At 38.1% G+C, this 72,089-nt stretch overlaps 3 protein-coding genes across 9 annotated transcripts in view; 1 reads left to right on the plus strand and 2 right to left on the minus strand.

Moving 5' to 3' along the window:
• LOC143026514 (uncharacterized) overlaps positions 1–1,474 on the plus strand; it is a 50,642-nt gene extending 49,168 nt beyond the window's left edge. Inside the window, exon 7 of the mRNA XM_076187049.1 lies at positions 1–1,474. This exon is cut by the window's left edge and continues 5,364 nt beyond it. The gene's annotated coding sequence lies outside the window, so the exon portion shown is untranslated.
• On the minus strand, positions 343–3,920 carry Non2 (upstream activation factor subunit spp27 homolog Non2). Of its 2 annotated transcripts, none has more exons than XM_076187036.1 (5): positions 3,815–3,920; positions 2,480–2,715; positions 2,067–2,192; positions 1,763–1,970; positions 343–1,473 (listed from the first exon to the last, which is right to left on the minus strand). In XM_076187036.1, the coding sequence occupies exons 1-5, from the start codon at positions 3,855–3,857 to the stop codon at positions 1,406–1,408; spliced, it is 681 nt and encodes a 226-aa protein (XP_076043151.1). In that variant the 5' UTR covers positions 3,858–3,920; the 3' UTR covers positions 343–1,405. The 2 variants fall into 2 exon arrangements, with proteins under 2 accessions (XP_076043151.1, XP_076043143.1); XM_076187028.1 differs by having other exon boundaries at positions 1,763–1,985; positions 3,815–3,918.
• Positions 3,921–8,593: 4,673 nt separating this feature from the next.
• On the minus strand, positions 8,594–57,423 carry MICU1 (Mitochondrial calcium uptake 1). 6 transcript variants are annotated; one of them, XM_076187014.1, is made up of 13 exons: positions 57,399–57,423; positions 53,890–54,088; positions 50,637–50,789; positions 49,853–50,075; positions 46,165–46,339; positions 36,402–36,439; positions 27,689–27,803; positions 26,557–26,717; positions 23,991–24,107; positions 22,656–22,787; positions 22,410–22,533; positions 19,637–19,726; positions 8,594–10,830 (listed from the first exon to the last, which is right to left on the minus strand). In XM_076187014.1, exons 2-13 carry the CDS (start codon positions 54,075–54,077, stop codon positions 10,676–10,678), a joined length of 1,671 nt encoding a protein of 556 aa, XP_076043129.1. In that variant the 5' UTR covers positions 54,078–54,088; positions 57,399–57,423; the 3' UTR covers positions 8,594–10,675. The 6 variants fall into 6 exon arrangements, with proteins under 6 accessions (XP_076043129.1, XP_076043110.1, XP_076043079.1 ...); XM_076186995.1 differs by lacking the exon at positions 57,399–57,423 and adding an exon at positions 57,203–57,279; XM_076186964.1 differs by lacking the exon at positions 57,399–57,423 and adding an exon at positions 56,911–56,929.
• Positions 57,424–72,089: the final 14,666 nt, after the last annotated feature.

Raw genomic sequence — 72,089 nt, forward strand, 5'->3', positions numbered from 1 at the left:
ATCCTGCAATACCCAACTACATCCTCGATATGTCTCACTCCACTCTCCTGATCAAGTTTTACATCAAGGAGACAGAATGCTTGCTCATCGAGAGCAACAATTGTACATACAAAGCGTCCCACGATATCGTAGTGTCTTGCACTCATTACAGCTGTTTTGGGTACCTTGACGTGTGGGCACCTTAGCTTCATCGCCCATCTTCACCACAATGTACTTCTATAACAAAGTTTAAACTATTTGGCGTCCATTATAAATAAAATATTAACCAATCCTGGACTAAACAACCCCTCATCACTACAAAAATACTGGCATCATTCGCCAATGTGAAGGAAAAGTCGTTGATATCAACAATAAGTTTAATTCAAATACAAGGAACAAGTAATTCGACATTTTACATCAATTTCGTGGAGCCTCCTACCCACCTGTCCAAACAATTATGAAAAATATCCCCCACCCAACCACGTCAATACTGGATGTCAATAAAACCCAAAACTTACATTTTTTTTTTACAAAATATTTATTAAAAGATGTACCACTGTCTGCAATTTATAAATAACCTGTGGCTGTTACATCACAGAAACACAAAGAACAAATAGTTTGTAGGTTGGCGGACAAATAGAAAATTGTAGAACTGACATCTTTTAAAACAAAATTGAAGCATTTCAACTTGAATGGAATGCTATGAAGATAGTGATGAAAACCTACAAACACAAGACCTTCACAACTTATACATTAATTACGAGCCACAGGGGGGTAGACATTAGCATTCACCTAAGGTAGAGTACAAACCTAAGGTTTCCGATCTACTTGGAACTTTACAGGGAGAAACAAGTCATCCAAGACGATACAGTACTCAAAATACAGCACAATGCACTACACCTCCCTAGACCTTTCAAGGACATAGAATTGCATTAAGTGTACACCTCAATTAAGTAATTTAATAAATCAATTCACTTAAAAAGCAACATGGAAAATGATGAACTGATTATGAACTTGTCCATGTCTAGTGTGCTATAAATTGAGACACCTTGTCATCACCCTTCACTGCACAACAATGCACAGCTACTCGGCTCTCGCGGGAGTGAGACACCCTTTAACCAAGGTGACTGGTATGCAAGACGCGAGTGCAGGCCTTATGTTAGTTAAGGTTACAGGCCAAATGTTGGGCTCACTTAATATTAACTTTGTTTGTGACATACAAGCACAGATAATACTCGTCTCCACAAAACTGAACCTTTGCCCAATTTCAAAATCCTTATAAAGTTACTACCATTTACATTCAGTAGTCAAGAACACATGTCCTGCACTCATCTGCACCCTCCTCCCTAATGAGATAATGATTGCTGTACAATGACCAAGTGTATAATGGTAGGGGGCCCCTTTGCGCCTATTAATCTCCCTTAACTTATGCAGCCTCGAGGAAATGGTCCTTCAGGTGTTTCATCATGCCAAATGTACGGAAGCGCTTCACACCTGGAATTGGAAATGTGCACAAAATGTCAACATCACAATACATGGCAACAATTCTACCCACATAATATAAACATAAAAATTGGAAATAAATAATAAAAATAAATTAAATAAAAATAAAAAATAGCATATGTACACCCATGTTAAAAAACAAAATAAATTAAAATATAAAACAAACAAGTAAATAAATATAAATAAACGTTATAAAATACAATGGAATACCTCCACAAGGGCCATGTCAAAGCCAACATCCACCACAGATTAGATCATTAAAAGACAATACGACACTTACCAATAACCTTTAAGAGTTGATCATCACATATAGCGAACTGCTTATTTTCTGGATCCTGAAGATTTCTCTCCTTGATGACTGCCCAAACTTTCTTTACAACTTCATGCCGTGGCATCACATCTGCCCCAACAAGATCAGCCAGTTCTGGTGACAGTCGGAAGGATTTTGTGAAGGCGGATTTCTTGTTCCTCCTTCCACCTCCCTTGTTCTGTGGAGTAGCAACCTAAATATAGCCAACATTTCACTCTCTATTAGATCTATAACATGTGGTACTCTGGACACAAAAACAATTCATCGAACTTACACTCTTCTTGCGTTTTCCCCACTCTTCATCACTGTCGTCGTCATCATCAACCTTGCGTTTCTTCGGGCTGGCCTTGGGTTTTCTCTTCTTTGCACCAGGTTCATAGTCATCATCTTCATCCTTCTCCTGCAAGTTGAAAATGGGTAAGTAATACAACTCAAGAATGAAGGTAGACAAAACTAACTGAAACAAAACATTCAGCATTACAAATACTGCATTTCATGTTGCTAACTCTAGTAGGTTCTCATAACCTAATTTTCCTGCATAGCACAATGTATTTAGTGCTGCCAAAACAATGTTGCACATTGCAAAATATAATCTCTCAAAAACTAGTTTTGAAAAAAGCAGAATATATCTAGAAAAAAAATGTTAAGAGATTGTTTTATAAAAATACATTCCCACTAGATCCATACCTCTGGTTCTGGTTCAGATTCTGACTCATCCTTGCCCCTACGAGGTGGGGGCGCCTCCTCCTCTGAAGCCTCTTCCTCCTCTTCAGAGTGTGAATTCACTTGATCCTCAACGTCTGCCATGATTAATTGGTCGATCTCGTCCTTACGATCACTCAAGTCAACTCCAAGTTTTGAACCAATCTGTAATCTGACTTTCTTACTCGAGAGCGTATTTAGGTCTGCCCCCTTGAGTATTGCTGCAACAATGGAGAAAAAGACAATCAGATGCACAATTCTCGATATTTATAGACTCTCACATCACACAAACAAATACCAAACGCCGTAGGTCTATTGTTCATGGGCAATGTTGAAGTCAAACATGTGCACTAAGACAACGCGATGAGAAACAGCAGCAGCATCAACAGCAGCAGCAGCAGCAGCAGCAGCAACGGCTTCGCCTTTGTCACATCAAAACCATACCGAAAAATCACTTCACTAAGAGCTGAATTTCTATGAACGATGAATTACGGCGTACTTCGTGTTAATACATCAATATGTACCAAGGGCGCTTTGGATGAGCGCGATACTTGGTTATTCACTGGGCTTACAATCCCAACCCATTCTTTCGCCATTTTGTCATCATTCTACGCCTTAACAATCGCAAAAACTGGTTTCGAAGGCTGATTTAGCCTTAGAACATATGCTTATGATGGTAAAAATTAAAATTCCATATGGCAATACAAGAATGACTAATGAAAAGCTGTAGTCGATACCTCTCCTATACCTGTGTGAGCGGTAAGCGAGCCCAAAATGCCGGTCTCGACTCTGGGGTACGACGCTCCAAGGCTCAACTGACAGAAATAAAGGAGACTGCTACTTACTCGTCAATTTGCACAAAAAGTAAATATCGGACAACGAAAATTTCTATACCAACGTAACGGCACACCTTAGTCAAATTCAATATCACTTCCACAAACTATAAACAATTAAAGATAACCGATATATAAACATAAACTCTTGGTCCATACCTCACCCCTTCTCTCCTCTTGCCCCGTCAACCAGTAGTGACGCTCAAGAGCGCTTGGCTTGGGTGTCCAGCATCAACATGTGGCACCGTCGCCTCTTCTACTCGATTGTACTTTTGGCAACATGGCATGAAAACACATGCTTCCACAGAGATTTGGCAACTATGCATTTCTATGGACACAGGCCGACTCCTTCGACATTTGGCTTTGTTTCTACTTTATCATTTGATAACAGCTTCCTGTACAAAGTATCTTTCACCAGTATAACTTCATACAAGTTACTTGCACGAAGAACAACATTTTGATAACTAGGATATGTAGAAAAACTAACCTGCCACCTCCTTGCGAAGTGTTTCCCTGCTGATCTGCGCCATGTTGAAACAAGTACTGTCTGTCTTATAAGAAGTTACTCGAGGAAGTAAACTCACCCTAAATGATAATGGTCGAAAGTGACTCATTTGCATTTATCAAACCCAAAAATAATGTCTTATTCATGTTTTTCACTCATAACAGAAAATTGTGAATCTAAATTTGAAATATACTAATTAATTTACACTATTCCTACAATTCACAGTACGAGAAGTATAAGTTTGAAAACTATATGTAATGATAGCCTAAAATGTTATTCTTCTATAATTCATTAACTATTGGGAGTTTAGATAGCTGACACTGTCCTATTTTCATAATTATACATCTAATACCTATATAATATTCCCATTTTCTGTAACAATACTTTGCGCTGTTGCCAAGTTTCTCATCATCCAGTAAGACCCTTGGTGGCCGGCGTGGGGTCGAGGCGGACGCGGCCATCGCCTCTCGGGCCTCTTCATTATGAATCAAAATGGCGGAGTTTGTCTTAGCTCTCCTGGACGCTTCAAGGTATATGTTTTTTCTGATAGAACATAATTTGGTGCGTAAAAAACATACAAATTCAACCATTTTATGTGGGAATATGTAAAATACATTACAATTGGAGTGTTCCAAAGAACGTGCGCGAAGATAAACTAGAAATAACTGGTTAGGTAGGGCGCTCTCCAATCCCACACCTATGACGCCATGTATAAAGATGGTTTCCTTATGGCACACCCTCGGATAGAATGCTACACTACACAGTTGCACTTTAGTTGAATACAAATATTAATATTCTTATGGGGTTTGTTCAGTGACTTAGCCAGCTAAAATGCATTTATTCACAATGCCAAGAGACAAAGGAAATCCCAGAAAAAAAAATGCGAGTAATGAAAACTATTTATGTACAGCTTCATATAAGTAAGACTAGTAGTTTTGAACATAGTTACACATATAGTATCAAATTGTATTTATGAAAAGATTCATATGAAATCACAATTCAAATAATAAAAAAGTAACGACAAAGCGTAAAGTAATATGGCCGAGTTGAGGCAAACCCGGATAATTGCAAAATCTGCTATTGTTTTATTGATATCCTTTAAGTTAACTTAAGACAAAGAAAATACCTTACAGATATAAGACTATGATTATCTTCTCATATCTTCTGGACCATGGGGAAATATACACACACTGGTGATCATTCAAATAAACGACGCCTACAGCCGGGTTGCTGGAAGCAATGTCAGTTGGAAATTCAAGCAAAAGACGTGCAGGATACGCCGCGTAATTAGTCTTTACAAATGCAGCAGAATTAAGACGAATGTAGTAGCGTGAAAAGTTGTGCTCATATGATTTGCATAAACAAGTCGAAATGTAGTCCATGAAATACCAGTAAAGTTGTATCCGTTACAAACATAATTAGTCAGACTGGCAACTTGAACACTGGAGATTCCCATGCACTAGACAGGGCTACTACTTAGCTAAACCCATACTATATTCGATTTTGATATTTCCTTTTCCTTTGTAGTTTCCATACATCTGTATTCATGCAAACATTTCATTTCATGACAATAAAATATTCACCGATTTATCAGAAATGGAACCTTCTTTCAAATCTGAAAGCGAAAATATGTAACTGATGACATTCCAGAAAGATTCTTGTTGCATAACAGATTATGACAGTGCAGATGGATTAAGAATAACCCTAAGCAATCCCGTAATAGTTGAGTTGAGAAATTAGATATCAGTATATGAATTGGTAAGAGTGCTGAAACTGATGAATGACCAAGATGCGTTAACGGAATTTCTATAACTGCACTTATATTTTTGTTTGACTTGATATAAAGTAAGCCAATTTTATCTAGTGTTTCAATAGCAATCAATAATCCTCATTGGAAGGTTTTCATTGGATGGCATGTTCATAATGATTACTGTAGAATATTCATTACATCGTTACAGCATTCGCATCACCATGATTGGAGATTCGGCAACACTGTCACGGATGATGTCACACTTCAACGCCTACACATAAACTGTCTGATAGCAAACAATAGTCGAACTACGAAGACGATTTACGCCATCCAATGAGAAGTTAATAACTTGCACGATGGGGAACAGTCATTGCTGCATGGCTAATATTGATTAATATCGCAAATGTCTTCTTAGTACAATCGTGATGAATAATGGGAAATGCACATAATACCGAATGATCCAACACGCAGAAATGTATTATTACATGCTAGTATTACTTATTCAATGTTTGTAATGTGTACCATAGGGGAGAATTAAGGATTACGTTCACTGGGTAAGGCATCTGGAAGGTAGTGAAAGTATAAAACTAGTTCAATACATTGTGCAAGTGTTTGACGACTTCATAATTTTGTTGCCAGGGGATACAACTCATTGATTGGGCTTTTAATCTATTTTCGTGCGGAGAATATTCACAATACAATTGAATTGACATAGTTGTACAACATGGTGACTGAATCAGTATTTGTTAAAATGTTTTCAATCTTATCTCTCCAGCAGTGTGCATGAAAACTTCCATCAATAACCACTAGTCAAGGGTGTTATCCAGTTATTTATTCATATATACCTGTACATACCAAACGTGTATCTTAGTCAATATGGGAAGCCAGAACGTTGTATCAGTATCCCAATTTTCTGGCTTTACATTTACCTCTAAACAGTGAAAAGAAATATAACTGGTTCTTAACAAGATATTGTTTATCATGGATCACAACAAATTCCCATTTCCAGGTTAAAAGCTAATATGTCATTGTCTAGAAACTTAGAAGCCCCATAGATCTCTCTGGGAAAAGACTTGGGACTGTTGCAAGTGTTCCACAAGTGTGGAACTGTTTCTGTTTTACCAGCTTATAGCAGCAGAAGGGGAGCAGTTGCTAATGGAGGAAATAAGGTTAATAGAGGTCTTGGGCATGGTCTATTGACCAAAGTTTCAGCTCCTCAGGGCTGCATCTCTAGATGGAGGTGAATGTATTGACATATTTTGAAGGCAAAATTATTTTCTCTGACATCCTTCTTGCATAACATAAGAGGCAAATGTATTGGCAGATTTTGAAGGAAACATTATTTTCTCTGAGATCCTTCCTGCATGACCCCCACCAGGTGTCAATAAAATGAATACATTAAATTATTATATTTATATATATTTTTCTAAATGCATCATAACACTGTACTTGGGATTTTTGTGTTTAAAGCTGTCTGTGGTGGGAACGTCAAAATGGGAGTAATGTTGGGTACCCACAGGTGATGGTCATGCAATACAGATGTTAGAAAATTCTTTCCCCATTGCTTGTATTCAAAACCCACCAACACCTTCATATCTATCTGGATGTGACACTTCATTTTTGGACTCGACCAGAGATCTTCACAATCTTTGACTTTCTTTTGCCCCAGTTTTTCATAACCAGACTGTTCCCCCTCTTTGTATGAGGCACTGCCACTGAAACAGACTCACACTAAATGTTGACAATGGTTCAACATTCCTCCTAAGAGATTTATGGGAAGTCTGAGGAGTTGCTGGTTCTTATGGAGCCGAGTCTCCAGTAGGTAAAAATCAAGATAAGTTAGTATTAATGTTGAAGTCTTTGAGGGATTTAATTATCTTGGTAGTGAAGTCCATATATCCATGGGTACAATCTTGTAGGTTACTAGACAATTGGGAATGGTCAATCAGATCATGGATAGTCTTGAATGAATTGTTTTGTAATGCAGATTACTGCAAGACTAAGGTACATTTCTCCAGGGGCTTTGTGGTCAGCCTTATTGTATGGATACAAGACACTTACTAAGACTTCTGATAACTCTTACCACAGTCCATGCTATGAAACATGGGGTACCATTGGGGATTAAGTTTCCAACTGGGATGTACTTGATGGTAATGACATGAGACTGATTAACTTGTCTTATCACTGAGGGCTGAGGTACTAGTCATGTGGTCCACCTCCAAAACAATGACCTTGCATTAGATATATTGTATTTGTTCGGAAAAACTGGGGATGGGCTGGAATTCTTTTAGGAGAGTTTCTTAGAGATGATTCACAGGGCAGGAGAATGGATAGTTTAGCTGTAGATTGTCATGGTTTGTCCCATCATTGACTGCAACAGTGTCATTCGTTACAAGTTTGTAATTGACTCAGGCAGTGGATCAGGGGTAAGGATGGCCCTTTACCCACAAGGTGCTAAGATGAATAAGAAAACAAATGGGTATGGGATGAATGAAAGGTGGGTGCATGCCTTGCCTACATATCTTCCATAGTGTATAGGTAGACACAGTGTAATTATCAGATATAATTCCCAGTTTTAAAGCTGAGAAGAGAAAGTGCAAAATATAGGAGTAAATGAAGGAGTGTGTGAGTGGATGATGTGACCTGCAGGATTATTCTCATATAATACTTTTTTTTTTTTCTGAGTGCAGTGAGGGTAAACCAGCTTTAGTTCCTGGAACCTGCTGTAGAGGAGTGACTTGTTCCACTGCCTTTGGCCCTACCACTGTAAAGGGGACAGGGCAACCCTCCATATTGAGATGGGATGCATGACATAGGTGTATGCTTTGACTCAGCCACCACCTTATTTTGGGGGGTGGGTTGTGTGTGTGTGTGTATCTGAAGTGTTAAACCATTAGATATTTAAGACATCCATTTGTCATAATTCAATTCAAGTCAACAATTAAACCACAACTGAATGTTACCTAATACAAGCAAAATATAATTATCTTTAAAGGATAAAGACAAACAGGTTTGATTCACATTATCACTGTTTTAATATATTTGTATATCTTTTCTGACTAGAGGACAGTAAAAGAATAATAATTGTAGTAATGAAACGGAAGCAGCTGGGTACCCTTGAAGCAATGCCAATCTGAAGCACAGTTAACCCCTTCCATTCTGGATAGGGACCAATGATGGGTACAGTACTTGCATGTGGTGGCCCTGAAAGACGGATGTTCAAGAGAAATTATCTCCTTGCTCTCCATCTTCAAAACTCACCAACACCCTTACCTCCACCTGTACGTGACATGAAGTCTCAATCACGCTAAGATTTCTCTCAATTTTTCTTTCCTCCACCTTTTCACATATGAACTGAAAATTGGCAAATGCTCCTATCCACCTACTATTGGAAGCCAGTAACATAGTGATATAACACAAGATGAGAGTCTAATGCTTCTTCACAGAGAAATCTATGGAAAGGTCCAAGGATTTTTACCAGCCACTGTGGAGCTGCTGGTTTTCAGCCAGTGTAACTTGAGGCAACACTTACTATCATGGTTCAGCTGTGTGATCCCCCCCTCCCCTTTGGCGCAACAGGGTTAAAAACTCATCTTGTATTAACTTCTTTAGTACCATGGGGTACTTACTTTATAACTTCAAACTTCTGTCAGGTAAATTTATTGTGTGACCCTACACAAAGAACCTCATCATGGACTAGGTGGTTCCATGCTATCTTGGTTTTCCTCTGTAAATTTTGGTCACTTCAGTCAGTATGTACTGAATCTATATGTACAAGGGCACTTGATATTAAAAGTACTTTAGCACACTAGTTTTTGGAACAAACAATAACACATTAAATAGTTTTTTTCTTATCCTTAATAAATTAATAGCTTGGACTCTGGACAGCTTTCCCTGATTGATCGGAGATTCTCATGCACTAAAATCTGGACCACCATTCTGCAAAAATTGTACTCTATACCTTGTCCTTCCACAAATTCACTATGGCCTACTCAAACATATCCCAAAACTGAATTGGAAAAAAAAGTGTATCTATTGTATAACCTGTTTAACTTCAAAATAGATTCCATAAACTGAAAAAAGAAAAATCAATCAATGCACTATACTCAGCCAAGAAAAAGTATGTAGTTTGACATGAAGCACATATAAATTCTACAACATACTATTCTTAACAGTTTCCTAGATTTCTGACATCCAAAATGTTGACCATAAACAAAATAATGAAGTGAAGTACATAGACAGGTTTGATCATATAACTATTTAAATATTCTTTAATAAAATATTATGCAAAGTGAAAACATGAATAATTTAGCAACACTGTCAGATATGTATTAATCGTCACTATATATTTACATAGTAACTGGGAACCCTTCAGCTTTTGCTAATCATTGTACCCATGGGTAACATTTGTAGATTCTTGTAAAAAGCAACAGTTTTTGTACTAAAAAAGAAAGAAAAAGAAAAAAAAAACAGTTTTGCAATGGTTCATAAAAAACATGTAATCATTTCATAACTTTTGTAGTTGGATATGTGGAGACCCAATTTGTTAAATAAGTGGAAGGCAGCAATTCTCATGTTTGAAGAAGTAACTTCAAGAAGTGAACATGCTCTTGGTGTTCAAACAATATTTTACAAACTACCTCAGATGACTATCAATTATTTCTGACTTGAAAGAAACTGAATCAGGCAGAAGTATATTGAACACTATCGCTAACATCACACACATGAATGAGCTTGATTATTTGAAAAATAAATTCCAATGACAAACAGCAGCTTGTCATTGGTTTACTACTCTTGTTCTTCATCTCAAGAATCAGTATCAACAATTTGAGCTCTCATTCCCATGCTCTGTAAAGCACACCTTGCACAAAGTGATCAAGTCCTTTCTTTCATAACTGCTACTCCTCTTGCGTTTGATTCTGGACCTCTCCTTGTGAATGGTCCTCTATGGAAGATACCAAATTTCCTTCTGGATTACGATAACATCTACATCCCTTGCAGTGGTGTTCCTGTCCTTTTGGTGCATAATACTGCTTGCTGCCCTTAGAGACCATTGTGCCAACATCACCACTAACACCACTGTCTCGCCTTCCTCAGATGTCCAGCAACACTGGTTTGGCTTCCCGAGCACATTTGAACATGGACTGGATCAACTTCAGAAAGCCTGTATCTTTAGGCTTTTCCAGACCCCGCTGTAAACGGTTTTTCATCACAGCAACAAACTCGCGGTTGCTAAGCTGCCCATCATCTGTTTAAACAAAGACATCAGTTTGAATATAGAATGATAACCTCTATGTTTGTATTAGCTTACAACTGGAAAGACATCTGGGATGAATGACCGTTATGTGGAATATATGACAATGGGAGGAGCACTTATAATGGAATTGTTGGTGTGGTTATTTAATGCGTCTCTAAGGGAGTGAGGTGTTTTGATGGACTGGAAGAAGGCATGTACAATTCCACTATACAAAGAGAAAGGGGACAAGTATGAATGCTGCCATTTTAATTATAAATCTATTGCAGGGTTCCCTACCAGGGGTGCTCAAGATAACCTTTCAAGGGTTGCAAAACCGTGGATTTGGCAATTTAACAAAAATAATAAATTTAAATGTTTAACCAGTTTAATGGCAGCAGCAGAGAAAATGACTCTTTTGTTAGGTTACCCAGTGTAACATACAGAAATACAGAAAATGAGCTGGAACCTTGGTACAGTACTGATATATAATGAGGTAATGTCAATCAGTAACCTAAGTGTGTCCGAATTTTACTCTCTTAACTATATTAATAACATTACTTTTTTACTGAAAATAATAGAATAAAATACATGACAATAATGCATACATACATATACCAAAGGCTTTTTCCCCCTTACATGGGGGGTAGCCAAAAAGAAAAAGGCACGGAAGCCACTCCCACCCATTCCATCCCCTACATATTCCACTCCCCTCCACCCTCCTCCCTCCCTCTCATCTTGGCACCTCCTGGATGATGGGTCATCCCTGCATCCTGTCCACTGCCCTGGGTCAGAAGCAGTGTCGCAAGACACAGCACATCCACAGCAAGGCCGCTTCATTAATTCCCCCCCCCCCCTCTCTCTCTGTCCCCTCATGCAGAAAAGGAGAAGACAAGGAGAAATTCCCTCGGGCTGCGTCAAATTTCTCATACATACTTCCTCACCCTCCATCCCCCACCCACTCCCCCTCATGCATCACAGCATCATCTGTACACAACCCTTCGCCATTCACCCCTATCTTCTGTCCTCTCCCGTCCTTTCTCAACAGACATTCCTCTCTTTTGGAATGCCCCTTTTACCCCATCCATCCATCTCATCCTAGGACGCCCCCTCATGTTCACTCCTTCCACCTCTGCCTTCCACACCTCTTTTATTAATCTTTCTAAAAGAGGTATGGAAGGAGTGACCATGAGGGGGCATCCTAGGATGAGATGGATGGATGGGGTAAAAGGGGCATTACAATAATACAGTAATATATTTGAATTAGATAATATGGATATTATTCAAATTAACAACTGAAAATAGGTGGTGCTGCTTCCTGCCAGCTACTGTTTACATTCTTTTTACAAAGAAGCTTGCATTCCTACATCAAAGAGTCCATCCAAAAGTAGATTTGTATTGGGTGGGGGTTACTAGCAAGAAACCCGATACAATTGCAGAAGTGCTGATCAAACCATATGCATTATAAATGGCAACAATTGTTCTGGGCCTAGGAAGAAAAAAGCTTAAACTAGTGCTACTATCAAATGTCATTCACAACCAAATTGGTGATTTGAGTAAAGATATTTTAGATCAAGTCATCTCTGATGTCAGGTCTAGTTACCTGAAGATCTCCCTCCTGTAGGATGAATCAACTGATGTATCAAATTGCAGTCAACTCACTGCATTGGTTAGGTATGTCAGTGATAGTACTGTGAAAGAAGATTTCTGTTTTGTGAAATGAACTAAAAACAACCACACAGGGAAAAGATGTGTACCAGTTTGAGAAATACTTCTTTGTCAAACATAATTTAGATATGTCAAAACATAATTTAGATATCTAAATTATTGGCTCTGTGTGCACTGATGATGCTCCTGCAATGCTAGGGAATAAATCTGGATTTTCTGCACTGATAAGGAGGGAGATTCCGCACTTGCAAGTCACTGTTTCCTTCATTGTCAAGCTTTGGCAGTAAAAACATTCCCTCCAAGGTTGAAAAAAGTACTCAATACTTGTGTAAAGACCATCAACTGGATTAAGGGTTGTGCTCTGAACCACAGCATCTTTAAATTGTTTTATGAGGATCTGGAAAATGAACATACAGTTTTACTTTTCCACACAGAAGTCCACTGACTCTCAGGAGGGTGAGTTTTAACCCATTTTTTTGAATTGCAGGAAGAAATCAAAGTTTTTCTAGAGGAACATGACTATGATCTGCTTGGAGAAGTGGAATCACAGAATTTCATGCAAAAGCTGGTTTACTTGGATGACATTTTCACTCATAAGAATGATCTGAATGCGTCCCTTCATGGGAAATAGATAAACATATTGAAATGTTGCAAAAAGTTGAATGGTTTCAAAGAAAAGTTACTTTTTTTGGCATTGATGAATGGAAAGAGGTAATCTTTAAAAATTTCTATCACTGGAAGAAATGATCGATGATGAATCTATAATTTCTACTGTGTGTGAAGAAATTGTGGCTCATTTGTAAATGTCAAAATTGGTGGATATTTTGCAGCTGGAGAACTGAAGATTTCAAAAGAATGGATCATGAATCCATATTCCTACAATTTGGATATGTCGCACGATGAAGAGCTGAAGGAAGATCTTACTGATTCACGGAAAAATCGTGCTCTTGAGATGCAATTTGAAAACAAGACTTTGGAGGAGTATTGGTGCTCAGCAATGAATATGTTTCCAAGACTGTGAAAAAGCACTAGGTGTCCTTATCCCATTTGCAATGACTTACATGACTAGATTTAGTTCTCTTTTGTCAATGAAAACAAATTCTAGAAATTGCATAAATCCACAGGCAATGTGGATCACTATCAGCAACAAAGTACAGTGGAACCTTGCTTAAAGAATATAATTTGTTCCTGAATCTTACTCGTAATACGAAACACTTGTTAAGCGAAATTATTTTTCCCATAGGAATCAATGTAAAATATGATAATGTGTCCCATGTTTAAGAAAAAATAACAAAGTAATTTGTAATAATATCTAAAATAATTGTTTAAATCATTGGTTTATGATATGGTTTAACATCACAAACTCCCCCCTATCAGAAGGCTAGGACTGTGCCCCTCACAGAGGGCTTTGTAGTAAAATAAAATAATATAAATACTGCTGCCATTTATGAAAAAAAGAAGGCAGTCTCTGGTGCAAAGGAAATGGAGACAATGGGAGGATTATTGAGGTGAAGGAGAATCTTCCACCATGGGAGATTCCTCTTTACTCGCAGCTATAATAGTCTCGACTCACTCACTAGCTTTAAATCTTTTAGAAACATTGGTACAACTAGCATTTTCTTTAGAATCCTTTTTCACTAGAAAGCTGTCTAGGGACATTTGCTTTTGTCTACGCTTCAAAGTTTGGCAAAAATGTGACATAGCATTATTAAATAAACTTGTAGTGTATATAGCCACTGACTTATTAGGGTGATACTTCTCAAAGTACAATGAAATAGTTTCCTATGCTTTAAGCCTCTCCTTTATTGCACTAGAAGGTTGTTGCTCTGCTAAGGCTGTTACCTCCTCCTCCCCTGATGAAATACAACTACATAAGCTCTTTGGTGGTCAGCTCATATATGCTCTTCCACAACCTCATCGATGTTGTTGTTACCTGTCTCCAGTTCCATAGCCTTGGCCAAAGACACAATCTTGTCGAATACAGGCTCCACAGGCACCTACTCAAACCTAAAGTTTCTTCCAAGCCAAAATAAGGGTTCTCTTCGTGACCCCCTTCCATGTCTTGTCAATCATTTTGAGGCAACCAACGATGTAGAAATGGTCTTTCCATAGCTCTCTGAGAGTGAGATTGGTCTCTTCAGTCACCTAAAAAAAAATGCTCAGTGCTTTAGTGTAGAACTTAAAGTTTGAGATGACCTGCTGGTCCATGGGCTGGAGTAAAGAGTGGTGTTGAGGATCTTGATGAATTTAAATTCATCATGGAGGTCATCTTCTAGACCTGGAGGATGGGCAGGAGTTATATATATAACAAGCAAGACATGAGGTGGCAGATTCACCTTAAATAAATATTTTTTCATAGAGAGACCAAACACCTCATTGATCCAATCAGTAAAAAGGTCACATGTCACCCAAGCCTTGCTGTTAGACCTACACATCCTGCTTTTCTGGACTTTACACTTCTTGAAGGCTCGTGGATTTTCTGAATGGTAAATGAGCAGAGGTTTTACTTTCAAATTGCAGCTTGTATTGGCACAAAACAGCAGTGTGAGATGGTCTTTCATTAACTTGTGGCTGGACAATGCCTTCTCCTCTGCTATTATATAGGTTTCTTTTGGCATCTTCCAGAAAAGATCCATCTCGTCACAACACCTACTGTGGCAGGTAACTCTCAGCATCCACAAGCTTCCTAAAGTCACTTATGGAGCTCTCTGCTGCCTTTGTGTCAGAGCTTGCTGCTTCACTGTGCCTTACGTTATGGATGCTGGTTCTTCTTTTAAACTTCTCAAACCAACCAGATGACACAAAACTGCTGAGGAAAGTGAGTACTGAAACGGATTGGGAGTTGCTACAGAGAGATCTGAACAGGGTTCGGGAATGGAGTCAGAAGTGGGGAGTGGACTTCAACATTAAGAAATGTAGCATAATGGAACTTGGAAAAAGTAAAAAAAAGAATATCAGGACAAATAAAGTAAAGAAAGTGGAATCTGAAAAAGACCTGGTAGTAATCATTACAAAGGACATGTCCTCTGATAAACAGATACACATAATTGTCAGAGAAACCTACAACTTGCTAAGACCAATAAAGGTGACTTTTACCTACTTGGACAAAGAAATAGTGAAGAAAATACTGGTCACACTGATAAGGCCAAGACTGGAGTACACAGTGACACTATTGTCACCCAGTACTAAAAAGAATATAAGGAAAATTGAAAGAATCCAAAGAGCAACTACGAAGATGGCCCCAACACTTTCAAAACTGTCAAATGAGGAGAGATTGTCAAAACTGGAATTACTGACACTGGAACAAAGAAGAGAAAGAGGTGACTTGTTGACCATCTATAGAATCATGAGAGGCATGGAAGTCCTTGAATGAGAAGACTTACTAAATTGGGATAAGAGAAATACAAGGGGATATGAGAGAAAGCTCAAAAAGAATAGTTATAGAAGAGACCTGAAAAGAACAGCTTCCCACACAGAATGGTGGATGTATGGAACAAACTGGATGAAACAATAGTGTATGCAAAAACCATACACGAATTTAAGAGTAAATTAGACATTGAGATACAGAGATGGGACACCACAAACGTAGCTCCCCTACCAGTAAGATAGAACTAGGTAAATACAGTTTGCCTCGAATGCTTCTTCTTTTTCCATTGCTGCTCCTGGCATTTTCTTCATGAGATTGACGAAAATTATTTTTGCATTCACACAAATGATACTTGTGTTAAGTGTCGCCTTGCATTTGCTTCTTATTGATACATATGAGAAACAACCTTTCAACATCATCAAGAATATGTGGCCATTGCAAAGATATTCTTGTCACTCCCTATGAACCATCTATCTCCTTAATCTTGTCCTTATTCTTGAGGACAGTGCAAATTATTGATGTTGTCTGATTGTATGTGTGTGCTAGGTCATCCATACTTGCACTTTGTTCTTACTTCTCAATGATTTTATGTTTCACTTCTATGGTGACTTGTCTTCGGGCACGACATCTCCAAGCTCCAAGTGGCCCTTCACTCTCAGCCCATGCCACTCGTAGGCTCCCACCCCAGACTTTCTAGCCCTGTATACATTTAATTCATGTATACATTACATCTGGAAGCTCGCTGGCTGAGCGGGTTAGGGTGTCGTTACTTGCGGCGCAGGTCGAGGTGAGGGCGGTTCGAATCCTGCCACCGGCGAAGTTGAACCAAGGGCATGGTTCATTAAATTCCATGCTACAAAGCCCTCTGTGAGGGGCACCATCCTAGCCTCCCAATAGGGGGGAGTGTGTGACATTAAACCATATCACATCATCACATACATTACATCTTGAGTACTTTAGTTTCATTTCCCTGGCTTGTCCGAACCAAACCAAGACAAAGTGGTGACCCCGGAGTGACTTTCCCGAGTTTCTGATTGGCTGCTGGCTGGGGCTGGCCGAGACGTCTTGCTAACTTCAGCAGGTATATAAGCCTAGCTCGAGTTGTGTGACGGCCAGTCTGGTTTTGACCAGTGCCGCGTCACCACAACAGGAAGGCACTGTGGGAACTATTGCAGATATATGGGATAGGAGGAAAGCTTTTAAGAGCAGTCAAGAGTTTTTAGGAGAGAGGTAGAGCTTGTGTTAGAATTAGAAATGGAGAGAGTGAGTGGGTTTGAGGTAAAGGTGGGACTTTGTCTGGGATGTGTTATGTCACCTTGGCTGTTCAATTTATACATGGATGGGGTGGTGCAAGAGGTAAATGCAAGGGTAGTGGGTCAGGGATAGGAGATGGTTAAAGAAAATGGAGAAAAGTGGGAGATACGTCAGTTGTTGTTTGCTGATGACACTGCACTTGTAGCAGGATCAGAGGAGGGATTGAGGAAGTTAATGACAGTTTGAGTGTGCAAAAGAAGGAAGTTGAAGATAACTGTGGGTAAAAGTAAGGTGATGAGATGTACAAGGGGTGAAAGTGGCAGCAGACTGGAAGTGAGTATTAAGGGAGAGAGACTGGAGGAAGTGGAATGTTTTAGATACTTGGGTGTGAATGTGGCGGGAAAGGGAGGAGTGGAATGAGAAATAGACATTTGAGAAAGGATGCTAAGAGGAGATTGTATGAAGGAGCAATTGTGCCAACAGCACTGTGTGGGGCAGAAACATGGAACATAAGAGAGGAAGAGAGGAGTTTGAATGTGCTTGAGATGAGGTGCCTAAGAACTATGACAGGGGTTACTAGGCTGGATAGAGTAAGAAACCAGGAGGTGAGGAGGAGAATGGGAGTGGAAAGGGAGTTGGGAGATAGTGTTGATGAAAGAGTATTGGGATAGTCTGGACACATGGAAAGAATGAGTGAAGAAAGATTAATAAAAGAGGTGTGGAAGGCAGAGGTGGAAGGAGTGAACATCAGGGGTCAACCAAGGATGAGACGGATGGATGGGGGTACAAGGGGCATTGGGAAAGAGGGGAATGTCTGTTGAGGAGAGAGGACAGAAGATAGGGATGAATGGAGAATGGTTGTATATGGACAATGGTGTTTCCATTTCTACATGAGGTGACAGAGAGAGAGTGAGAGAGAGAGAGAGAGAGAGAGAGAGAGAGAGAGAGAGAGAGAGAGAGAGAGAGAGAGAGAGAGAGAGAGGGGGGGGGGGCAATTTAATGAAGTGGCCTTGCTGTGGAAGTGCTGTGTCTTGCGACACTGCTTCTGGCCCCGGGCAGTGGGTGAGATGCAGGGATGACCCATCATCCAGGAGGAGCCAAGATAAGAGGAAGGAAAGGGGGTGGATGGGAGTGGAGTATGTGGGGATGGAATGAATGGGAGTGGTTTTTATCCCTTTGTTTTTTGGCTACCTCCCTTGTAAGGGGGGAAAAGGCCTTTGATATATGTATATTTGTATATATGTACGTAGTAGGGCAGATCTAAGGGTAGGGACTAGAGAGAGTGAATGGTATGAGGTGAATGAGAGGGCTGTCACGGTTGTGTGATGTTACTATGGTTGTTCAATGTATATATGGATGGGGTGGTCAGGGAGGTAAATACAGGAGTGTTTGTCAAAGGTCTGGAGTTGGTGGGTGCTGCTGCTGGGGGGATGTGATAGTAGAGCCATTTGGTATTTGTGGAAGACACTGTACTGTGCCAATTCAGAGGAGAAACTGAAGCTGTTGGTAATTGGATCTAAGTGGGTGTAAGATCCGAGGAAACAAGTCATGTCTACAATTTCAGCCCAGAAGTTACTCGGTGAAGAAATTTTGTGCTGTTGCCTGCAGCACCTTCTCCATCTTCTCTATTTTCCCCATGAAGGGAGGAGGAGGAGGAGGAGGAGGAGGAGGAGGAGGAGGAGGAGGAGGAGGAGGAGGAGGAGGAGGAGGAGGGAGGGCGGGAGGGTCAGTGTGTGAATCAAGGAGGTCTCCTGTGGATGTGCTGCGTCTTGCTGCGTTGCTTCTGACCCAGGCAGTGGGCAGGCGACCGGGATGACCCTTCTTGTATGAAGTGCTAAGATGAGAGGGAAACAATAGGTGTTGGTCTGTAGATAGATAGTTTGCATTAAATGAGTCACTGATGCATGAATGAATGACTGAATATGAAGTTCAGGGTATTTTGACCTAGCCCTGGGACCTTGGGGAGTCATTTGACACTAGTTGTTGGATGAAAATATTTTTTTATGGTAGAGCAGTACAAAACAAAGTACAGATCTCCTGCACTATATATTGCATTGATATGTGATAGTTAATGTATATGATTGCTCTACATCAGTATCTTTACACTGCTATATCTGGCCAGTTTCACCTCTGTGATCAGGCAGTCTAAGTAGACAATCATTTCCAGCTTTTTTATGGTGATTATTACCCCTATTTTTTCCACAAGTTTACAAGCTCATTATACAATTTATCATGATATGGTTGGGTCTTCTTAACATAACCCAGTCATTAAGTGAGACAGACCTACAACATCTCTGCCACTGTGGGTGAAATCTGTATAATCCCTCTTACAAGTTTCTTTTTCTACCACTCACTATGAAATCTGGATCTGGATAATGATGAAACTTAAGCTTAAGTTAGACGATTTCATTAATCTGGGAGAAACATCCACGTCTCAAAGGGTTAATTGAAATAAAAAGGATATTTTGTATCATAAAAAATGATAATAACAAAGAAAAAATACAAATAATTTTTTTTGGCAATATCACTTACTATTGTCATCGAAGAGGGTGAACACCACATTAACCACATGGTCACTAAGCTCAACATGAGCCACAGTTTTTGCTACATGCTTCAGTGTTGCTGCAAATCAAGAAAATTAAGTTATATGTATACTTATATCTCACAGATTGGTACAGGTTAATTCTAATTATTCCCTGCTAGGTACGTATATCTGTCATAAAATTGATCAATATATTGGCCTGTTTAATCACTGCCTAATCTACAATATGTTTGAAGACTCTATATTATGAAGTGTTAGTATAGTTCCTCAATGTAAAGGAAAAGGGGATAAATATGTAATGGTTTTTGAGGATTCAGTTTGTTACGGTAAGTGTAGTCAAGAAGGTGTATGGGAGGGCATTAACTAAGAGGATTATGAAGAGACCAGTGGGATTAATTCAAGAGATAAAAGAGATTGATTTTTTTTCTTATCAGATTACTCTTCAATCATAAAAGAATGCTATGTGATTCTCCTATATAGGGATCCCTCTAAAGTCCGTAAAACATTGACCGCAATAAAAACTCTCTTTCAAAGGTCAGGGTGGGTTGGAGTTCCCCTCTGGAAACATAAAGTGTTTGTGTTTTTCTATTCTGTCCTCTCCGTCACAATAGATAATATACAAACACACCAAGTGCACTGCACTTATACAGGAAACTGAACTTTCACCACAAATCAGATTAACTACAAAACACAAAAAGTGGACTCACTAATACATAAAAATGTACCTTTTTGCAACACGACAAATGAAACTAAGCAATCACTAACAGAAAAACAATCAATCTCATAGACTCACATCTGTTGAAATAATCACAATCCAAACATATACAGTACATATATATATACATATACCAAGGGCTTTTTCCCCCTTATAAGGGAGGTAGCCAAAATCAAAAGGCATAATACCACTCCCACCCACTTCATCCCCATCCACTCTAACCCCAATTCACCACCCCTTCCTCTTTTCTTGGCTCCTCCTGGATGATGGGTCATCCCTGCATCTTGTCCAATGCCTTGGAACAGAAGCAATGCAGCAAGACACCTCACATCCACAGCAAAGCCACTTCATTTAATCAGCAACTCCCCTCTCTGTCCCCTCATGCAGAAAAACAGAAGACAGGAATAAATCCATTTGGGCTGCATCAAAATATCACTCACATAATTACTCCCTAACCTCCCTCCAATTCCCCACTCACTCACTTCCATGTATCACAGTATCATCCATACACAACCATTCTCCACTTGCCCCTATCTTGTCTTCTCCTTTCCTTCCTCAACACATACCCCTCTTTCTCAATGCCCCTTTTACTCCCCCACCCATCCATCTCATCCTTCGTTGCTCCCTATTGTTCATTCCCTCCACATCTACCTTCCACACTTCTTTTACTGATCTTTCTTCACTCATTTTTCCATTTTTTCCATGTGTCCAAACCATCCCAATACTCTTTCATCAGCCTTATCTAACTCGTTTTCCATTCCTGGTCTCCTCTGCATGTCCTCATTTCTCGCTTTATCCAGCCTAGTCACCCATAGCATACTTCTGACATTTCATCTCAAACACATTCAAACTCTTCCTCTCTTATGTTCCATGTTTCTGCCCCATACAGTGCTGCCAGCACAATCACCCTTTCATACAAGCTCCTCTTAGCATCCATTTCTAAATGTCTATTTCTCATTACACTTTTTAATTCCTCAAGGCATTTACTTGCTTCTCTCACTCCACAATTTACCTCCACTCCTCCCTTTCCTGCCACATGTGCCCCCAAGATTCTAAAGGTATCCAGTTCCTCCAGTCTCTCTTCTTTGATACTGACTTCAAAACTGCTGCCACTCTCTCCCCTTGCACATCTCATCACCTTACTTTTACCCACATTTACCTTCACTTTTCTCCTTTCACACACTTTCCCAAACTCTGTCACTAACTTCCTTAATCTCTCCTCTGATCCTGCTACTTGCAGTGTTGACAGCAGACAACATCTGGCTTATTTCCCATTTTTCTTAATTTTTTCTTAACCATCTCCAATCCTCTGCCCATTACCCTTGCATTTACCACACACATCACCCCATCCATGTACACATTGAACACCCAATGTGACATGACATCCCTGGCAAAGTCACACCTTTACCTTAAATTCTAACACAGGCACCACTACTCTCATAAAAACTCTTAATTGCTCTTAACAGCTTTCCTCCTATCCCATATATCTGCAAAACCTCCCACAGTGTCTTTCTGTCTATCCTGTCATTAGCCTGGATCCAAACACAAATAAAGAAAACATTATACTTCATATACATATACATTCCAACCATCACATCAACATCCTCAACCTCAACCATTAAATAACTTAGAAACTACATAATGGGATGTAAAGTGAACACACACCATCCCACATAACTATACACACACAAACAACAAACTAAAAGAGGAACCAAATATCAAATCAATGCCCGACCTTAGATATATTTAATTCCAGCAAACACTCTACTGCACAACCTCTTTAACACAACTAAAAGTGATCTCCCTTGACTTTTCACTGTACTCATCCTAACATAGTTTAATGTACACAGAATTCACCTGAGACACCTATATTTTAAAAAGATGAGAGGGAGGGAGGAGGGTGAATGGGAGTGGAGTATGTAGGGATGGAATGGGTCAGACCGGATTTTATGCCTTTGTTTTTTGGTTACATTCTTTGTAAGGGGGAAATAGCCATTGGTATATGTATGTACATATGTATTACTGAATTTATAGAAAGGCTTACATACCTGGGTCAATGGAAGCACCAGCTATATGGTAGAATGTCAGGGCAGTGTCAACATCATTAATGTTGCTCAAGAAATGGAAAAATTTAAGATAATCATCTATACTAATACCCAATGATTCTTCTCCCTGTAGGAAGACAAAATAATACATAACCAAAATATAGTGAAAGCTTAACACAGGTTGCAAGTAAATGTAGCAAGTTTTGCTGTTCATACACTAACAATACAAAGTATTTAGGAGCAACATACCTTGAACATTTTCTTGACTCTTTTAAGCATCTTGGCTTTCTTGTTGGGTGGATAGCCTCCATATGCAAGCAGTAATTCAGCAAAGTCAGCTTCAGATATGAGACCTTTTGCATTGGGACCTTTGCGTCGAAACTGACAGAAAAAATTGATTAGAGCTTACACTTGAATATGTGCATTTACAATACCTCTATCACCTGTGGTAAAATTAATATAAATCAAATGTATTTCTTCTATGCCATAAATCAAAGTAGTAGATGAGAAGCAGTTACCATATGTCAACTTTCCTTGAGTTTAAAGGTGGAAGAAATAAAGATAAAGATAAAGAGAGATTTTGGGCCAAGTCCAAAAACTCAAGTGTCAGTCCCACCTTCAAATGGAAGTGAGGAAATTCACAGGCTTGGAAGATGGGTGTCAAGAAGATGATTCTCTATAATCCTTCTTGCAGGGCACATGTTGTCGGTCACAGGTGGAGTCACAGAGGTGGCAAAGGAGAGTTAACGAGGGTAGCAGATATGGGCAGTGGGCGAGGTGCTGGGATGAACCGTCATCAAGGAGGTGCCAAGATAAGAGGGAGGGAGGGGGTGAAGAGGGGTAGGGGTTGAATGGGTGGGAGTGGTTTTTGTGCCTTTGTTTTTTAGCTACCTCCCTTGTAGGGGGAAAAAAGCCTTTGGTATATGTATGTATGTATGGTACTTTTATTTGAGTAAATTAATATCCAATCATGAAAGAATGCTGTATCACTGAAGTCCCTGACCTACAACAGGTATTGTACTTTATGCGGTGATCCTACAAGATGGATATGAGAGAGAACCATCTCCCAAGTCCATCTTCAACATTAGTCAACACCTTCACTTCCAAAGGGATGACCTCTTCTTCATAATCCTTTTCTAAGTGAACAAGGAGAGATGGTTGCAATTTAGTAAAGATTTAGGGGTAATCCTGATTCAGCTGTTGGGGCCTGCAGTGGAAGAGATGTACCTCAATGCACTGCTTTTGACCCACACAATGTGGCAGGAGATTGAGTGATTCTTCTTCCCTGATATGGGAGTGGAAGCTAAAAGGGTTTTATTTCCAGGGTAGTGGATAGGATGCAGGGATGACCTGTCATCCAGAAGGTGCCAAGATAAAAGGGAGGGAAGAAGGTAGAGGGGAGTGGATTATGTAGGGGATGGAATAGGTGGGAGAGATTTCTATGCCTTTGTCTTTTGGCTACCTCCCATGTAAGGGGGGAAAAAGCCTTTGGTATATGTATGTATGTACGATGTAGGTGTGTGTTGACTCGACCACCTCTCGGGGGAAGGGGGTTTTTGGTACGTAATATATCTTCATTCTTACCTCCAAACTAAGAATCTCCTGCTGAAGCTGCTGCTGGAACTCGAGAAATTTCTCTATGGTGAGCTTCTCCTTCAGGTCAAAACCAAAGAAGTAGGTGCTGAGGGCAGAATTTACTCCCTTCCAGAGAAATAATAAGTTAATCCACATTCTGAATAGTTCATATTAATGTATAAATAAATTAAATTACCATAACTAATATATAAAATGACATTCCATTACCCCTATAAAAAATCTAGGATGAAATATCTACAAGGAAATGGACTGAGAAAAAATATATATATATATAATAATTTTTAAAATGCAGAAGCTTAGAAGAAAGTTAAAGTTTTGAGACAAACACTTTTCTGTACTACCAAGCTTTGTTACATGTCTGCAATGCATGCCATAATGCATCTGTCAGCCCTATCATATATCTTCTCTAAATCCATAAAAGCAAAAAAGACATCTTTACCATTTGCCAAAAAATAATTGTAAATCTGTCTTGCTACAAAGACTTGATCTATGTATCTCCAGCAAACCCCCCTTCTCATCCATTCAAAATAATTCATAAAGCAAATAAGAATTCCCTTTGGATTGCATCATCCTTCCATCTAACTATAAAGTCTCTTCATCCATTACTATATTTTGGATTCTTTCTTCCCTGCCTCACAAACTCCCCCTATCCAGAGGTTAGGATGGAGCCCCTTACAGAGGACTTTGTAGTGTGGAATTTAATGAACCATGCCCTTAGTTCAACTTCACTAGTGGCAGGATTCGAACCACCATCCCCTCTACCTTCGCCGCAAGTAACAACGCCCTAACCCACTCAGCCAGCGAGCCTCACTAATATTCCACAAAAATCCAAAGCCCCCACCTTCATCCCATCCAACTTCATTCTTGGTCTTCTTTTCAAGTTTAATCAATCCACTTCTGCTTTCTACACTCTCTTTAAAAGTCTTTCCTCATTCATTCTTTTCACATACCTAAACCACCTCAGTGCTGTCTGATCTAACATATATGACAGCTCTTTTCCCACCCCCACTTTCTGCTTCACCTCCACATTTCTCACTCTACATTCTTATAACACCTATCATATTTCTAATACATGCATACATACACCAAAGGCATTTTCCCCTTTATAAGGGAGGTAGCCAAAAGAGTCATAAAAAACACTCATTCCATCCCTAACATACTCCACTCCCCTCCACCTTTTCTCATACTTCTCAAAAATCTTCACTCTACATCTTTGCCTCCTTTATTCCAGATGTCTGTTCCATGCAGTGATCCAAATGGACCAGGTGTCTTACCATTTTTCATATTTTCACTGCTCTATTTATTGTTTTACATTTTCAATTAGTCCTTCAACAGTGTTAATATCTTTTATCCCATTACTATTTTAGTCATTTAACATTTAAAAATATCATCATATTGCTTCCACTCTCAATTTCCCCTCCACCTGCATAACTGCATACTCATCTTTCACAAGATTAGTACCTTAAAAATTTGTGAAAGATTTGTAAGGTACTGATTTTTTAAAAGATGAGAATACAGTGATGCAGTTGGAGGGGGAATTGACAGAGGTGGAAGCAATATGATGATAATTTTAAATATAAATGACAAATGCAAAAATGGGATAGAAGATATTAACACTTTTGAAGGACTAATTGAAAATGTAAAACAAGAAGTTGAAAGAGCATTGTAGATGGAAGGGGAATTAAGAGGTAGAAGCAATATTATGACTCTTTTAAATGTTAAATGACAAAACAGAAATAAGATTAAAGAATTTTTTACTGTTGAAGGACTAACAGAAGATGTAAAACAAGAGGTAGAGAGAGCCATGGAAATAAAGTGACCCTTAGAGAAGAGTGTTGTCTTGGAAATGTTAGTGTGAGGCACAATAGTATGAAGTGTTCTGTGTTTTCTGTGTGATGGTTGCATCTGGGGCAGTTTGAATATGTGGCAAGGCTTATTTTGTGTTAATACAGTGTCTTAAGGAAGAGGTCCTTAGTATATGGATAGATATATACAGTAAACCCTTGTTATTATGAACCCTGTTAAAGCAATTTTCAGATTTATTAACCATAATATGGCCTACCAGCCATCCATTTGACACATCGAACAAAGATCGGTACATGCAGTGGAATGTTCGGTCTGTGGTGGCAGCAGTGAAGGAGGAAGTGTGTGAGTGAGTGAATTAGTGGGTGGTGGTGGTGAGCAGTATACTGAATGTCCTCTTCATATACCAAACAAAATTCAGTATATATGGGGCAAATCTGGCAGTGGTGGTGGTGGTTAGCGGTATACCGAAGTTCCCCTTCACATACTAAACTTCATTTGATACATGAGGGAGAAATCTGACTATCATACTTATCAAACTTATAGCTTTATTGACCATGCTTTTTCCCCAATTAGGCTGATACAGTGAGGGTTTACTGTAGATAGAATTTGTGTTCTAATTTGAATGGAAAAAATGAAGTGCATTTGAGGTGACAAAGAAGGGAGCAATTTAAAACAAAACAGCCCGAAAAGAAGAGCCAAGCCATGCAATTCAATAATATTCAATGAAAGTAGACAAACACTATTTCACCTTGAAAGTATTTCCAGTATTGGCATGGTCCCGATGTCTTGAGCCAATGCTAGTTTGGTTTCGGATAAGTGTTGCAACCTTGTCAAACTCTTCGTTGTCCACATCTCCATCCCCATTCAAGTCAAACATCCGGAAAGCAATTTCAAAATGACGATGGGAAGCTGAAAGTAGTAATAATAAACAGAATTAACTTTCAGTTTCAGTGAATAATCATCCAGTAATTACTTTGCATAACCAAAGATCTAAAGGAAATTGAAGCATTGGACTCCTCTACTAGAGATTCATTTGAATGGGGCCACATTTAACATGGATTTTGACATAAAGAGATGAAGTCTTTATTTACTTGAAAGACACATTTCAAAGCAAGAGATGGTCCACTGCTAGCGTTAAGGACTAGGAATCTTGGGTAGTTCATATCAGAGTCTATTTGATTTCCAAAAAGGTCAAGACAAGGCCCAAGTGAGTGAGGGTACATTTGGAAATTAGGTATTTCTCACTGGTGTGGGAGGGTGTTACTGACTAACACTCGGTGGTAATTTTGTTACAGTGGTGATGTAGTAGATTGTATATGATACAGGGCGGAGTGGGGTGGTAGTAGGGAGGTTCTGATGAATTCAGAAAGGTGTTGCTTCCTTCTTTGATGTGTAAGATGAATTATTTCCTTGTTTTGATGGCATGGGGATGAGTTTATTGACGGTAACTCCCCAGCCATGCAGAGGTAGTGTAGCATATGTTTAGGGCACTTTCTCTTGTCCCTTCCTCACATGGATTGAATGGAATGGAGCCTAAAACAGGCTGCTCAGACATGCAGGGAGTTGCCGAACTGTGCTACTAACCTGTCCCAATAAAGAGCGATCACTGGACCTGCACTGCCCACATGTGGGTTGTGATTAGAGGCTTCCAGAAATCACATTTTCCTGTCCTCCCCTCCCATCAAACTTTAATTGGGTCAGTAGTGGTTAGTAGAAGGGAGGTACAAAGATATTGCTAGCATAGATGAAGACGAAGATGAAGAAATAATCAACAATAAATATGGAGGGTACACATGAATGACTAAGCCACCTGGAGTCATCAGTTCTACCCATACAGCGACTACTTTGGTCCAAAGACAGAGAACCAAGTAAAAACTTACTTGACAGAACAGTCAGCAGGAAGATGAAATCTGAGAATGTAATAAGGCCAGCACTGCCCAGTCTGAAGAAGATGGAGTCTTCGTCAAGGGCAAGTTCCAACTGTTCTGATGGGTTCTGGTGAAATTAATATTAGTCAGACAAAAAAGTGAATGACAAAAGTATTCCTCGAAACAAGTTCTTTCTGTAGAAGGAAACTGACCAAACTTAATTTATGAGTGTTAGATTTGAACCAAGGTGGAAAACCTTTTGAGCCTATAATTATTATTTTTTCTGGTATTTCTCGTTAACTACAATTTAACCAGACTTCTATTTACTGGTTGGAATTAAACTTTACTTGCTTATCAAACCTAATTTTGTATCATCATTAAATCTACTTTTCTAACCTGATTACAGCAAATACATAAAGAATTAAAACGAAAAGGTTAAAATCATAATAATTATAAATAAAGGAAATTATTGGGGTTAAAACAACTAACTAACCAAGCCATTAACACTGCAGGCTATTCACAGTGTAATTAGATTAGTGACAATATGGTTAATGAAATCCATAAAACTCTAAATGTAGTTATAACACACAGAACAATAATTTAAATTTATAATTTAGTGTTAAGGATATTTGTACTGTAAGTCCTTCTTATGATTAGACTCTTGCAGGTGAGAATATTAAATATAGATATTACAGAAAACAAATTGTCCATAGCATAATATATATATATATATCTGTTAAGCTTTCTACTCTACCCTACAGTTTAATGTGTAATTAGCATATCGAAATCATACCAAATAATTTAGCAAACAATTGTTTAGCCTTACAATAACTTATGCAGTACAGCTACTAAATATAACAGTAATGAAAAAGAAGAATAAATTTCATGTTGAAACAAGTCAACAGTACAACTAAAATTTAAATAATAAAAAAACATAGCTCCAACCCATGCAAGTATAGCATCAAGCAAAATGAATGATTTGGTAATACTGGCAAAATCTACCTTCTATTGATATATTGATTTATAAGCATGGAGAAGGTATAACTCTGTCTTCATTCCCTACACAAGTAATTTGGAAAGTTCTAAAAGCAGTGCTACCATCTTTCCCTACATAACTATAGACTCATTTCGACTCAATTTTGTCATTCAAATCTTGAATACTGAATCTCCTGATAGTCATACAACTGAAAAGTGATAGAGGCAATGTTATAGTCATCAGCATCAGGTCATGCTAGGGAGTCATCCACTCAACTGTAAACAAGGTGAAGAGAAAACTTTAACTGGTGCAATTATGTCAAAGTGCATGTCTCTTCTGGAAAAAAAATCCCCTCCTCATTATCATTATCACCTCTTTCAGCAATGCACAAACTTCCTTTGACGAACCACTTGAATCAAACATGGTTTTCACTTAATTGCTCTTGCACTGTACCAATTCCTGATTCTAAAAATCCATGAAGCATAAATTTATTAAGTTAAGTCTTTTACTTATCCCATGAGACATCACTATGGCAATATGATTAATTCTGACAGTCCAACACTTATTCATGTATTACCAAAATTAGGGCACATAAAACAAAGTTCAAATCCTATCAAAATATTCCATATAACCAAGACAAAAGTAATATTGTGTACAATCATCATTACTTTTCAAAGAATACTATTTTGTAAGTAACTTGGGTAACTACATTTTATTTTCCCCAGGCTAAATCCCATTTCTTCCGATGCAATGTAGCTATGTCAATGAAAAAGTTTATCTGTTTCATTCCCATTTAATTTTCACTACAAAAAAGTAAATTTGAAAAGTATGACTTTTAAGCATCTTTCTATACAAGAAACTTGTGGGTTTAATACAACTAATAAGCATATTATCTAAAAGATATTACTAAGGAGTTAAGAAGCTGTATTTTCCAGTGTTGACACTAGGACAATGGAATGCGAATAGGCTCCATAGGCACAGCACCCCCAGAGATGAACTGTCAATCCAATCAATGTTTAATGCAGTTTACAACTTCCCACTACAACACTCACTTGTTCACAACACTTCATCTTCCATCCTATAATCATAACTTTTTTCTATTAAGGAGAACTGCTCAATGATGCTACCTGTCCCATATCTTCTGCAAGCCGTCTACAGAAACAAATCCAGGTCCTTCCACATGCTTAAAATGCCCTAGACCCATCATATACATACATCTTTCTAATGCAACAACTGCCATCCTTGGGCCCACTTATAATACACCACATTCAGTAACAGCAACACACATCCCAACACAAAACAAACACAACCTAGACATATTACAAATAATCATAATATAATTAATGGAATCAAGAACAACCACATAGAGCTGCAACAATTCTTAAATAAACACGCAATACATATCATACTTATACAAGAAAAAAAACTTTAACCACAAACCTTACTTTCAACCTTTACTACTCAACAAAAACCCTAAAATACTGAAGCTCATTTTTACATGCATCAAAAGTGAAAACAAACAAGAAACAAAAATATTAAGAACTGTGGCAAGCTGAGATTGTGATCAACAGGAACTAAACAATGTGTACAAATAACATATATAAACCACACTTGACCACACCTCCACAGCATGATACCCAACAATCAAGAAAACAAATACATCCTACAAACAACACAAAACAAAGCTTTAATAATAATATCTTGCTGCACCTAGACAACCACAACAATAAGTCTACACTTGGAAACCAAAATCCTTCCCACAGAACAGCCCATGTAAATGATATGCACAAAATTCTATGCAAGAGAATCTAAATCAACTCATCATACCATATCATGCAAGTACAACCAACTGGAAAAAAAAGCAACATACTATATATAATAACCCACCATATGTACCTCAACATATCCATAAATAAACACGTACACACTTGAATCACAAAACAAACACTCCATGACCAACCACTAGATGTCAAGCCAACCTAGTATTCACACCCAAAACAACAATTAAGAACCAAAGCAGCATTCTTGTGTTCAGACCATCACCCCATACTGTAACAGTAACAACACAGAATATGCCTGGCTAGACTCAAATTTTCTCATGTGACACTAACACACAGAAAACATAGAACACTTTATCCTACACCACCCAACTTTTGCCCTACCCAGACAACAACACACTATTTCTTCCTTGAGTGACTTGTGGGTTAATCCAGAGGCCAATACGGGTTATCTAGGAGCCATTGGTGTTCTTCAAAAGAGACCTGGGATAATAAATTGTTTGATCCTTTTTAGTGAGAATACTCCCGTACTATAGTGCTCTATATAGGTTTTGTTGTTAATAGCTACTGTGTCAACAGCAATACAATTCTAATATTCTCATGTAAGGTCCTGGATTCAAATGCATGTCAACTTATTAAGATCCCATTTAAACTATCTGCTATTTTCCATAACTAAATCTATATCATGTATCACAGTACATATATAACAAAAGGCCCTTTCCCCCTTTATTAGCTCCCCATAGATATAGGGTCACTCCTATCCAACACTCACTGCTCAAAACACACCACCACCACATCAGGACATGGCACCAGAAGCTGGTTTACCCCCTACTGGCTCATTACATGACAACATTCCTCCTTTCATCCACTCAACAATTAAAAAAATAGACAAAAAGAAATCCTTTTGGGCCATGTCAATTTCTCAACCATTCACAACTACCCTCCACTCATGCCTATCGTTTGCCATCTCCCTTCCCTATTCAATTGATGTTTCTCTTGAACCCAATACTCCTTTCATGCTGTCTATCAAGCTCATTTTCAGTCTTCTCCTCAAGTTTACTCCATCTACCTCCACTTTCAACACTCTTTCTTTACTTATTCTTTCTATATGCCCAAAACTATCCCAGTAGTCTTTGATCAACCCTATCTTATGGCTCTTTTTGTATCCCCACTCTGTCACACCTCCCTCCTTACTTAATCCTTTTTCAATAATTCCCATCACAAGTTTTAAATTTTACATCTCAAACAAATTAAAGATATTCAGTTCTGCCTCCTTTAAATTTTAAGTCTTTGCCCCATACAGGGCAATGGGCATTACACCCACACACCCACTTACCCATTTAACCTCCTTCCCATCTCAGCATTACTTGAGTGAAAGGTCATCCCTGTCCACCATCACACCACTCAGGTTGAAGACAGTACAGACACAATAACTCTACAGTAAGGACCAACATCTGGAGCTGATTAACCTTCACTGCTTCATTATATGTACTGTATCTTGCTGCACTGCTTATGACCTGGGGAGTGGGCAGGAGATCAGGATGACCCTTCATCCTTGAGGAGCTAAGATGAGAGGGAAACAAAAGTGGTGAATAGGAGTGGAATTTGTGGGAGTGGGTGCATGCCTTTGACTTGGCTAACTCCTTCATAAGGGAGAAGAAGCCCTTGGTATATACATAGATATATAGCTTCATTATATGACAACCCCCTTCCTTTCATCATCATCGCCTCAACATGATTTATAGAGATGACCTTATCCCTTTGGGCCATATCATATTTCACCCATTCACAATCTTCCTTTATTCACTCCTGTTTTTGCACTTTTTTTTTTTTTTCTTCTCCACAGAAATTTCTGATGCATCCAAGGTCCCTTTTACATCATTCATCCACTTCATTCCTGGACTTCCACATAAATAATACAATTAACACATATCTGAATTATGATGATATTATACTCCACTCCAAAAACATGTAATTCTTTATACCCTCAAACTCAACATCAATATAGGAAGTGACCTTTTTATTCAAGTTTCAACTCCTCCCTTACAAACCATCATAAAACAAGCGATTTTTGTGAGCCTATCCTCATATCAACTGAGAACCTTCTGGTAAATAATATAATGTTTTCTACAAAACGTCCTAAAAACCAATATGACTAAAAATTGGGAAATAATCGTAAACAAACTCCACACATACCATTCAGATATTCCTATTTGTGAAAATAAACATGTCCCAAATCCCCTGACACAACGGTATATAAAACCGCAAAAAATAAAAATCCATAAACCAGTATACAGCTTTCAGCTAAGTGGCACACTGCACAACATTGACATGAAATAATATAAAAGCCTATGAATAAGTGTTGGAGCACCAGTGGTAGGTAAAACATGGTAAGGAGTTGGTGCAGCAGCAGTGCAAGGAAACAGCAGCATGCATAGGAAAGACTACCTCATCAGCTGACTGCAAGAGAAAAAGTATTGACAACACATTAGGTTGGATCTACGAGGTCTATTATGGAATGGCAACAGTATGGGTCTGCAAATTGCATGAAGAAATCCTAGGGAGTAGATGATTTACAGAATCTCAATATTTATGACATCACTGTGGAAATAAATTCAAATGTAAGCCTAATTATTATCAGTGACATTTTACCGACATTCATTCTTCCTCACCCTTAAAGATTGGGCTCTGATATCTTTACAAGCTGGGAACAATTTATATGATTAACCCTTTAAAGACGATACTACAGATGAAGTCTACGTCATTAAAGCATCTACTTCATCTTCAGAAAAAGTGAAATATTCTAGTTTCTGCCAGAACTAGGGGTGACCTATAAATTGTCATGAAAGTTATATATGCCAATTGTGTCTGGCAAACCAATTATCTTATTTTTTGGGTCTGCACTCTACTGGATGAATGTCTGAAATCTAACCCAAATCACCAGGAAGAACTGTCATTTGTGATGTCTTGCTACTGTACTAATCCTATACAGTACTCAATCTTGTACTCAATACAGACTGAATCACAAAAAATGGGAGAAAATCAGACTGAGATAAGCCCCCATACATATCCAAGTACTACCAGAGGTTCAAGCCCAATCATAATAAAAGAAAATCCCTAAAACTTGGATCATATCTCTACATTTTTATTCGGGTTATCAGATTTCCTAAAGGAAGTTTGGGCCAGTCTGCAGAAAACATCTGACTGTCGATGGGTTAGATGTCTTCAGTTTTTAGTGTAATGTTAACAAGCTGACCAAGAGTGTAGTTCTCTGGGTTAAAATAGCCTACAAAAGAAAATCTACATAGGTAACCCTCAGGGCCTACCAAGCGGAGGACTAGAAGATTCTTAGGGAAATGTCTGAAAAGGGGATACTTCAAGCTCTTGTATGTTACAGCCTACAGGAGAGCATACCCTTTAAAGCCAAGCTCTTTTGGTGTTATGGTTCTTTTTATATTGTACAGAATTAATTCTTAATCATCTTAATAATTCAGATAAAAATAATCTATATATACATACATATTTACATATGTATATGGTAAATATAAAGATTTTCACATCATTCATGTCCTTTCCAAGATTTATGTATGGGTACTCCCCTGACATCATACATCCACTAATAATAGTTCCCTGAATTTGAAAAAGGGAGGGAGGGAAGGACGGAGGGAGAGTGGGAGAGAAGGAAGGAGGGAGAGAAGGAAGGAGGGAGAGAAGGAAGGAAGGAGGGATGGGTAGAGAAGAGAGAAAGATAAAGGAGAGAGAGAGAGAGAGAAAGAGAGGGGGGAGGGAGAGAGTGAGCAAGAGGAAGGTGGGTGAGGGTAAGAGAAAGGAAGAGAGTAAATGAAAAAGTGAGGGAGGGAGGGAGGGAGGGAGGGAGGGAGGAAGCAAGTGAAGGAGCAAGGGAGAAAGAGAAATATTTGCACACTATGTGCACTGTTAATGAAGCCATGATGATTAATTAACTGTTGCCTCAAGTTTCACTGAATGGAAAATCTGCAGCCCCACTGGTGGCTGGCAAAGGTCCTCAGGCCCTCCTGCATATCTCTCTGGTAAGTAACTTTTGATTGTTGTCTGTGTTGTATTCATGTGGGATTATTTTTATGTCACTGTCTGAAAATGGCAAGGGGAAGGGAGAAGGTGCCAGTTGCCAGTTCTCTATGTGTGACAAAGTGTAGGAAATACAGTTAAAGTTAACAGAGAAAGATCTTTGGCCATGTCCAGAGACCAAGTGCCAGCCCCTCAGGGCTGCACCTCCTGATATAAGTGAGGGAGTTGACAGGTTTCGAAAATGGACAGCTTCACTGTCCATCTTCTAGGACCACTAGATCAAGCACCCATCATTGGTCCCGTATCTTGATGAAATCTGTAGGAATTACAACCTTCCAACAGTAACAAAAGTATTTTTCAAACATATCATGACGAGACCTGTTTCTGCTTTTTACCTCTCAAAAAGAGAAACTTACAAAATCTGTATGTTTACAATTCTATTCCTCTTCATTGAAGTTTAGTTTGCAGAATATGCTACAAGAGCAGATCAAACAATAAAGTACAGAAATCTATAGTAAGGGTTTCTTTGAAGAATGATTAAGTATAGTAAAACTTCAAAGCTCTGGACAAATTGGGGCTGTAACCCATCAGGACTTCTAAAAACCCAGATCTTTCTTTTTGTTCCTTGACCTAATTCTTACCTAATCAAATATATATATAAATACAACATGTCACCCTAAGTCACTTTAATGTGCTTTTATGCATTTATGGCATACATATGATAAAAATTGATAACATAAACAAAAAACTAATCACAAAACAATTAAGCACCAAGTACAAAATGTAGTACTTTGTGTATCATAATTTATATGCATTATTTTCTATTAAGAGTATATACTTCTAAGAAAATGTATTTATTGCCATGGGCATAACTCAAGAATGGAATAAACTAGTGTACTTCTATCTTATCTCTGGACTGATAGGACACCTAACATTCAAGAGGACAAGACTAGGGAAAGTAAGGATGTCAGCAGCCAAACAGGAAATGATTACTACTAGGTCGTGTGTACCCAGTCACATATCTTTGATTTACTTTCTGCAAGAACTAACTATATTTGCCCTAACAATGTGACACTTTTTTTTTATTATTATATTCACCCTAAGAATGCTTTTTTCTTCTTCTTCTTTTTTTAAGCCATAATGCAACTTTTGATTTTTAAACAGGACTATGGGATTAAGGATACAAGATGCTAGCAGCACAACCAAACATGCTTACTACTAGGTCATGTATACTATAGTTTGAATGGAATACAAACAATCAGTTACATATGCCAACATGTTCTAATGGTTCGTCTCCCTCAAAAATTATTTCACTCTACGAATAGGATGGACTAGTTTATTTTTATTACTAATTTATTTCTAGTCATGAAAAGTTTATTTAAACTTTTTCTTGCTATGATTAAATCTAGCAAAGACCTTGTCTAGGTCTTCATGAAGTCCAGATCTTTGAAGTTTTACTACATGTATAATGTAACTGATGAACAAAAGTAGAGTATACCTACGAAAAGTCTCATAACCTAAACACATAATTCTTAAAAATAGCTTTTCACTCATGTGGACCAGATACTTTTTTCAAAAAATCTGAAAACTTAAGAATTACAGTGCCATGAGATGTTTGACCACATTTGAAAGTGCTGTGCTGGATTCAGCCACACAAACACGACAACAACCAACACCTGTTAGACAAATGTCACCCTTAATACAAAATAAAAAGGTTTCAAACCCTTTTCACCAACTTTTTCTAAGATTACAATACCTTCATATGAGTTTAGCAGATAGAATCAATTACTTTTGTGTGTTAAAGAAAAAATTAAGATACTTTTACAAACAAATTCAAGTGTTATCAAAAGCTATAAATACAGTGTGTTGTGGTAATGGAACAGAATCCCAACACTATATGGCTTACACTCTTAACAGTACTCACCTTGGGATCATACTTCTTATACTGATCAAGGCCAAGACCTGTAAGAGAGGAATCATACACGATATAAGAACCACAACCTCAACTGATGATATAAATTAGAATGAATTTTGCCACAACTGAGTATAAAGTGCCTTTCTGTTTGACATACTCATCACACTACTACAAATCTAAATAAAACAAAAATTGGAATCGAGCATTTCCTAAAGCATTTACTATTTCATTCCATTGGATTCCAATGTCATTTATTTTTAAACTTGGATGCAAATATTACAATCTGGATGCAAATATAATAATCTGGATGCTGTTTACTTCAGATTACATTTACCTAAATCTTCGCAATCATTCAATAAAGGTTTCAAATTGAATCACATAAACAGGTGCTCATTTATATTAAAAAAAGTAAATAAATAAAAAATAAACTAATTTTTTTTTCATTACAATGAGAAAAAAAACTTGGATAAACATTTACCATGCAAGAAAATTACATATACTACTGAACAAATAAAACACAGAACATATTCTTTGGGATAATGAGATTAAACTCCATGAAACATTTAACTAACAACTACATGCAAAAAACTGAAAAAACTAAAAAAAAAAAAACTAAAAAGAAAAAAAAAAAAAGTATTCTAAAAACACATCCCCACAAAAGATAATGAAAATAAATCTAAGAGTGAGAATGAGAAAAAATCTAAAAAAAATCTAGTATGTATATGTATATATATATATATGTATATACATGTGTATATATATATGTATATATATCTGTATATATATATATATATATAGTATATATATATATATATATGTACATATATATATGTATATATATATATAAAACCAAAAACTTTTTTGCTTAAAAACCACAATATGCAAATAAAAATGTTTACTATCTTGCATGAACTTAATTAGAACAGGATATGAGAGCCATGTTATTCATGACTTACTACCTTTGAAAGTAAGAAAAAGCATGTAAAAGACATTTGATGACATTACCAGTCTGAAGATTATTCAAGAATATGTATAAGTATGAATGTTTGGTTAGTGTAATAAGTGACCAAATCCTTAGTCAAATTAATGAACATGCATTCACTTGGCCTTCAAAAAAAATCCATGAATGAATGAAATCTGTGCATATAAATTCTTTGATTGGACTTGTACAGAACTGCATTCATTTACTGTACTTTGCACTACAGAGAAGGGGGAAAAAAAATCCCCCATTTGAATATAATAAATATCTTGGAAACCATACTGAATCTTCTGTGCAGTCCACTCAATGGCAAATGTCTGATGTGATGAAAGTAACTTTATTATGGGCCTTTATGGTTGTTAATTTCTATCCAGTGACAACTGGGACATTAGTGCTTTGTTAGCTTCAACAAACCCATACAAGAAAAATAAACTAAAATTTCATGAATTCATTAAATATGTCAAGTAATACACTAGTTACCTGATTTATTGGTATTTATTAAATATCTTTTAAATATATGTAATCTTCACATTTGAGGCAACATGTTGTGATTTACGTGTTTCAAGTTTTAGAAGTGTGGGAATAAAGGATAAGAAAAGACAGATTAATTTGATCATACAAAGGGGGGGAAGATCAGGGCTGCAATATATAATCTACATTATCTATTAACCATTAATTACTAACTACCAACCTTTTATTAACTAAACCAATGGTCAAATAATTCATTGACCACTGACTACTTCCATGGACCTGTGTCCATTCATAACACTGATAGGTAATTAAGAATACAAGTAGTTAAAAACCTGCTATACTGCCCAGCCTCACCTAGTGTATACAAAAGGCGAATCCTGATGACATGGCATTGAAAAATAAATCATATCTGAGTACTTCTTTAAAATTTCCATGAATTACTTGAAATCCATTATGACAAATTGACAATGTAAAATAACTAAAACTTTTACAGCATACTGATTCTGGATTAAACTATTACAAATTTAAAACAATGTAAGTTGCAGTCATAAAGCCTGAAATTCTTTTTGTATTGAAAAAATAGTTAATATGTTATGTACATATTTCATACACTTTAATTCAATTTCATTAGATAGTTCATAAACTCTGCAGTATACAAAGGAGTGAATCCTTGCCACCCATCACAGGGAACTATGTTGCTTTTAACAATTCTCAATAAGTAGATTTTCCACTTCTAGGATCTCTGGAAACATGAAAACAGCAAGAATGGTTTTGGCTTTCTAAATGATAAATGTTTACTTAGAGAAAAATCATGACTACACTACTGCTACATATTCCAATCTGGGGTGGATCAAATTTTCATTCTTCTTTTTTCATATCCTCAGCCATATTATGAAATGCCACTCTTATATTCATTAGCCATGTATATCTCTCTCATTATTCTAATTACATGATTTTCTAGCAACAAATAACCTCTATTTTGGGTATCAAGTAAGTCAAACACACCAGTCTATTATTTAGAGGTTCCTTGTTTCCTCCCTTGAAGATTGGTGCAACACTGCCCAATTCCCCATCCTGTGGCAATGTTCCCTCTTCAAGTAAACATACAATCAGTTGGTGTATCTTGTCCACTAATTCTTCTCTGCATTACTTTTTTATGAAATTTTAGGTCCCATCTGACACTAGTCTTTTTCATTTCCAAGTGAGTGAGTATGTGAGTGTGCATGAGTATACAAGAAAAAGAGCAATGCTCATTGGGTCCAATCTCCTATTCTCTAATTATTCATCCTACCTAGCCTCAAATTCATGTACAGTTCCAACATAATCTATATCCTTGATTTCCAATTATGATATTTAGATTTGAACTTGTGTATTGTTTGAGCTTAGGCTATATCATTTCCTAAACTATTCCAGATATCTATACATCTATATGGAAAAATGTATTTCTTCACATCCTTATGACATACGGTCTTTCTTAATTTGCTCCCATGACTTCTTAAAGCCCTCCCATCTTTAATGAAGAGATCTCTTCTATCAATGCAATCTATCCCCTTTAGTGACCTGAATACTATAATCATATCATCTCTTTCTCTTCAATCTTTCAAAGTTGGCAGAACCAGTGCTTTTGGTCTTTATATTCTTTTTAGTACTGTGTGTGTGTATATATGTGCATTCATTCTGAGCTGAATTTCAGATAATTTCCTTCACCAATTTTTTCCTTACTATATGGGAGGCTGAATAGGTACTAATAGCTCATTATGCTGCAATCCCAGATATTCCAAGTTCTGGTATAAGAAAAAATAAATAAATAAATAAAGCAACAGATTCCCCTATAAGGTAGCAAGGAGTTTCCTCTTCCTTCCAAATCTCACAGGGTTTAGGAAACTTGCTTTCCCTCGGAATGGATGGCAATCCCTCCCCAGTGGGGAACTTTGTTGAAGAAATATATACATTGCTAATGTGAATACATCTGCAGTGCCTTTGATAATGTGCCCATTCCTCCACATACAATATCTCATGCAAGTCAACCAGTGCATTCTTTCTTTCCTTCTACTGGAAGCTATGAAACTCTTTTTTCCTCATAATAATTCCCCTTCATCCCTAACTATACTGGCACCCGACCTTATTCATCCCATTCTTTCTTTAATGGTCCTCTACAAGGATTTTGTTTATATTTTGGATCTTTTGCCACTCTGATGTATGGAGATCAAAGAACATAAAAGAAATATCTTCTTTTCCCCTTCTAACTTGTACCACCTCTTGGCTTCCAATTTTTTCTATATATAATTTTTTTCACTCAACAATTACCTTTAATATATTTTTTCTTATTCTTTAACTCCTCATCAATCCATACCTCACTCAACAATACCACAACCCGTGCACATACCAGGCCAAAATATAGTATACTGGAGTCACATACAACACCTCAATGACATTCACTCTTCACAATCAATCTGTTGCCTTGGGCCTCAATTACAGGAAACCCATATGCCACAGCCATCTGGCTGGCTTATAGTACACTCAGATTTTGTAATGTTGTCTGAAGGGGTTTTTCCTCATCTTCTCTTGCATGAAGGGGGGGGGGGAGGGTTGCCATGTAAATGAATCAGCTGGCCCTGCTATGGAGGTGCTGTGTCTTGCTGCATTATTTATGACCCGGGCATTAGGCAGGAGACAGGGATGACCCTTCATCCACAAGGAGCTAAGATGAGAGAGAGGGAAACAAATGGGTGACAGATGGAAGTGGGATGGGTGGGGGGTAGATGAATGCTTTGGCTGGCTACCTTCCTTATAAGGGGGAAGAGGCCTTTGATGTATAGAATTGATTGATACATGTTTGAACTGGATGAGATTTTACCTAATGTGTAACCTCTGTCCACCCTAACAGGTGGAAAGAGATCATAGACTGGGTTGAACAAAGAATGCTGGGATGGTTTGGGAATATGGAGAGAGAGAGAGAGAGAGAGAGAAAAAAAAAAAAAAAAAAAAAAAAAAAAAAAAAAAAAAGTGAAGAAAGACAAGCAAAAAAGGATGTGAAAAATAGAAGTAAATGGATGGAACTTGGTAGGCAAGAGAGTGTGTGTGTCTTTTATTTTGCCTAATTATAGAATATAGGAAAGGAGTTTTATACAAAATCTTATCTCTTTCTCCAACTATCACACCTAGTTTTGAATTTGTTTACCAATTTAGATTTGATTACATTAACTTGTAAGCTAATCCATGAGCTACATATTGTAATCTTCTACAACATGAAGATACTGGACAACATAGTGACTCTTATCCCACATAAAAATGACATACCTCTAACTATGTCATCAACACAAGGATGCACACAACTCCAAACTCTCAATTACTTAACAAACCACAACCTGGGTGGAAACATAAATGCACAGATCAACTGACTCAACATAACTATTTCGAGTAAAATAATTGTATACAGCTCTGTATCTAACCAGCTCCTGAAGTTTGTTAAGTATGTTTGGTAAATTACACTGACGTGTTTGGGTCACTCTGCACAGCTCCTGAGTTTTGAGGGTCATCATACAGGTAAGCATATCAAGTACTTGTATAAATCAACCAAATACTTCAACAGACTATAAATCAATTTATATAGTGCTTGAGTGTTCATCATATTTCCAAAGGTCATCACAAGTCATTATGATGGTATATGAGCAATGTTGAGGGAGTATACAACATGAATGAAGCGAATTATATAAAGAAGAGTTAAGATATTTTCCAAGAATATTTGAATCAAGTGAAGATTTCTGTAGCTGGATATTTATTGGATGGATAAAAAGTGATAAATGAAAATAAAATGACAATTTTATAAAGAGATGAACTGTAAAATAATGATGTCATGCTACTACAGTCACCCATGAGGTTAATTACTCATCGGTACCATCCATCCTGCAGGGCAATAGTATCTGTTGCAGATTCAAATAACACTCATGGATGTGACACACACCACACTGAGATTTACTGTTTCCATGTAGAATGCAAGGTAGGCAATTGAACCCAAGATCAGTGCAACTGTTGTCTGGACTACTAGTACACAAGGAGAACATTTTGATATTCCCATAGCATGCAACAAAAAGAGTTTAACTTTCCTTTGGTCCCTTCTGTACTAGTAGTCACTGAAGCATAGCATTAAATGTAGTAATGTTGCCCAGGGTCTAAACCACTTGGCTGTAGAAGTGAATGGCTTCATCCCCTCTCTAAAGAAGTTGGAGTTCCCCAATTGAAAAGAGTTGAAATGAATGTTCCGATTCATGGTCACATGACAGAAGCTCTAAACAAACCATATCCCAAATATTTCCCGACTTTAACGGAAATTGGGATGGATGTCAAGACCTGGGAGCTTGACCAGAAGGTTGTAAGACAGGGCATTTTTTGTTAACTGATCATACATATGCAAATGCCTTGCATTTGTGAATATCAACAATGATTATGTTTGTAAAGAGAAAGGACAATAATTATTTTTGTTAATTATAGTATATAAAGTAAATTATATTTATTTCCAAACCTTACATAAGGCAATGCAAATTTGTTATGTGTAATCATGAAGTTTGCCAATCCACACTCATCCAACACCCATTTGTTTACCCTTTTTTATTTTAGTCTCTTCATCTACAAGTACCTAAGATAAAAACAGGAAAATAATGAGCATTGGATGGTTGCAGGATGAGTGGAGAGTGGGTGCATGTCTTGGCTGGCCACCTTCCGTATATGGGGAAATGGGCCTTTTAGTATACGTTTGTAATATATTATCATGAAGTTCTTATGATGATGTTAAGAAAAAAATAAATAAAGAGAGAAATGAATAAGCATTAAAAGTATACTACATTTTGCACTTTGTATAAGGAAAGACAATGAATCAGCTGTTGCCTTGAGTCTCACCACCTGGAAACCCACAGCTCCACAGCAATTGGCAACTGCCATCAGGCAAAGACAATAATCGTTGCCATATGTCAGCTCTTCTCATGTTTAAAGATGGGAGAAATACAAATTAAATTGGAAAGAGATCTTACAACTAAGTGTTGTCATGAGCTCAATTGCAAGTAAAGAAGCTGATAGAGTTTGAAGATGGGTGGTACGGAGGTGACTTTCAGATATTTTATAGTACTACCTCATGCAGGTACAGTGCTAGTGTTGATCCATGAGGGATGACAGGATGGGAAGAAGTACATAAATATTAATATATATACACTAAAGGCCCTTTCCCTCTCATTAAGGGTATGGGAAGAAGGAAATTAAAAAAAGTGAGAGGAAAGTTTGAAGTGACAGAAAAGAAGGCGGACACAAAATCCAAGAAGAATTTGGCTACCAATGCTGTAGAAATTAACTTTTGGTATCATGTGAACGAGGATGATAAGAAAACATGTAAACATTCAAGTGAAGAAAAAAGAAAAGCCATGTACTAAATGAGCAGGGCCAGTTTTGATGAATAAAATGATACACAGATCTTCATTTTTCTAAGATGATACATATGTTTGGTGTTGAAATCTTAAGCATGACATTTTTTCTTATTATACACATTTAAGGTGAGATTGCAGAAAATTAATAAAAGCAGATAAAGATGGGGAATGCCTATTGAGGAAGGACAGAAGACAGAGGATATGGGTGAATGGAGAATGATTTGTATGGATGATGCTGTGATGCATGAGGGGGAGTGGCTGGGGAATGGGGGGTGGGAGAGTATGTGTGAAAAATAAATTGATGCAGCCCAAAAGGATTTCTCCCCATCTTCTCCTTTTCTGCATGAGGGGATGGAGAGTGTGAGGGTCACTGATTTAATGAAGCGGCCTTGCTGTGGATATGCTATGTCTTGCGACACTGCTTCTGAGCCAGGGCAGTGGGCAAGATGCAGGGATGACCTGTCATCCAGGAGGTGCCAAAATAAGTGGGAGGGAAGTGAGAGGATGGGAGTGGAGTATGTTGGGGATGGAACAGGTGGGAGTGGTTTTTATACCTTTGTTTTTTGGCTACCTCCTTTGTAAGGGGGAAAAAGCCTTTGGTATGTGTATGTAATATATTCATTCTGAAAAATAATGTCTGTACACATTTATGAATGACAAACTGAAAGAGTTTGTCAGAAATGAGAGGTATGATTTGTATAAGATTTCAGTGACTGGAAACCTTCAATCCAACAGTGGCTGACAAGGGTTCCTGGATCTTCCATAGATCTCTCAGGAAAGAAACGCTGGACTGATGTTTGTTTTGTATAAGTATGGGACTGTTTACATGTCACTAGATTACAGTAGTTAGAAGAGAGGAACAGTTACCTTGTCAGATCTTCTTATGAAAAGATATGAGGAATTAATGTTAACAGATAGCTTAATTCCAGTCCAGACAGTGTGTCAGCAGCCTAGGGCTGCACTTCAAGAAGGGAATAACTTGACTAATTGTATATACATATATACCAAAGTGCCTTTCCCCCTTAAAAGGGGGTGGCCAGGTCAAAGCATACACCCACCTGACACACATCCCTAATTGTATTTATGTATGTATGTATGCATGCATGTATGCATGTATTTACCTAGTTGTATCTTGCGGGAGGTACTCAGATAAGAGGGAGGGTGGAGGGGTGTGGAGTGTATTCAGGGATGGAATGGGTGGAAATGATTTTATTCCTTTCTCTTTTTGGCTACCTCCCTTGTAAGGGGGAAAAAGCCTTGGTATATGTATGTATCTTGCGGGAGGAGAGCTATGCTCATAGTAGCCCATTTTTTTCTTAAAGTCATGTATGTATATAAGTAATTGTATATATGTATGTAATTGTATTTACCAAATGTAATATATGGGAAAGGACTTAAACCTATAAGAGGTCTGTCTCTTTCTCTCCAACTATCATATCTAGTTTAGAATTTGTTTATGGTCTTGTCTTGATGTGCATATTATATATCTATTCACACAAAAGCCCTTAAATCTACCCATCGCTCAAATCACAACACACAAACACATCTCAGCACATGTAACAAAAATACAACCCCAACAATAAACATATAAAAGTCTATTCACTCCTATACCCCATAATACATCCTTACACAAGCATATACATGCACAAATCATCAAAGAAATACTCCTCAAAAGAATATCAAGTTCCATAATAAACATAACTCCCCCCCGAAGATCAACTCCACAAAGAAAAGTAACACTCTAGTCACCAGTCACCATTCCTTGCTAAAACAACACAGAATCAGCCTGGCAAGAGATACCAAAAGCCCAAAACACAACCACCACACAGGAGATAGAGCACTTAATACTACACTATCCTTTACTCACTCCTTACGGACAACAATGCAAACTCTCTTCACTGACTGATTTATGGGTTAAACAGGTGGCCATGGCTGCAGGTCTCCTTCAAGACAGATCCTCATTTCATTTACTTGGTTCCAATTTTTTTTCTAAATCCTAAGATATCTTATCCCCATCTCTCATCACCTTCCAACTGTACCACCTGCTTTTATTAAATTCCTACATCTCTTAAAACTCTTCCCCACTCTTCCATTTTACTCTCCAGCCATAGTTCTTGTTTCATTATTTCTTCCTTCCCACATTCATTCCAGTTCCTCACTCCATCAGCTAGCTCCTCTCCTCCCCCATTCATGCCACACGTGCTGGGAGAAGTGCATTGTTGTGCAGGGCAACTACTTCAAAGGGAATGGCAGCCAAATCTAAAACAGGTACACTGTCTGCTATTTACAGCTGTGGTCTGGGAACCTTCTGACTGCACCGTGTCAACTTTTTCCGAAAGTAAAATCCTTCTCCGTTTTTCCTCTGACATCCCTACTACTCACACTAACACCAACCCTGCCTGCTGTCCCCCAAATCCCAAATACATTCATTTTAATTAATAAAGTCAATATATCTATCTTCATGTCATTGATTACTTGTGCAATCATAAAACTATTCATCTCTCTATTTAAGCCTCTTAATTCTATTTCTATCCTGAAGCCCACTGTTATTCAGAACACATCCCATATTTTAAGAAATGCTAAAGAGTAAACATAACTTATAATACTTCAGCCCTATATTTGCATCAGAGCAAGTATAGCTATTCTTTTCCTGTGCACACAAATGCATTAATATGTACACATATTTGAATAAAAATATACAAATGTATCCTTAAATAAAATAATCTTTTAAAGAAAACATGTGAATTAAGCTTCAGTTTAAATTAAACTTTAGTTGCAAAATCCTCATGAAAATAACACACATTATACATTATCAAACTCCTATCTAATAGTTAATAGTGCTGTTCAAACAATCAATATGAGCAAATCTTAGATTCAAGCTTTTGTTTTCACTGGTACTATTGCATACCCTCTGGCTGTTTCATGTTGGGAGTGATTGCACGAAGGAAGTCATCAGGTGTCATGTAAACTTCTACATCCTCTTTCCCAGATCCTGTTCTTTGGCACATTCGTAATGTAGCAAAATACCTAAAAATCTTGTCTGGTGTAGAGAAAGCTCGTATTCTGTTCTCATACTCAATGATCTACAAATAAAAGTAAAGACAAAAAAAAGAAAGAAAGAAGATTAAGTAAACTGTGAGCATTCCTCTAAGCAAGCCATTTACATGCTCTGCCGAATATTTGCAGCTTCTGACAACTGGGACGTGAGAATCTGAATCTAACTGGCCCTGGGGTTATAGGTCATTAATAAGGACAGAATGGGTGAACTGTGGACACTGACAAAAGAGCTGTACCATGTTTCCCTGTCAAGATGAGTTTATTATTGTGGTGATGTCACTACCCATAAAGAGATGCAATGATGTGGGCAATTCTGGGATAGGAATTTTTTTTCCAATGGTTATATCTTAGTGGTTACAGCATATGAAGTGAAGGACCTACTGTCACATATGTTTAAGTTCAAAATTTTATTATGTAAAAGTATGTCAGGCACTAGGTAGCTCTAATGCATTAATGTCAGGTAAGTGTCACATTTGATAATATGAAATTATCAGAGGTACACTTTTAAGAGGTGCAGTCATAAGATTCTCAGAATCCTTGTATCAGAACAAAGCACTCTACCACTAGCCCATCTCTTGCACTTACCTGCTCAACATCTAAAGTAAATATCACAACAATGACACTTGGCTATGCACATCATACTCCTGTACAGGAGTTGGTTGGAAGGTGCCAAAACCAAGTATATTGTATACATGCCTCATCAAAATTTACAGGAACTGCACACTGTGACTAAAATACTGCATGTACTTGTAAGTTATGGATGGTTACCATTAGCTCTTCTGGACCCCTGCGTTCAGCAATTGTGGTCATAATCATGAAAACGTTCAAAAGATTCCTGCATTAAATTTCCTGATACTCTTTACAAAAATATCAAAAAGGAATATCTAAAAAAGGAGCTAGAATATAATTTTTTTTTTGCTGATACCTATAGGAAGGCTCCAGCTGATCCAGAGCTAATAAACTAACCAGCCTAAAGTTCCGCACCAGTGCCATGTTCGTCTGGCAAGCAATGATAGAAAGATGCGTTTCTAAGATACATCTGCAATCCAACCCATACCAAAAAGCAAAGAATAACTACAGGCAAAAGGCAAAACTAGTCTTGTCTGCCTCCTCCTCCTCCCTTATCCTCCTTTCTTTCCACCGCTTACCCTCCGGCTGCTTGATACCCGGAGTGATAGAGCGTAAGAAGTCATCGGGGGTCATGAAAATCTCACTATCACCATGTTCGCCGTGAACCTTAAGTGTGGCAAAGTATCGGAAAATCTTGTCGGGGGTAGAGTACTGCCGAATGCGATTTTCATATTCAATAATCTGCAAAGAAATCACTCAAATCTTCTTCATATGGCCTCTAACAAAGCAAATGAAAAGTTAAGCATTTAAAAGCTTAAGCCCAAGAGTCTGCAAGATTAACCCCTTCAGGAAAAATTATATTTTATTTATTTATTTATTTTGTCTATTTTTCATAATCATGTCAATTTTATATGGCCAGGGAAATCTTTGTACTGAAGGGATTAAAAATAATGCAAAGATCAAATACCTCACAAGAAATTAAAAAGCTTATCCATAACTATTCAATAAAAAACAAAAAGCAAAATATACAACTACTGGCTAACGATCTTGATGTTAGATACATGAAACAAATAGACAAATCATCCGATATGAAGTATGGTAATTTTGAGCTGGTTTCTCTATGAAAAATTGCATGAGAAAAAATAAACAACTTGGCCAATGATCTCAATCTTTCACTTGAAACATCACTCCATCTTTATTGATTCATGTAGCTCAAGATCTACATTTAAGCATTTCAGGGAGCTCAGAAATCAATTTAAATAATCTGTCATTAAACTGGAGGAATTGATGTGTTGATGAGTGATACAGTAAAGGTTACACATAAATGTCTACGTGAAATGAAATGTTATAAATAATAGGTATCTGGGGATAAATATAAAGATTTTTTTTTTACAACAGTGATTCTACCTGTGGCAGTGTATGGAGTAGACATGAATTAATGAGAGGCAGAGAAATACTGAATATTTTTGAGATGAAGTATTTGAAAAATATAAGTATTACAAGAATGGATCAGAAAACTGGTAAGATGTAGGGATGACCCATCATCTAGGAGGAACCAAGAAAAGAGGGAGGGAGGGGTGGTAACTGGAAGTGGAGTATGTAGGGATGAAATAGGTGGGAGTGGATTTATGCCTTTGACTTTGGCTACCTCCCTTGTATGTGTGTATGTATGTACAAGAATGGATGGTGACAAGTGTACAACCAAGACAAGATCAAAGTTGGAAATGGAGCTGCTAGATAGGATAGAACTGAAAAAGACAATGTGGTTTGGGTATATGGAAGAAATAAATGAGGAAGAACGAGCACAGTGTGGAAAGCAGAAGCGGCAACTAATTGTGAACGTTTTTATATTTTTCGGTTTGAAGTAATCTTCAAGCATGTATACCTCAACCATTTTATTTTGTACAAGTCTGTCTTACCTTAGCTTATATATACAAAATTATATCGGAAATATATTCATTAGGAAGCAAATTTTATTAATAAACATGAAATAACATGAAATAAACAAGTGGTTTCATCACTGCTGGTCTTGTATTTTTTCAAATACTTCTAATAATCTGAGGAGAAATTTGATATTCATCTTGATCAAACTCTTATTACTGAAGCTGTTACATGACTGTCAATGTCTCGTCTAATACTAATACTACACCACACTGTTTGTAAAAATGAAAAAGTGATATGTCAACATGACTATAATATGACTTTTTTCTGAGTTAAATATAACATTTCCATACTTATACTATCCACAAGAACAGCTGTTAAGTGGAATGCCTAATGAAGAGAGTAGTTATTGTGGAATAACCAGTGGGATTGTTTAATGTGTGTCTCTAGGAAGTGTAATGGCTGACTGGAGGAGTGTATGTATAGTTTCACTATACAGTGGAAAAGGGGATAAGTATGAATGTATTAATTCTTTGGGGACCAGTTTCTCAGGTGTAGTTGGTAAGGTGTACAGGAGGGCATTGGATGCAAGAGGAATGTCTGTCAAGCAAGGATGAGAGTGTAAAAAATAAGAGTGAATGGAATAGTTGTACACAGATGAAGAAATTACATTACCTGAAAGGATGTTCTTCTTGTCTGCTCAGGATTTTTTTTTTCTCCCAAGTAGACAAGTTTTGTTTTTTCCCATATAATGAAGCAGTGAGGGTAAACCAGCCTCAGCTGTTGGGCTCTGCTATGGAAGTACTTTGACCCAATCAGTGTGGCAAGGAATAGGGACAACCCTTTATCCATGAGATGATATGGGAGGGACAACAAATGGGTGTTGGATAGGTGTGGGATTGACGTAATGTGGATGCATGCTTTAACTATGCCACCTCCCTTGTACGGGGGGGAAAAGGCATTTTCGTATGTGTTGTACAAAAATAAAACCTATTTTGGGATGATGTTAAATTATCATCAATCTGCCAATGTCAACAAGACTCAAGTAAACTCAAGTCTTTACTAACTCTACATCTAATACTACATACCTTTCTGTCTCGGAAACCAACTTTCTTTTTCTTCTTCCTTTCACATTCCTCCCCCTCCACTTCATCACCAGATTCTTCACTAGACACTTCAACTGCAGACTCGTTCTCTCCTCTTTCTTTTTCTTCTTCTTCAGTTCCATTATGCCTTTCTCCTTTCTCCTCCTCATCTTTCCTGTCACTCTCTGTAACACTTGCTGCTTCCACTTTCAGTTTCTTCTTGATCCTGTGATAACAATAATGAGTTGAACCTTTACAATACCAAACTGGCATAACAATAATGAATAAATAAATAAATATTGACCACTTTTAATTTCTACTATCCCTCCCTTCTACTAGCCTCCTGGATGAGAAAACGAAGGCAGTGGGTTGAGTGAAGCTCTCAATACTCCACCTCTTACTGTCCTCAGTAATAAATTACATACATATATACATATACCAAAGGCCCTTTCCCCCTTACAAGGGAGGTGGCCAAAAAGAAAAAGGCATAAAAACCACTCCCACCCATTCCATCCCTAAATACACTCCACTCCCCTCCACCCTCTCTCTTATCTTGGCACCTCCTGGATGACGAGTCATCACTACATCTTGTCCACTGCCCTGGGTCAGAGGCAGTGTCGCAAGACACAACACATACATTCACAGCAAGGCCGCTTCATTAAATTGGCAACCCCCCCCCCCTCTCTGTCCCCTCATGCAGAAAAGGAGAAGACGGGGAGAAATCCCTTCGGGCTGCATCAAATTTTTCTCACACATACAATAAAATACAATTTAAACTATATCTCACCTCGTCCAGTTAAGTCCTGAAAGAATCAGACCAGCTCCCACAATAAAATAGTAAATTTTAGTGAATGCAGGAACTGGTTCTAACTTATGACCAAAATTTTTATAGTCTCGACGCTGCTGCCCATCACTATTTGCAGTCAGTGCTGGCAAAAGCCTGTTGAAGAAAAAGAAAATAATTAGGTTCAAAGAATCAGCAGAACATAATTATGAAAATAAAATAAAATACAATGTGTGGGAGGTCCTAATATTCTCAGCTGTGTATCTGAAATGTCTTTTAAGCAAGATAATTTCAAATTCATTCAAGAGGTGATGGTGTTGATGGGATTTGAGGAAAAAAAGTGGAGAGATGATTCTCTTAAATGTTTATCTTGCAGGACCACCACAAGCCTACTACTGTGTTTACCAAAGTCTTGAAAGTGCAAGCCATAGAAATCAAGGAAAAAAAAGAACTTGGAAATCTTAATCATGAGCTGCTTAGCCTCTTCACCAGTCTGGCAACTCCGAGACACACCAGAAAGTTATGTTAACCATCATTTCCCATCTACGTGCTCAATGAGCTCTCAGAGTTGATTAACATTGAATGCCCCTATGCTGTTGCCACCTTCTATTTTCACCTATTTGCTTTTAGGTTCTATGATTTTTATACCAATACACCCTGATGGTTCCTACCAACCTCAGTGCTGAAGAAGACCTCATATTTTGGCATGAAAATATAAAAAGTGTGTTAACAAGTGAAACAGCAAGGTGTGCTAGATAGGCTAAGAACACCATTCACTGCCTTGCTGCTACTGCATATGGCTTACCTCCCAGTACAACACTATAGAGAAAACCAATCCTTGGGAGGCCATGTAAGACATCTGAGGGCACTGATAACTTTCTAATAATAATAAACTTTGCCAAAATTTTCAATGAATGGAAAATCCACAGCCTCACTTCAGCTGGCAATGGTCCTCAAGCCTTCCTACACAGCTCCCTAGGAAAAAACCTTGGACTGGTGTCCGTGTTGTACTGGTATGGGACTGTTTCTATGTCACCAGCTGTAATTAGTAAATGGGGAGCAGTTACAAGTTGTCAGCTCTCCATATGTGAAAAGATGGAAGAATTATAAATTAGGTTGGCAGAGATCTTAGGCCCTGTCCGAAGATTAAGTATCAGCCCCTTAAGGGGGTACGTGACACCTAGGGGTCATTTTCTAAACTATTTAGAGTGAAGAGCTGAAACTTCTCAGGTAAATAGGTATCCATGTTGCCTACATTTTAGGTGAAACAGAATGATGTATGTACATATGTACATATACCAGTAGTGACATTTAAAAGTGCACAGCATCATAATACGTGGACCAATTTGTTTTATATTTTGGCTATGATTAGTCAGTAGGCACACCTAGGGCCAGTCATTGAGTAATTGAACAATTTCCTTTATACTTTTGCATACAGGCATTTCAATTTTAATGTCCGGCAAAAATCGTGAAAAATGACATTTTTTGGGTCATTTCCATTATCACTCCTAATTTTTTCATCTTATTCAAAATATTCGAATGACCGGCCCTAGCAGTTACTAAATGTAATATTCCCTGTAAGTTTCATCTAAATCTGATGTATTTTAGATCTTTTATGATTAAAAAAAAGTTTAAAAATATTGAACAGAGATATGGCGACTTGAAATATAAATATATCTGTAACTTGCTTATAGTTTCACCAATTTGACTGATTTTTTCATGGCTTAATTCTTATTACATAATGGATAAGTACAGTAAAAATCAACATATTTAATTATAAGTACTTTAAATAATGAAAAACTAAAGTATAAGTATATCACAGTAGTGGCGACGCACAAACGACACCATCATATAATTTGCTTTTTTGCACCTTCGTCGGTTTCTTCATATGAAACCTCACTGCTGGGGGTCTTCGGGGTATCTAAATCATTGGAAAGAGGTTTATTTTAACCAGCAGTGGATGCCTTTGGAAGTGAATCCTCTCTTACTCCACGAACCATCAATAGTAACTTTTACTTCTTTTACTTCCGGTAAAGTTGGGTCTTCCTTTTCTAATGCTGCATGTACATGTTCCCTTGTTTTTTCCAAGAGTTCCTCATACCTCTTTATGCAGTTCATTGCCATGCACATTTTCTGTACTGCAACATCCCCACAGAGTAAGCCAGCCTCCACAACTCTGTTATGTACTTCATAACTTTCATTTCTACCGCCTGGTGAAGTACACTATTTGCTCTTTACAGAGCACAACTTTCATTCTGCCTGAAATGTCTTCACCATTCCACATTCCCCTATCACTTCAACATACATCTTCTCACCACACTGGCATCTAACAAGCGAATTTATCCACGGCAAAAAACTGCTCTTCTCCACAATCATAAATTCACGTTCATTCTTATCTCCCCTCTGTAGAATTTCATAACTAATATCTAATTTTCTTGCTGTATTTTTTTGCTACCCATAATGACTGTACTAATGAGTAATATGTACTAGCTAAGGTAATATATTGCCAGGAGAGCTCATGAGACATGCGTACTTTTTCTTTCAAAGCTAGTAGGTAACTGACGTCCAGCTGAGCTCTAAGTTGGCAAGAGCTATCCCTCCACCTTCCTCCCTTCCCCTCCACCCTCATACTGGCCGTTGAAGCATTGGGCGAGCATAAATTCAATCGAATTTCAACGTTATTCGATGCGCCTGAAGGTCCTAAGTGGCATGCCCCCCTCTAGTGTGGGTTGCGCCTTTAACTCCATCCATTTAAATCCCCCCCCCCAAGACATTTAAATTGCGCGCAGCTGAAAATTATTTGTCGGGATTTATTTCTAAATGGTATACAAACATTTTGAACACAGTTTTGAAAAATGCTATATCTTGACCAAATTCACCCCCCACCCCCAGGTGTCACGTACCCCCTTAAGGCTGAACCTCCCAATGGAGGTAAGGGAGTTAACAGGTCATGAAAATGGCAACCTACAACATTCCATCTGTTTAAAGCCTCAACCCTGAATCACAAAAAATGTGGTGTGGACATGATCACAAAACGCTTCAGGAAATTCACTGACTACATGCCCCAGGTGCCTGAAATTGTCATGAAAACAAAGGGAATATGACCAAATACACTTCCATGGTTTGTGCTCTATACCTTTTGCAAACACAGTAAACAGATTCTTTATTTTAATATACATAAGTCAAGAAAGCATCAAAACACTTGTCAAGAATCATACATTAATTCTACGACAAATTGACTAAAGCAACAACTCACCTTTCATTTTTTTTTACTGATATTGCCTTTGGTTGAGACAAATTAGTATAACTTCTAAAAGAGTGCAGAGCATCAAAAGATGATGCTACTGGATTTCTAAGAGGGAGGGCTGCACATCGTATCAACGGGTGAAGTCCTTGCCTTCCCACCAGGGCATGTGATGCCCTGTGGAGCACCCCTGGATACATTCTTGCGAAACCTGTGGAAATGCACCATTAATTAATTAAATAATGATCTTTCAACAGAGAACAGTATGTGTTGTTCTAAGAGGAAAGGATTTTGGTTTATGAGTATGGGTGTTCCATTGGGGTGGTTTTAGTGCATTTGGTTATCATATTGTGCGAGTTGTTTTGTCCTGTTCAGTACCATAATGTAGAAATCCATACAACAATGAGTTGTATTTCCAATTACCATTCACATGGGAAAGTAAAAAATATATATACAGTCGAACCTCGAAACCCCAGACCAATTGGGGGGAAGGGTGGTCCGGTCATGCCTAATGTCCGGTCATCGAAAATATCACCCCAACACCCGTACATTTTCATAGCGGTATACGTATAGGTATTTTATGATATGGCATAGAGACACATAAGAATAATACTCTAACACTGTAATAATAACAATACTGTAATAATAATGCTATAATACTAATAATTCTGTAATAATAACTAATACAGGCATGTAAATGTACTGTATATACAGTGTGCTGTACTGTATTTTTATTACATACACTGTAAATATTGGATGGTATGCACGCGGGACATTGGTGGAGGCCAGGGTTGCCGCATTTTCTACACTGCCATGTAGAATGGGAGTGTTGCCATACCGAGGCATATATTTTTCTCAGGCGTGTGCAGACTTTTATAGCAAGATATACTTGTCAAACTTTGACAAAATGTTGGTTCTAGTTTTTTTTATTCTTGAATGTATATAAGGCCCCCATGCCCTAACATATTCAGTAAGATATAAAATTTATTTTTCTTATATTATTATCGTTAAAAGAAAGCCGAAACTTTAGCGTAGAATTTTTTCTACACGGTAAAAACGTATCTTTTGGGGTATAATATCTTATAAGTAACACAATTACCAATAAGTCATATTTTGATGTACCATTTATTATTTAATAACTAGTTCTATGATTTTTAAACAAAAGTTTGAGTTTCTGAACGTTTTTAACAGCCCGCTGATAAGTAGAAGAAATTTCCTCATGTCCTTGTGCAGTTGCCACATGCCACTATTTTACTACATTTTGGTACAAAATTCTACGAAATGGCAGCCCTGGTGGCGGCTTGACTGGGCCGGGTTTGAGTACACGAGTACGGCCGCCGCTGCCACCTACCGGACAAATAGGGAACTTTGCTTGAAAAGTTCGCCCTTTGTTCATTTCAACCGGTCATACGAGGGTCCGGGCATTCGGGGTCCGGGCTTTCGAGGTTCGACTGTAATTCAAAGGGAAATATAAACTATGATTGCCATTTAATTTCAGGTTAGACAGGTTTAATAAGGATTACTGGTAGGGTTAGGATGTTTATGTTTGGTTTGGCTTGGTTTAATTTGATTTAGCTTGTTATTGGTATCATGACCCAGGTTTACTTATCTTTTTTTTTTTAATTAGGTTTCTACACTTTTTTTTAACATTTCATTGGTTGCCGTTTTCCTAATTTCAAATTTTTACACTTTGGTGATCCAAGTATTAGCTGGATTTTTCAAAATTCATTTATTTTACATTATGCAAAATAAAGAATTGGAGCTATTATCCACTTCTCTGTATTCTTACTTTTGTACTACTTCTCCAAACCAAAAATACAATTTCCCACACATCCCTTAAGATTGTAGAAAGGAAGGAGGAAAAGGCTTATAACTTAGATAGCTCATATGCAACAGGAAAAATGTGCAAATTCATGCAACAGAGCAAAAACATATGATAAAACACAATATTAGGTATTTTTTTAGAAGTGCATGCCTATGCAATATAGCATTGGAAAATTAATTGTTAATTTTGTAAATTATAACACATCAACTTAATATATGTTTTTTCTTGGCAGAAATCAATATCAAAAAACCTTGCTAAAAGCGAATATACTACAGAATGAAGTTGCGAGCATAGCATCGTGATGCCATGTTGTTGTCCAGTCCAGTCAGTCAGTTAGACGATGGTTTCCACATTGTGCACTGGGTGTTCTCCAACTTCAGATGACATTATAAGTGCTGTTACAAAGACAATAAAGCTTCCATGAAGCTAAGCAACAACTCCATTCCCTGCAGTCTGATCGAATATTTAATTAGGCTGCCAGCTTTCGTGACAATGACAATGATCCAGATGATCTTTAAAATTACAGGTCCTGCATAACTAAATACAGCTTATGTTATGTAGGTTAGGTACATTAAGCTAGGTAGGTTAGGTTAGAATAGACAAATTTATTGTCCGTTCATTTCTTTGACCTTTGCATCTATCAAACCAAACATGGAGTATCATTCACCTGCGGCGACATCATTCGCTAGTAAATTGTTTTTAGCAACTATTTTGTTATTAATTTCTGCCAAGAAAAATGCATATTACATTGATGCATTAAATTTACAAAATTATTAACTTTCTATTGCTATATCAAGTAGGTGTGCACTTCTAAAAGTTTACCCAATATTGTTAGCTTTTATGGTGTGAAGCTACAAAATACATGGTTTGAGTAATATTCAACTCTTGGAAATAAAAACACCCTAAAATTATGTTCATTTCAGAAATGTCAACAAAATATTTAAAACACGTTTGACTAGCTCTACTTGTCTTGTGTACTTGAAGTTTAAAATAATATATAGAAAATTGTACTACAACAGTGACAATAACTAAGAAAAGAAGAAGAAAAAAGAAAACAAGACCCTGCACATGATTCATGGATCCTTATCATCTTATGGCAGAAAGGGAGCAGAATATTAAGCACCAGGAAAAAAAATTAAAATACTGAAAAATTAAATCTACTTAGTCTAAGTATATAAAGTTGCAATAAAAGAAGTGAAAATCCTTACTCATTGAAACATATTGGAACATGAAATTTTCCAAATTATATTATATTTTCACTGACTCAGACTGTCAGCGTAGAGTTTAGTTTCCCCACAAAAAAGTAAACATTGGCCTGGTCATTGCATTGGATTGGGATTGGCATGGAAATACATCATCTGTTTCGCAACGTAACTCGATTTACCAAGCTGCCAGTATACCCTTAACCAACTATAGAACATTTATAAAGGAAATATGTCATGCAGTTATTTAGTTTTTTGTTAATAACTCTTTCGTTGGAAATACATTCATGATGTTTACCTTAATATTCTACTCCCTCCCCTTTCTCCACTATGGCGATCAATGTTTTGATGTTGAAACTTTTGTTTCAAGGTTGTGAAAATACCAAAAAATTAAACAATGAATTATGATATATAGCTACATTTGTATAACATATTTTTGTGAAATATAATACAAATATTGTGATGAAAATATAATTATTATAACACTGGCATACACAACTGTGGCAAGAATCGTAGAATTCGAACTTTTATTAGAAGGGATCTCCAGTATAAGATAATAGCCAACTATCAACCGTAAAACTTCATATATATATATATATATACATATATATATATATATATATATATATATATATATATATATATATATATATATATATACAGTATATGTATATATATATGTATATGTATATGTATATGTATATGTATATGTATATATATATATATATATATACATATATATGAATATACATATCCTAAACAGGAATGTAGTAGCACATTTGTAAATGACACACAGGAAACCCACAGTCGGAGAAAATAAACTTCGAATAAAGAAGAATCCTATATTTCGGCTATCAACTGTAGCCCTCTTCAGGAAAGTACATAAGACAGAGGACAGAGGGGACTTATAAGCTACAGAAAAGAGAAGGAATGTGGACAGATGACATCACTCGAGCGCGGGGCAAAATGGGGTGGCGGAGGAGGGAAAGGGTGAGGTGAGGGGGGGGGTTGTAAGCTCCGTACCAGCCTGCTAACCGCCGCGCGTGAAATAATGTCAGGCGTCCACTGCCCTTTAGATATATTAATATTGGGGCATTTCTCAATTAATGCTGATTCAATTATTTTTCTCCTGAAACCGCAGTGGAACTTGAACACTAATCTGGCCTTACCCCATTCGAAAGAATGATTCTTATTTTTAACATGAAGAAATACAGCCGAATTTTCTTGCCCATACCTAATTGACCTTTTATGTTCTACCAATCTAGTGTTCAAGTCCTTCCCGGTTGGACCCAAGTAAACCAAATCACAATCTTGGCAGGGCAAACAATAAACACCAGGTGAGCTCTAATTCCTTCGGTTTTTGTTGAACGTTCACAATTTGCTTACGCACGGTGTTAGGATAGTGATAGGCAATAGTGAGACGCTCATGAGGAAACAACTTGGTAGAAGAACTGATGGTATTACTGAATGGAATTTTTAGGATATCCTTAAAGGAGCGGTGATAACTTGAGGGGACGGAAGTTTTAAAATGGTTGGAGGGAGTGTAGAGGGCTTGGTGTGGAAGTAGAGTCACCTGGTGTTTATTGTTTGTGTGTGTGTGTGTATTTACCTAGTTGTATTTACCTAGTTGTATTTTGCGGGAAGGGGAGCTATGCTCGTGTTGTCCCGCCTTTGTATCTTGCAGTGTCTAGTTTGTTTTTAAACTCATGAATGGTTTTTGCGCATACTATTTCATTGTCCAGTTTGTTCCAAGTGTCCAAAACTCTATGAGGAAAACTGTTTTTCTTCAGTTCTCTTCTATAGCTATGTTTTTTTATTTTCTTTCCATGTCCTCTTGTGTTTCTTTTGTCCCAGTTAAGTAAGTTCTCACTATCGAGTACCTCTGTGCCTTTCATGATTCTGTAGATGGTCAATAGGTCACCTCTCTCTCTTCTTTGCTCCAGTGTCGGTAACTCCAGTTTAGCCAATCTCTCTTCGTATGATAGGTTTGCAAGTGCAGGTGCCATTTTTGTAGCTGCTCTTTGGATTCTTTCTATTTTCTTTATATTCTTTTTGGTACTGGGGGACCACAATGTCGCTGCATACTCTAATCTAGGCCTTATCAATGTAACCAATATTTTTTTCATCATGTCTTCGCCCAAGTATGTAAACGCCACTTTTATTGATCTTAGCAAGTTGTAAGTCTCCCCGACAATTTTGTTAATCTGTATATCATAGGACAAGTCGTTCGTGATAATTACTCCCAAATCTTTTTCGGATCCTACTTTCTTTACTTCTTTGGTTCCAATTGTATATTTTCCTGATATTCTGTTTTTGCTTTTTCCAAACTCCATTATGCTACACTTCTTAGTATTAAAGTCCACTTCCCATTTCTGACTCCAGTTCCATACCCTATTTAGGTCTTCTTGCAGTGCTTCACAGTCCTCATCAGTTTCTATTTTCCTTAGCAGTTTGGCGTCATCGGCAAAGAAGCTCATGTAGCAGTTCACGTCCTCATCCATGTCATTCATATAGATAGCAAACATTATTGGTGCCAGCACAGATCCTTGCGGTACTCCACTGATCACCTCTTTCCAGTCTGAATATTTTTCTCTGAGCACTACTCTCATCTTTCTACCAGTCAGAAAGTCCTCTATCCATTTTAGTAGGTTTCCCTGTATTCCTCCTATGTGTTCCAGTTTTTTTAGTAGTTTTCTGTGTGGTACTTTGTCAAAGGCTTTTTGCAAGTCTAGGAATGCACAATCAGCCCATCCATTTCTTTCTTGCACTATGTCTATTAGTCTTGAGTAAAAGCATATTAAGTTTGTGGAGCATGATCTTCCTTGTCTGAATCCGAATTGTCTTGGGTTTAATATGTCATTGTCTTCCAGATGTTTTACCCATCTATTCTTGATTATTTTCTCACAAATTTTGGCAATGGTGCTTGTTAGTGATACTGGCCTATAGTTGGTGGGTTCTTCTTTGTTTCCTCCTTTGTGTATTGGTACAATGTTAGCGTTTTTCCAGTCCTCGGGTATCTTTCCTTCTTTGAGTGAGCTGTTTATTAAGATGTGTATTTTGTCTGTTAGTTCTTCTTTGCACTCCTTTAGAATCCAATTTGCAATACCGTCCGGGCCATGTGATTTTCTGACATCCAGCCTTGATAAATGTTCTGATATTTCCTTTAGTGATGCTGTAAACTCATTCATGAGGGGAGATTTCTTGTTTTTGTCTATGTCACAATTCGGTATTTTCTCTCTGGTGAAAACAGATTTAAAGTGATTGTTCATGACTTCGGCCATCTCTAAATCTTCTGTGTATTCTATGTTTCCTTGGCATAGTTTCACCAATTCCTGTTTGTTTTTAAGTTTACCATTCACATACCGATAGAATAGTTTGGGTTGCTCTTTGCATTTGTCTATAATATCCTTCCCATGGTTCCTTTTCTCCTCTCTTCTCACATTAACATACTCATTTCTATAGTTAACATAAATTTGCCATTTGCTTTGTTTTTTGTCTTTTCTCCACTTTTTCCAAGCTTTGTCCCTTCTGTCTTTTGCCTCACTGCATCTTTTGTTGAACCAACATTTAATGTACTCTCTCTCTCGCTTTTGTCTTGGTACATGCCTGTTTACCCCTTCATTGTAGTTTTCCATCAATATATTCCATTTCTCTTCCACTGCTGTTTCTTCCCTGTAAAATATTTCCCAGTTTGCATTCCGGAAGAATGTCTTTAGTTTTGTAAAGTCTGTTTTGTTGTACCTCAGTCTTCCTTTCCTATGCTTTTCGTTCCTCTCTATGTCTATTTCTTCCTTTAGTATAGTTTCGATGAGTACATGGTCACTCTTTCCAATTGGTGTCTCATACTGGACTTTATGCACTATTTCAGGCTCTGTTGTAAATATTAGATCTAGTTTCGATGGCTCTTCATTATTTCTGTACCTTGTGTTTTCATGGACCCATTGGGTCATTGTGTACTCCATGGTCATATCTAGCAGTACATTGCCCCACGAGTCATCTCCTCCTTGCACTGTCATGCTGTCCCAACAAATTTCTTTGCAATTGAAGTCCCCCATAACTACCAGATTACCCTTACCCATTAGTATCTCATTGAGTGATTTTCTTGTGTCATCTAGCATTTTTTTATGTTCAATTTCTTTCCAAGCGCTTGTTTTTGGAGGCACATAAGTCACCACAAACTTTCTACTTTTCATATTCTTGCCTTCGACTTTTATCATGATCAATTCAGCATTACCTTTGCCCTCTGCAATTTTTGTCACCTTTAGGTCTTTCTTGGCCAAGAACATGATTCCCCCTCCCTGTTTCTTGTCCCTGTTTTTTATCCAGTAGTTGTATAAACCTTGTCCGATAACAGTGGATGGTATTTCACCTCTTAGTTTAGTCTCTACAATTCCCATTATGTCTGGTTTTGCTTCTAACAGATAATCATTGAGTTCGTTCAGTCCCGAAATTAGTCCGTCAATGTTGGTATAGGCCACTTTTAATTTTCTTCCTTCTCCCTGGTTTCTTCTTCCCTTGTTTTGTTCGTTTTGAAGCGCCATTGTCTTAATCTCAAGTCTATTACTCTCCACTGGAATTCTTTGCATTCTGTCTCCGATCTTTTCAAGTTTTTTTCCTTTGCTTCTTCTCTTAGCGCCCTTTCTTTTTCTAATTCCTCAGTACTCATTTCTCTTTTTATCCATATCTTATTGTATTTTTCACTCTTTGCCAAGTTACCTACTTTTTCAAATATGTCTTCTACTACCACTTGTGACCTTAGTTTTATCTTTAGAGGTCGATTCCTATCCTTAGTATAGCGACCAATTCTGTAAGTCTCTTCTAAGTCTGTGCCTGAATCACTATCTCCCCCCTGAATTTCATTAAGGATTTCTACTGCTGTCTCTTTTTCTTCTTTTTCTCTCATGTACCTCGCCAATCCTTGTTTTTCTTTAAGCCCATAAACCACAATACATTTCTTCCTATCTACTGTGTCCCTGACCCAATTTGCTTTTTCGTTAATCACTTGAATGATTGTGTCTTTTGCATTATCTTGCATTTGCTGCTTGACTATTTCTTTGAAAGCAATTTCTTTATTTTCAATATTTTCTTTCCACTTCTTAATTTCCTGGATACTGTCCCCACCTAAGTTTTCTTCGATCTTTTGTGTCAATTCTTGGAATTTGTTGTTCACTTCCTGCTTTAGATTTTCGCTATTATTATCATTAGTTTTCTTCTTTTCATTATCATTCTTCAGCTCATTTATGTCTCTTTTCATGTCTTTAATTTCGTTTGTAAGATCCAAGTTAGCTTTTTTCAGGTCAGAAATTTCATGGTTAGTCTTAGATAAACAATCAATTAAACCAATGACCTCTTTTCTTAAGTCCATGATTTCATTTTCCCACCGAGTCCTATTTTTGCTCATCTCTCTCTCTATCTCTAATAATCTACTTAAGTTCTTTCTTTCGTACTTACCAAACCCTAAGAAATCATTGTCATAACACGTGGTGCTTTGTTTATTGTTTACATCGCGGTTCAGTGGATTGCCTCCAGATGGCTCTGATTCGCAACTGGCTTTCGAGTCGTTTTCATTCATTTTTGCTAATTTCGAGTTAACACAATTAACTAGCACTGCATAGATACCATTTCGGGCACTCACGTTCACTCCCCACCCCTACAGTACAAACCAGGTTTTCCTTTTTCGTCGTAAATCCTCTTCTTCTTGGTCGCGCGACGACAGCGACGACGAGCGGTGTTGCTTCGATGATGATGTGTGTGTGGGTTTGTGATGTTGTGTATAGTGTGTGTGTGTGTGTATGTGTGTGTGTTTGTGTGTGTGTGTGTGTGTGTGTGTGTGTGTGTGTGTGTGTGTGTGTGTGTGTGTGTGTGTGTGTGTGTGTGTGTGTGCGTGTGTGTGTGTGTGTGTGTGTGATTCACTATGGTCTTGGGTCACGTGTTGGACTCGTGATCGACAGCTATTTCCCTCTAGTAAGATAGCTTAGAGCTTATATATGACCGATTCACAGGTAATGCTGTCACCTAACACGCGCACACACATTGCTCCCCGCCCACGAGAGCTGAAGTAACGACTCGCAGCGCAGCGATACCGAAATTATTTCAACCCTGGGCGGGATTTGAACCCGGACAGCCGTAGGGATGGCCGCAAACGCTACCACGGTGCCGTCAATTCGTGTGTGTGTGTGTGTGTGTGTGTGTGTGTGTGTGTGTGTGTGTGTGTGTGTGTGTGTGTGTGTGTGTGTGTGTGTGTGTGTGTGTGTGTGTGTGTGTGTAAACGTAAAAACTAGAGTCTCAGGGATGTCACTAGTTACTTAGTCCACAGATATACCTAGGCCGAGACGCGTCGTGTCACCTTTGCCCTGAGTGTTCAGGCTGTCAGGAGGATGAAAGTCGTTGAAGATGAAGCCAGTCAAATAAGATACACACATTCGGGAATGGAGTTGCCGTATGTATTCTATTCTAACTACCATAAAACGGAAACTGCTTCATCCACGATTAATCCTCTTATTAGCAAAATACATGAAATCAGAATAATAACCTACATGTGCATATAACTTCAACTCGAATTTTTGGTAAATGCGACATTTTTTTAATGCGTATGTTTACTCCAGAGTAATATGACGTCATTCCTCATGACGACGTGTCCTTGCAAACTCACGCGCCATCATGTTCCCTTGGTGGGAGGATTTACACTGAAATCTGTATTATCATTATTTCTCGCTTGTCAGTGCGATGCCTCCTGACACACCGCAGAAGGATAAATTAGCTGCTGACAGCTGTTTCAGTCACGTACGCTGACAACTTCGTTTTCCTTAGGTCTCTCTCTCTCTCTCTCTCTCTCTCTCCATATGCGGCTCGATAATATGGTGAGAAGGTCCAACAAGTAGGACAAACAAGGGCAAAGGAATTTAATAACAATGGTATTATTAATTATATATCAATGATAGAGTTACCGGTTAATCAAAGTCAAGTCCAGGTATGACCATGACTTTCCAAAATAGCTTTCTTTATCGTCTTTATTAAGAAGGAGGAAGCAAAATGGAAAACTGTGCCAAGTAATACATCTGCTGTTGGCCAGTTACTCTACAACTACACGTTGCTATGCGATGGCCCAAGGTCAGTATGATGATATAATACATATGGCCTTGCGCTTATTTCACCTCATACCATATACTAAAGGATGACCGAAATATTACCATTTCCCATTGAATATCTTTAAAGAATTCAAGATTGAAAAGAAGCATAATAAAGTGTAAAGCCATACAAATTTGCTAGAAAATATTTGGTGTCCCAGCTGAGATTGTATTCATTCGACCATGATCAATCACGGTACAATGACGACGATGACACCCACTTCCCGCGTTATTACGTCATGTCGCTTTTCCAATGTCGTCAGTAATCCGTAGCGTCACCATCTCGGTAAACCATTCAACCACGAACGAGATAGGTCGCCTCGTCCACTTGGCTCAGTGGAAGTAAATCATAATTTTCTGCTTTACAAATAAAATTTTGCGGGTATTAAGTTTTGCATGGGCGGAAATTTGACCCACAGCCCGGCGCGCAACAGCGATGAACATTATTCGATCTAAAATGGGAAACGATGTTATGGGGCACCGCCAACCAGGTGGTCTACAACATCGATGGACTTGGCTTAGTTCCACGCCTGTCGTCTGGCAATTTTATTCAGAAATGGGAGGTTAATCCCGCAAGCAAAATTATTAATAACTGTTTCGGTTGAAAGAAAGAAAAAACGTACCAAAACCTCGGATGAATAAATTCATCTGGCGATGTCCAGAGGCGGTTGATATTTATCTCGCACCTCAAAGTCTGTGTAAAACGGCCTTCGGATACCCCCTCCGTTTTTTTTTGTTTTTTTTTATTATTACTGTTATTATTATCATCTTAATTATCATTATATTACTGTTATTATCATCATATTAATTATTATTATCATCATAAATATTAGGATAATTATTATAATCACCATAATTATTATCATCACTATCATAATTATTATTATCATAAATATTAGGATAACTAATAGCATCATCATAATTATCATGATTATCATTATTATGACTAGGAAAATAAATGGGTTTTGAGCGGTTGTATACTTTTCAAAGAGCAAACGGCATATTTGATTTAGCGGCAATGGAAACGTCCCCTGGTAGTCCGATAATCAGAAATGTACTGTACGTGTAGGATGAGAATCATAACAAAGAGTAGGGTAAAAATGACAAATTGTCTTCACTGTCAAAATGCAACTCGCATATAAAGCAAATGCTAGAATCAAAATATAATGTGTAGGATGACATAAACATGTGCTGGAGTAGGATGAAAATTAAATTCAAAGTGTACAATAACTACCTATGGACAAAATTCAAACCCTGGGGCCATACCAATGAGTAGGATGAAAATGACACGAATTTCAGACCTTGTAGATAAATTGTTAAAAAGCAGTGTTACATCTCACACATATCAAACACTTGAATCAAAATATCGTGTGTAGGATGACATAAATATATACTGGAGTAGGATGGAAATTAAATTCAAAATGTACGATGATAACATATAAACAAAATTCAACCGCTGGGGCTACAGCTAGAGTAGGGTGAAAATGACAGCCGAATTTCAGACGCTGTAGGCACAGTATGACAATTTAAAGATAACATTTAAACGCTATGATAACGGTCGAGAGTAGGATGAAAATGACAGACAAAGTTCAGTTAGATTTATCAAATACAGCATTCGGCTCCAGACGCTGTAGTCATAGTATGACAATGTATAGATAAGGCTGTGATAACGGTCGAGAGTAGGATGAAAATGACAAAGTTTAGTTAGAATTATCAAATGCAGCATTCGGCTCTCCTTGGCACATAAGAAATGTTATGAATAATAAAAAAATAATAACAATTATGATAAAAATGGCTAAAGAAACAATGAAACAAGAATAATCATAATAAAGACTAAGTGATGAGTTATACATTTATATCAGCATATTTTGTATAATTTTTTTTAGTTCAATACATGTTCATACAAGACGTTACAGTAAATAATATGTGGAAAGAAAATAAATAAATAAATCAATCAATAAATCAATAAACAAATAAATAAAATAGTAATTGTTATAAATAGGCCTGCTGAGACCTCGATGATGCGATCTCTTGATGTCCCCTCATAATTGTCATACTCTTTTCCACTTGTTCCCTCCTCTCAATTGCAAACTGAATAATATCACCTAACATTATTAGAAAAAATCTAGTGTATCATAGTGGATAAACAGGTTAAAATAGTCTGGGCACTCCTGATCCGGTAGCTACTGCGCACATGCCAGCCAACAACATGTTTGTGAAGTCGTCTGACGATGCTCATACGTAAGCGACGTGACGTCATAACGGACCCTATGTCCCCTTGTCGTCCGCATAGGTCGGGCAGTATATCTGGGCTCTCATTCTGGAGGATAATAGCTGTCGATCACGTGATTTAAGGTCATAGTGAAACACACATACACACACTACAGTTAAGTAAATACAATTAGGTAAGCAAATACATACACAACTAAGTAAATAAAAACTGGATACGGAAAGATAAAACAGCGGGTCACTACGAGCATAGCTCTCCCGAAAAATACAACTAGGTAAACACACATACACGCACACGCACACACACACACACACACACACACACACACACACACACACACACACACACACACACACACACACACACACACACACACACACACACCACTAAGGTTGTCCGGGTTCGAATCACGTCAAGGGCTGAAATGATTTCAGTATCGCTGAGCTACGGATTGTTACTCTAACTCTCGTGGGCGGGGAGTTGGGTGTGTGCATGCGTGTAAAGTCACAGCGTTACCCGTAGATCGGTCATGTATGAGCTCTGAGCTTTCTTCCGGGAGGGTAATAGCTGTCGATCACGAGTCCAACAGGTGATCCAAGACCATGGTGAATCACACACACACACACACACACACACACACACACACACACACACACACACACACACACACACACACACACACACTCACACTCGGTGGCGCGGTTGGTAGCGTTTTGGGCATGCGAAGTATGGGGGTGCTCGCAGTACCTGGTTCGAATCCTGCCCAGGGCCGAAATTATTTCGGTATCGCTGCGCTTCGGGTCGTTACTCTGACTCTCGTGGGCGGGGAGTTGGGGGTGTGTGTGCGTGAAAGGTCATAGCATTACCCATAGATCGGTCATATGAGCTCTGAGCTCTATTCCGAGAGGGAAATAGCTGTCGATCACGAGTCCAAGACGTGATCCAAAGACCAAGGTGAATACACACACACACACACACACACACACACACACACACACACACACACACACACACACACACACACACACACACACACACGATTCGGTGGCGCGGTTGGTAGAGTCTCAGACTGTCTGCCCAGGGCTGAAATTATTTCAGTATCGCTGCGCTTCGAGTCGTTACTCCAACTCTCGTGAGCGGGGAGTTGGGCGTGTGTGTGCGTGTAAGGTCATAGCATTACCCATAGATCGGACATACGAGCTCTGAGCTCTCTTCCGGGAGGGAAATAGCTGTCGATCACGAGTACAACATGTGATCCAAAGACTAAGGTGAATCACACACACAGAGTTTCGCTAACACAGCAATCCGTCATTGCCCCTCTTGAGTGATGTGTGAGATTCATCATGGTCTTGGATCACGTGTTGGACTCGTGATCGACAGCTATTTCCCTCTCGGAAGAGAACTCAGAGCTCATATATGACCTCCGCGCCCACGAGAGTTGGAGTAACGACTCGCAGCTCAGTGATACTGAAATTATTTCAGCCCTAGGCGGGATTCGAACTCGGACCTCCTTAGTGGCAGCCGGGAACTTTACCAACTACGCCATCGAGTCGTGGATGTGTATGTGTGTGCGCGCGTATGTGTGTGTGCGTGTGTGCGCGCGCGCGTAAAACCAAGAATTCCCCATATGAGCTCTGAGCTCTCATTCGGTAGGGTCGATCACGAGTTCAGCGCGTGATCTAAGACCATGACGATGAATCACAAGTACACCTTTGTCGAGCGCAGGCATCTTGACCCCGATTAAATTATCAGATAAGGAACTAATTTCCTGCATCAGCCAACTTGTGATTCGCTTCACGTGGTCAGCCTTCTGCCTCGTTATCATTTTCCCATTGTGGAGCAACCCGTCAAGGCTTACGTAAGAGTTTTCGTCGATTTATGTACAGAAATGACGTCCCTGATGCAATGACGATAAGGTCTCGGAGAAACACCATTTGGGACATTGTAATTAGTTAGTGTCATTGTTCATTTTTCTTTTTAATTTCTCTGCATTCATTCATGTTTGTGTGTGTATGTGCTTTATTTGTTGTGTTCCTTGTATATCATCTTCTTCGTCAATTGGGGGCATCTGCCTGGGAGCGCGTTGCTTCACTCTAACGCCGAGCACCAGTCCCCACAATCTCAGGGCAAGCTTCCATGCAGACACCCTTCTATCTCCACACAACCCTCGACATTTTCGACCAACTCGCCCCAGTCATAAATTCCGTGGGCGTCTCGTTCCATCATCAGAGATTGTCTCTTGTGGAGACAACACTGTGAGTGGGAAAATACATGAAAATACAGCCGAAATTAACGTTCAAAAACGATGCTGAAAGTAACTGCCCTAGACTGAGTCTCACAGTGCAGTCTCTAGTTTGATACGAAGTCATTCCAGCGATACCCCATGGTTCTCCGAAGACACTTGTACCTAAGACACCAAGTAACGCCTCTTCAAGTCAGCATTCAGTGCCCATACCTCACAACCGTATAAGACAGGGAGCACAAGTAAATTGAAGATTCGAACCTTAGCCCTCCTGGATAGATAACGACAACGCCATATACTCTGGTTGAGCGAATCCATAATATCACTGAGCAATGCAAACCCTTCGAAGGACGTTCTGACATGACCCACCACTGTTTTGCTTGTAAAGCTTTAAGGGACCTCAGTGTCCTCGCCACATGCATAGAAAGATTTAAGTGCGTCATTCAGTAAGACCTCAGACTCCTTGACCTTGGTCGTGGCCCAGGAGACCTAAGTCCAAACGGTCTCGCCTCCTTGTTCAGTGACTTGATACACACGCGCGCGCGCGCGCACACACACACACACACACACTCACACACACACACACACACACACACACACACACACACACACACACACACACACACACACACACACACACACACACACAGACTATATGTACGTATAAATGGGCAGTAAGTTCTCATGTAGATATGTTCGATTGAAGACCAGAGCTAATTCAATATCCACTATCTTCTCAATGATTTTCTCAATTTTTCGAATGGTTTGTTTGTATCTTGAAGGGAGGTCAAACATAAGACTTCCGAGATCCATGGTGTTATTACAACGAAAAACATTACGCAAATATAAAATACAAGCTTTCGGTTGAATCATACAAGCATCCTCAGGTAACAAATAAACATACAGGACAGTGTGTATATATATATATATATATGTATATATATATATATGTATATATATATGTATATATATATGCATATATATATATATGTATATATATATTCGCGTCATATTTTATCATTGTTATCAATTGTACTGATATGGCAGAAGTACCCTTCCTTGTGGCAAATGATTGAAGTGGGTGGGGCATGGAGGTGGGGGGGGGGCATTGATTTGTCGTCTCTACCGAAATGCACACACGAAAGATCATTGTGAATCACATCCCAATTTTGGACGACAGAAATTACTATTTGAATCTTGCAAAACAAACAAGCACAAATCAGTAGGTAAAGGCGCGTGCGTGTTCAAAGTAAAATGTCGACGGTTGGGAATTACAAAAATAAACAATGAAGTGAGAAAAATTAATCAATAAATACTGTAAATCTTCCCACACAGACAAGTGAAGAAATTGACCCATTAGAATCCTTGTCCGATAGCAAAAGAAGTGCGTTATCACTTATCAGTATTGAGATTGTGTTTAATCCGTTTACATCTATGACGACTCTCCTTGGTCGGAGTGAAAGTCACCTGCGAGTCGACAGTCGAAGAAAACACGACTCGAATGCAAGGTTCTCACATAATGCTCGGGGCGGCAACAATGATAATACAAAAGAGGTCAAAGAAACCTTGAATATTTTCCGTAATAGACGATTTTTTTGCGATAGAATAAACAAAATGTGACATGTTGTCCCTTATCCTTTCTGCAATAGGGGCATTAAATACAGATTTAATCATTTGTTTAATCATTTCACAAGCGAAAAGCTGAAGTAGACAGTAAGGGATGATGGATATGGGAATTGGTAATGAGGGGGGAGGGACGTTTGCCGAATGTGGACGACGAAAGTTCCAAAATATAAACTGGTGCTAAAGAACACCATCATAAAACCTACACTGCATAATTCGATTAAATAAATCCAAATATGCGACTCACCTTGGTCAGAGTGAAAGTCGTCAGTGAGTTGACAGCCCAAGTAAACACAACTCAAATGTGGACGACAAAAGATTCAAATATAAAGTCGTACAAAAGAACAACACCATCATAAAACCAGCATTGTATATCTTGATCAAATAAATACAAGTATGTAGATATGCGCGGATCCGGGACATTACCGTGGACAATGTATATTGTAAGTATATCATAGTTGTTTTTCTCTTATATTATTTGTTTTTGTTTTGTTATCATTTGTCTGTCTGATTTTCATTTATCATTAGTTATATGTCAATTTATTATTATTTACTATTTACCTGTTTGTTTATTTAACTATACCTATGCATTTATTTATGTATTTTATTTGTTATTTACATTATCATAGTTTTTATTTACTATTTTATTATTGATATGATTTTTTTTTTCGCATCCGACCTAGATATGGATCAAAAGGTCTCCTGTCGGCATGCTCCGCCTTTGTAATCCTTTGTAATTAGATTTTTAGGTTATAGTATATCAACAGAATGAGAGAAAATCAAATAGACATGATCCGAGCTAATTTGATCAAATATATTCATAGAAATATTAAATCGTTGTTCGTCTGAGGTCTAAAATATAGTGAAAGATATTTGTTGGATGAAGCATAAGGTTTTGAAATTATTTTGTGTTAAAACCTTTACGCTGAGCTACAATTAAGTTAAATGAACAACATAAGAGAAATAATTAAATCAGTTAACTAATTATTTCCCTTGTAGTTTGAGATCAAAGGGCTGCCATAATAAGTAATTAGTTAATTTCTTTATCTCTGTCTTTTCTACTACGAGTGAACTGAAATCACACACCACAGAGTCATTTTCTTTGAACTGTTAGATTAAAGGTAACCACAAAGTAATCAGAAACATGGAACATAAGGGAGGAAGAGAGAAGGAGTTTGAATGTGTTTGAGATGAGGTGTCTGAGAAGTATGATGGGGGTTACTAGGTTGGATAGAGTGAGAAATGAGGAGGTGAGGAAGAGAACAGGGATGGTAAGGGAGTTGGGAGATAGGGTGGATGAAAGAGTATTGGGATGGCTTGGACACATGGAAAGAATGAGTGAAGAAAGATTAGTAAAAGAGGTATGGAAGGTGAATGTGGAAGGAGTGAACATAAGGGAGCGACCTAGGATGAGATGGATGGATGGGGTGAAAGGGGCTTTGGGGAAGAGGGGAATGTCTGTTGAGGAAAGGCGGGAGAGGACAGAAGACAGGGGTGAATGGAGAATGGTTGTATATGGATGATGTTGTGATGCATGGGGGCTGAGGTAGTATGTGTGAGAAAAAATTGACGCAGCCCGAAGGGATATTACCCGTCTCCTTTTCTGCACGAGGAGACGGAGAGGAGGGAGGAGGGTTGGCGATTTAATGAAGCGGCCTTGCTGTGGATGTGCTGTGTCTTGCGACACTGCTTCTGACCCAGGGCAGTGGACAAGATGCAGGGATGACCCGTCATCCAGGAGGTGCCAAGATAATAGGGAGGGTAGAGGGTGGAGGGGAGTGGAGTGTATTAGGGGTGGAATGGGTGGGAATGGTTTTTATGCCTTTGTTTTTTGGCTACCTCCCTTGTAAGGGGAAAAAAGCCTTTGGTATATGTATGTACAAACTAATCAATTAACAATTTCTTCAATCTAAATTTCATTGTCAACCCAGCAAGATTGCTGGTATAATGAATTCATTAGTTA

Source organism: Oratosquilla oratoria, chromosome 1 (genome assembly GCF_046742065.1).
Source record: "Oratosquilla oratoria isolate Oo_2021 chromosome 1, ASM4674206v1, whole genome shotgun sequence".
Lineage (NCBI taxonomy): Eukaryota > Metazoa > Arthropoda > Malacostraca > Stomatopoda > Squillidae > Oratosquilla > Oratosquilla oratoria.

Bases quoted from the DNA above. Each gene is read 5' to 3' on its own strand.
- Non2 (XM_076187028.1), bottom strand. From the start codon at position 3,857: ATGGCGCAGATCAGCAGGGAAACACTTCGCAAGGAGGTGGCAG. The intron at 2,193-2,479 runs GTATGGATCTAG...TTCAACTTGCAG, and splicing joins AATCTGAACCAGAACCAGAG to GAGAAGGATGAAGATGATGA. The intron at 1,474-1,762 runs GTAAGTGTCGTA...TTCCAATTCCAG, and splicing joins TCAACTCTTAAAGGTTATTG to GTGTGAAGCGCTTCCGTACA.
- MICU1 (XM_076186974.1), bottom strand. The intron at 36,440-46,164 runs GTATGCAATAGT...CCTCTCTTACAG, and splicing joins CAACATGAAACAGCCAGAGG to GTCTTGGCCTTGATCAGTAT. The intron at 27,804-36,401 runs GTGAGTACTGTT...TAATTTCACCAG, and splicing joins ATAAGAAGTATGATCCCAAG to AACCCATCAGAACAGTTGGA.